We start from the raw sequence: 70,405 nt of genomic DNA, 5'->3' as shown, positions 1-70,405 counted from the left end.
CAGAAAGGCGCCGTTCCTCAAGCTTAACCAGGCGACGGCTCTGGTCGGTTTTTGCGACTTCCTCAGAAGGGAGCATAACATGATCGTTCCGTCTCACATCGTGGAGACGTACTGGCGTGGAGTCAAGAACTGCACAAAGGAGGTCGAGGCCATCCCCCTTCCGCGGTTCGAGAACGAAGACTTCCTCCTCCCGAGTGACGACGACCTCATCCCTAGGATTGTGCTTCCGCCGGGGACGCAAGTTCCGGAGGGCTTGGACCAGTTTGGCTTAAACTCCAAGTCCATCTCGGCTGATCGGGCAGCAAGTCTCAAGAGTCCGGCGTCCGTCACTCGCCAATGATTCCCTTAGTTTCCCTTAGTTTTCTTTTTCTTTTCTTTCTTGTTGTTGTAAAGACTATCTTGCCCGCGTAGCTCGGGTTTTACCTTAACGATTTGTTTTGGTCGCCGATTTTAGGCGTTGTATTTGTTGCCGTCTAGTTCGGCAATTTTCGGGTTTTAATGAAATGAGCACGGTTTTCCTTTATCGCGACTTTTACTTAGAATTTTCCTTTCTCATATTTTATTGCGAACGGTTGGGAGTTCGGCTTGTTTCCATTGGATTTGGAGTTCGTGATGTTAGACGATGTGGACGAACTCAGGAGGCTCTCCGAGCTTGAATCGCGGTTGGCTGATTGCTATTCGGAAGAGTGAGTGCGGATTGGGTTCTGGCTTTGAATAGTGGGCACCATGGGGGTGCGGGCGAGACAGATCTCGGCTTTTGAGATTGTATTCATGGGGAATACTTAGTTCGATCTCCTGGCCGGGGAGTCGATATGTGGAGTTAGTGAAAAAGATGGATTTTATTGGATTTGTAGCTGGACTCGAAATCGAGCTGCCTACGTACCCTTTTGCAAGGGATCAAGCCAGTCGTAGTTCAGTTTACAGGGGTGAGTTCAGCCGGAGCCGGACTGGTTTTTTTTTTTTTTTTTTTAGCTCGCTGATGGCGGTAAAATGAACAGTCCGAGCTCGCGGTAGCTGGGACTAGTAGTAATATCGTTTGAGGTTGGCTGAGTTCCATGATCGCGGGATCGGTGTTCCCTCGAGTTGCATGAGTTCGTAAACCCAGGGCTTGACGATTCTCATTATCTGATAAGGACCTTCCCAGTTCGTTCCCAGCTTGCCTGCGTTTAGTTCCTCGGTGTTATGGAACACCTTGCGCAGAACGAGGTCGCCTTCATCGAAATGCCGACCTCACACTTTCTTGTTGTAGTAGCGAGCAACAAGCTTTTGGTAGTTCTGGATTCGGAGGAGAGCTAAGCATATATGTTCTTCCAAGTTATCGAGGTTGTTGAACATCATCTGGTCATTGAGATCGGGGTTCTCGGGGAGCACGAAGTATTTTAATGTTGGGATGCTCACTTCTGCCGGACAGAGGGCTTCAAGTCCGTATGCTAAAGAGAAGGGAGATTGTCCCGTCGACCGTCTGGGAGTAGTTCGGTGCGAACATAAGACTCCATCGAGCTCGTCCGCCCAGGTGCCTTTCTTAGCCTCGAGACGCTTCTTTATGCCGTCCAGGATGGTCTTGTTGGTTGCCTCGGCCTGACCGTTGCCTTGCGGATATTGCGGGATCGAGAAACTAAGACGAATTTTGAACTTTGCGCACCAATCATTGAACGTTCCAGCGATAAATTGTGGTTCGTTTTCCATGACGATTTCATGCGGGACCCTGTGTCGGCAAATGATATACTTCCAAACGAATTTTTGTACGTCCAGTGCGGTGATCTCCGAGTACGCTTCGGCCTCAACCCATTTTGTGAAGTAGTCAGTCATACTCAAGATATACTGTTTTTGACTTATTGATCGGCATAAAGGGCCGACGATGTCCATGGCCCACCGCATAAAAGGGTAAGGCGCCGTACTGGTTTGTAGCAGCTCGGTTGGCACGTTAATCATTGGACCATGACGCTGGTACTTATCGCATTTCATGCCAAACTTCTCGCAGTCCGCGTTCATCGTCGGCCAGAAAAAGCTGGCTTTTTTTATTTTCAGGGCAAGGGATCGACCTCCCGAGTGATTGCCACCGGACCCTTCGTGGATTTCGCGCATGATTTCGACTATATCGTTCCTGGAGACGCAGGCCAGGAGTACTCTGGATGCGCTCCAACGGTATAGTTTATCTTTATGCATTGTGTAGTGAGCAGCCCGGACTTTAAGACGACGTGCAGCCCATTTGTCTTCAGGGACTTTGCCGTTGAGGAGGTATTCTCGCAGTTCGGCTGTCCAATCCTCAGTGGACTCGTTCTCCTGGTTTTCACTGGTCGATGGGCTGTGGATTCCTTCAGTTATGTGCTCGAAGTCGTGATCGGCGGCTAGATCCTCGAGAGCCTGTTCGGCATTCTCCTTAAGAACCTGTTCGGCATTCTTGTTTGCCCGTGCTGGATTCCTGCTTTGCGTATTTGACGAGGTCGGATTTTTGTCATAGTTCCGTCGTCGGGTGGCAACATTGCATTTCGGTGCGGTTTTGATGCTTGGTTCTGAGATACTCTCGACCGGGATTTTTCTCTTCATATGCGGGTCGGAATTGGAAGCTAGGGCGGCTAACGCGTCGGCAGACGAGTTATCGCCGCGAGGGATTTTGGTGAGTTCGAACGTCTCAAACTTTGAGATGAGTGCCTTAGTCGTTGTTAGGTATGCATCCATTCATTCGTTTTTGGTCGTGTATTCTCCACTTAACTGACTTGCGACGAGCTGCGAATCACAGAAAGCGTGAAGATGTCGTACGCCGAGCTCTTTAGCCAATCGCAGTCCGGCAAGTAGAGCTTCGTACTCAGACTCATTGTTGGATGCTGGGAACTCAAGGCGGAACGACTGTTCGAGGATCTCGCCGTTTGGAGACTTTAGGCGGATTCCGACACCTGATCCCCGGTGTGATGACGATCCTTCGACATGCAGAATCCATAGTTCGCGGGGCGGCTGTTCGACGACGAACTCTTTCGGGAGCTCGATCAGAAAATCGGCGAGTACTTGGGATTTCGCGCTGGTTCGATTCTTGTATTCTATATCGTACTCGCTTAGTTCGACGGCCCATTTCGCAAGGCGACCTGATTGGCTTGGACTGTGTAGAATGGTTCGGAGCGGCTGGTCGGTCAAGACTGTGATTGAATGAGACTGGAAATATGGCCGAAGTTTCCTAGCGGAAATCACCACTGCAAGCGCCAATTTTTTTAAAGTCAGGTATCTGGCCTCAGCGTCACTTAGCAATTTGCTGACATAGAATATGGGACGCTGTTCCCCCCTGTCTTCGCGGACTAGAACACTGCTAACCGCCGATGCGGAAATTGCGATATATAAGAATAGCATCTCGCCGTTCTCGGGTTTAGCTAGGATGGGGGGAGTCGAGAGATATGTTTTCAGCTGCTTGAAGGCATCTTCGCACTCGGCGCTCAAAGTATGATACTTGTTACCTCGTAACAACTGGTAGAAAGGCAGGCATTTATCCGTCAATCTGTTCAGCGCGGCGATTCGGCCTGTAAGTGTTTGCACTTCCCTTTTTGAAGTCGGGGAAGGTAGGTCTAGAACTGCAGATATTTGCTTTGGGTTAGCCTCGATGCCGCGCTCGGTGACGATGTAACCCAGGAACTCGCCCGCTGTTACGCCAAAGGTGCACTTGGCGGGATCGAGTTTCATCATGTACTTGTTCAGAATGTCGAAACACGTTGACAGGTGCGGTATGTGGTCCTTAGCGTACAGGGATTTAACCAGCATATCATCAATGTATACTTCCATCGTTTTTCCGAGCTGACTGGCGAACATGCGGTTCACGAGTCTTTGATATGTGGCTCCCGCGTTCTTGAGACCGAACGGCATGACCTTATAACAGTAGATTCCTCGATCTGTGATGAATGAAGTCTTTTCCCGATCATCCGGATGCATTAGGATTTGGTTATACCCCGAGAAGGCATCCATGAAAGATAACAGTTCGTTGCCGGCGGTTGCCTCTACCAACCGATCTATGTGTGGTAGTGGGAAATATCTTTGGGACAAGCTTTGTTCAGGTCGGTGAACTCGACGCAGATCCTCCACTTTCCATTCTTTTTCTTCACGACTACCGGGTTTGCTAGCCAGTCCGGGTATCGAACCTCCGTGATCGAACCGGCTTTGAGCAATTTTTCGACCTTATCGTTAACCACTCTTGCTTTCTCGGGTCCGAGCTTGCGTCTCTTCTTTTTGATAGGTTTGTATGTAGGATCGATATTTAGCTCGTGGCAAGTGATGTCTGGATTGATTCCGGGCATGTCGCTGATATTTCATGCGAATGTGGAGACGTTCTTCTGGAGGAAACTGATGAGTGCTTCCCGAATATTGTTGTCGAGTTCGGCCCTTATGCCGACACATTTTTCTGGATCTGTCAGATCAATGCAGACTTGGTCGACTTGGCTCTGTTTGGGTGGACCGAACTGGCTTACTGCGGCCGCACGATCTTCTTGGAAGGGGCTGATGACGCATGTCCGTGCGAGACTGAGTTTGCACTCGGTGAGATGGCATAATCGGGACGCGGTCTGGCTTCCTTTGAGGGTAAAAATCCCTGATGGGGTCGGGAACTTGACGCACTGATGGAACGTTGAGGCGACGGCCTTCATGTCGAACAGCCATGGCGCTCCCAAAATCGCTGAGGACCAAGAATTTGATCATTCGGGCTGATCCGCCGACATAAATGGGTATCTTCACCGTTCCTACTGTCCTTGTATTCTCTCCGGTGAACCCGGTCAATAATTCCATGTAAGGCTTGATCTCGGAATCTGGAAAATCCATATTCTTGAGTGTTTCTTTGAATATGACGTTTACCGAACTCCCCGTGTCGATCAATATCCTGCTTACTTCAACGTCTCCGAGCTGAAGTTCCACGACGAGGCAATCGTTATGAGGCATATGCACTCCCCGCAGGTCGGCGTCGGTGAATAGCAGTGGTACGGTTGTGACCGTTGTCTGGGGTTGCGAGCTCGATGCTTGCCGGCTGTACTCTTTGAGGGCTCGGATGGAGTAGTTGCATTATTCGAGGGCTCCCATAATCATATTGACCTTCTTCCTGGTTTTGGGTACGTTCGTTTCTCTATTAGGTGCTTCGCGGTCTCGTTTAGGGGGAGCAACCTGTTCTTCATCAGAGTCGGCTGTCCTAGCAGCTCCTTGGTCGCGGGTTCGGCCGCCGGGGTCCCGGTTTAGGCAAATCTGCGGTGTCGATCTCGCCCTTGCGGAACTGTTGAAGCAAAAAGTCCCTCAGATGTCAGCATTCCTCCATGCTATGCCCATATCGCTCGTGATACTCACAAAAACGTTCACTTAGCGGCGTATCATCGTCTTTATGCCATGTGTTCCAAGATTTCGGTGGCCGTCCTGACTTTTGGTTTGACGGTCCTGCCTGGTTCACTACTCTACGCGGTTTGCCGGACTGGACTTTTGTTTCTGAATTATCTTTGGTGGTCAAGGTCTGGCCGGGCTTTGACGCTGAATACTGCCGAACTTTGGCGGCTTCTTCTTCTTCTTCCGCGATGAAGATGTTTGATTTGTGGAGCGCGTCCTCAAGGGTGAGGGGTCTGTTCCTGCGAAGCTCTTTATGAAAAGGTGATTTGTACCATGTTTTCTGGTATAAAGCTTCGAGGGCGGCTTCGTCGTCCACCGTGCAGTGACCCAAGATCTGTTTGAAACGCCCCATAAAGTCTCGGAGTGATTCGTTTTCACCCTGTGATATCTCCCAAAGCTCGGAGTTACGGGTTTTCTGCCCGATGAACATCGAGAAATGCTTTGCGAACTTAGTTGAAAGCTCCTTGTAGTTATCAATGGAGTCGGCTTCTAATCTTGAGAACCAATCCAAAGCTATGCCTTCGAGGTGTTCGACGAACAGTTGGCATTGGATCGCGTCTTTCTGCTCAGCCGAGGTGAACTTCAGTCGGTTGATCACGATGCCGAACGAGGTAAGAAAATGCCTCGGGTCCGAGTTCCCTTCGTATGAACGTAGTTTAAACTTTTCTAGGTTAGGGATGGGGACGTTGGTGATCCGGGAAGTGAACGGTGTTTTCTGTGCTTCCTGGATTACGCGGTCAATTTCAGGTGCCGAACTGGTGGCTTGGTGAAATTTGGAACTGATCTCTCGCAGTTGGGCCTGCATCCGTTCGATTTCCAGGTCGTGCGCCGTCAGTTGAGTTCGTATGTGCTGGGACGGGCTTTCGGACTGTTGCTGTATTACCGACCGTGCCACCGTGCACTGCGGATCTCGCTCTCCCTGGAAATCGCTGATGAGGTTCCGGCGTCGAAGCGGGCTCTCTTGTTGCAGGCTAGAAATCTGCGCGGTGAGAGTCGCGAATTTGGCATCGTTGCTTCGAACCAGCTCTTGCATCTGAGCAGCGAAGACGTTCATGAGGGCGGTTGGATCGAAGGCAGCTGGCGAAGCCTGGTGAGCCCCGGTGCTTGAGCTCGGCTCTGCCTGGTTTGTTGTGTTCCGGGTTGAGGTCGCACGGGGCTGTGTTCGCCTACCCCTGTATGTCCTCCGACCTGGGTGGGGTCGTCAGTACAGGTCATTTGAATCCCGACCTGGATTGAGGTCGGCTGTCCATCGTCTGCACGGGTCATCTGACTCCCGACCTAGACAGAGGTTGGTTGTCCATCGTCGGTCGTCATGTCTTCGAGGTCGATTACCGAATCGGACCCACGGTGGGCGTCAATTGTTGATTGTGGTTCTCAACTATCTGGGGTCGGTTTGATAATTCGAGTTCGGAAGGTTAAATTGATTGTATTTTATTAAGTTCTCAATTACACTTTGTTCAGTTCGGAGGTCTCTCGACGAACTCGATACAATATTCAGGTCTTCTATTCTCCGGGTCCGAAAAAGATCCCTTCTACAGTAACAATTCTATTATTTATATTACATAAACGAGGAGATGTTCTAGGGCTTCTCATTCAGCTCTCACCGCCTCTTGTCGCTGGGCTTTTCTCTTATGGGCCGTGCTGTCAGGTCAGGCCCATTTCGGCCAAGACCGTCGTAAACCGGGATCGATTGGGCCGGTCTCGGTCTTTAACCGGTCCGAACCGGGGAGCGGAGCGTACCACCAACATCTGCATCTGATTTTATATCACTACAAGAAAAAAGGCCTTTTACATCGAAATATATCGACGTAAAATTGATGTAATGGTCGATTTGCATCGAATTAGCGACGAAAATAAAATCATCGTAAAACGACCGTCGTAGAACTCAAATCATCGTAAAATCGACGTAAAATTTCCAACACCCAGAAATCGTTGTAATTTCGTCGGAATGATTTCGTCGTAACTTCGACGTAAAAGTTTTCCAACGCCAATATGACGACTATGGTTTCAACCCAAAATCTACGTAAACTCGATGTAATATTACATCGAATTTACAACGATTACGAGACAATCTGTTTTGTCAAAAAACAATAAAAATTATTATAGATCGACGTAATTTCGTCGTAAACTATCAACGTTAATACGTCGTAAAACGTTTTGACGTTAATTCATCGTAATATATTTGACGTAAAATCGAGATAAATTTACGACGAATTTACATCGAATATTAAAGAAAATATTTATTAAAATTCGATATTTAATTAATAAATTAATATTTAAAATAAATTAATATTAAATAAAACAAAATTATAACAAAATTTTAAATTCGAAAAAATTAATATATTAAAATACAAATTTAAATACAAAAAGTTTATAAAATTAAAAGTAATCTACAAAGTGATATCATAATCTTCGATGTTGAGATCGACGTCCCGAGGCTCCCCGTCATGTTCACCGCCCGTAGCTGCTGTACCGTCGTTTCCCGTCTGAACTACGAGAACCAAAATATGACCCTGGATCGTCTGCTGGTCAGAAGATCCACCGGAAGAACCCCCTCCAAGAATCCGTGATTGGCGTTGCTTCTCTCAGATTGCGGTGGCCAACTGCGGAACTGCTGCTACTATGATGTCGAAAAGCCCGTTCATCTTGGTGAGCTCCTACTTCTGAGCCACTTGCTCATCCCGTAAGCTGGGGATCTCAGCATTGGCGGTAGCAAGGTCATGTCGCAGTTGACTCGGATCCTCATATGTGCGGTTTCCCGAAGACGAGGTGACGGGACAGTCTCTAATAGAGTCCATCCCTAAGATGCGGTCCTTCTTCCTCGGAGCAACCGACAAATAAAAGAGAAAACGTTAGGTCAGAACTATATATATATATATATACAGATAAGTATATATATATATATTTAGTAATTAAATTAAAAAATATTGAAATCATACCTCTTCGAAGATCTTGTCTTGCACGAGGATGGTCAAAGGTACTTGGATATTACTGTCAGGTGTGACCTGGGTTTCCCGCTCGGCGATCCTCATCATAGCTTCGTTGTAGATCTCCTCTGACCGAGCATCTACAGAAGTCCCATCTTTTTTTCGGTGAGTGACCTCGACGAGCTTTGTCATAAGAGGAAGCTCTCCTCCGTTCTCCTCCGCCTACAAAAAAAATTAAAATTAAATATTAGTAAATATAAACAAAATATATTATATAAAAATATAAATATAAATAATTTAAAATTAATTACCGTTATCAGACGTCTTTCCGCAAATGGTACTTGGCCAGAAGTGTGCAGGGTCACTAACTTCCGACTGTTAGGACCGACCCGGTTTCGAATGCCCGAACACTTCGCAGCTACTTCTTGTGCATGCGGGTCCATCCAATACGCCTTCAACCCGTTCCAGCAGTAAGTGGACATCGAGCTCGGCTTTGCGTCGTCGCTGTCTATCTCCCACTTCCGCTTCCAATCAAAAACGGTGTTGACAAGGCGTTACTGCGCCATCAGGCGAAACTGTGTCCGGACCTCCTCGTTGATCAAGATGTCCTAGTTCCACCTTTACTACAAAATAAAACAATATAGTTGTTAAAACAATTGTTTTATATTTAATAAATTTTAAATAATTAATTAGAATTAAGAAGGATAAAAAGAGATTTACCGCGAAGCATTTGTACCAGGTGTCGAACGTCTCTTGCGACATCTTGCCCCAGTTGTAGTGAGGCTCGACGAAATAGCTCTTAATTGTGTCAGAAACGCTCCGACCGACACAATTATCCAAACCAAACCTATAAAATAGAAATGTAATATATTATTTATTAAGTCAATTAATGATTTATTTAAAAAAAATAATAGGGCAAAGAAAAAATTACTTACCAATAAGAGTTTGGTTGCGCTTTTCCTAGGACCAAACGTCGTAAACCCTCCCGTCCTGGAAGGACTAATAGGTCCTCGACCGTATAGCGGGCATACGAATGCGGAGGTCGGAGTTCGGGTGCAAGTGGTGGAGGTGGTGGTGGAGATTGCTCAGCCGCCGTGTTTGGAACCTGGGAGGCTACGGAGGAAGACGGTATCTCGGTATTACCCGAAGCAGATGCCCGGGAAAGAAAATGTCCGTTGGCCATGAAATTGATGTAGTGGGTCTTCCAAGGAGGCATCGTCTGCAAAAAAAAAATTAAATACTAATTAAAATTATTTTCAGAACCTATTATCTAATTTCGAACCTAATTCTAAAAAAATTCCGAACCTAAACTAATTCCGAACCTAAACTAATTCTAAACCTAAATTAATTATAATTATATATTATAACTATATATTATAATTATATATTTTTAAAAAAATACCCGATAAAGGAGAGAGGACGAGGAGGAGAGGAATGGGAGAAGAGGAGAGAAGGCAGTGGTAGAGAGAGCGAGAGGACATGAGGAATGAGCGACGAAGCGGAGAGGGGTGCCTCCATATATATAGTTTTTATATTCGTCATAAATCCGTCGTAAATTCACGACGAATTTATGACGAAAGCGTCGTAAATCCGACACATAATATCCGCCGAGCCACAAATCGAATAAGACAAACACACATGGCTGTCTTTGGGTTAAACGACGGATTTACGACGATTTTTCAGGCATATTCGCTGGAGTGTGCCAATTTCCTCCTCGGGGGACTGTTTCAAATCCACCCCAATAATCTATTTACGCTTCAAGATCTACCCATGTTAGGTACACTGGTGGGAGGGAGGAGACGAACCAATTTGTTCTTTATAAACAAACGCCTGTTTCTTCTATATTGATGGTTTGGTGGTAAAAACCGACGGTGACAATCAAACCAACAGATTTTCCGACCATGTTTAAGCTGAAATGCATAAGTCCTATCAAGACAATAAGGACATGATAACCTCCCATGCGTTGTCCAACCTGATAGCATTTTGTATGCCGGGAAGTTGCTTATTGTCCACATAAGCACCGCTCGCATCGTAAAGTTTTTACCACTCGAACAGTCATATGTTCGTACTCCGACATGCCACAACTGATTTAATTCATGTATGAGTGGCTGCAAAAACACATCAAGGGCCCATTTCGGGTGATTTGGACCAGGGACTAAGATACTTAGAAACAAAAACTTCCTTTGCATGCACATATCTGGAGGAAGGTTATATGGCGTAAGGATCACAGGCCATAAAAAATATTGCCTACCAGACATACCAAATGGACTAAACCCATCAGTGCAAAGACTAAGTTAAACATTTCGCTTAGATCTAGCAAAGTCTGGATGTACGGTGTTAAAATGTTTCCAAGATTTCCCGTCAGAAGGATGAGTCATTTTGCCATCTGTTTGTGAATGTTCTGCATGCCATTTCATCGATGCAGCTATCCGTTCAGATTGATAGTCTTTTTAACCTATCTGTTATAGGAAGATACCACATTCGTTGATACGGAATATTCTTACGCCCAACAATTTGCGGTCTATATCTTTGCTTTTGGCAGAAACGGCATTCTTGAAGCTTCTCATCATCTCTCCAAAAAAAGCATACAATCATCAACACATACATCAATCATCGACGTAATTGAGTCGTAAAAAATTCGTTGGAAATGGGCCTCTTTCTTGTAGTGTATGATGTATATTTGGGTTTAACATACATCAAGGCCGTCAGTGATGAAACTAACAATCCATCTACCTGGAGAACAAAGTATTTTTTTTTTTAAGAAACACACACCACAGGAAAGTGTGGACAATGCGGTTCACACATAACAAAATTTATGGAAACAAACAAAGTCGACCCCATAGCAAAAAGGCTGACATATGAAAAATTTTCCACAATGTTCGTGTGGGATTACACAAGAAAAGTGTGGACAATGCGGAAAAACTGTTTCACAATAGAGAGAATTGTGAATGTCATGTTAAGGATATACTTAAATCATGTTACAGGGCCATAAAGTTTCGAATAATTACAAACAGTGCATAGCCAAATATATCTGACTATTAAAGAAGCATGCCACACGATGGGATTTTTAGATGAGAAAGAAAATTGGATAGGTGCAATCGCTAAAGCATCACAAAGAGAAACTCAAAAACAATTACGCAAACAACTCATGGACTCCGAATCACTTCCATTATCTTCTAGTTTTAGGCTTCAGATTCAATATGTGTTTACTTTTGGGTTCGTTTATTGTGTTTTAACAATTCGGTTAAACAAATTATTATGAATCAGTTTTACCCTTTCTTGAGGGTTTTTTTAATGTTCTTTGTCAAGTAGACAAGGAGGAGGGAGTGGAGATGGCTATGATTATGCTATTGAGTATTTTTTTTCAACGTGGAGGAGTTTAACTACTGCTGACCACCACTTAGAAATCTTGCAATTACTGATGATGCAGAAGGTTTTCTTCAGCCTCCTCGAGAACCTAAAGGTTCGAGTTCCCATTAGTCCTTCCTGTCCCTGAAGTGTTCGCACTCAAGGAGCTTAATATTATTAGGCTCACAGCACAGTTTGTGGTTTAAGGAGGAATTTGATGAATAATATGTTAATGAACCCTCTGTTTGAGTTTATGCTACAACCGTCTAGCAGGAACCTTCTTTTTCCATCATCTTTATCGTATGTATAAGAGTGTTAAGGCTTTCCTCATAGGAGTTGACTGGCCCTTGAAGGGAGGCCGTTTGTGAGGTATTTTTCAATATAGTTCATTTTTAAGTGTTTGAAAATGAGGAGGTGGAGGTGGGAGTAGAGATGGCTTTGATTGATTTGCATGCTTCTGAGTATTTTGCTAACTTGGCATGGATGAAGCCTCAACTGAGATCTGGGCCTGACGAGTCAGCACTTGTCCGAGAAGACCAGTTTATTGCTCAACATCCGGTAAACATCAAAAATGGGCAAATCATTGAGATCACACTGGAGCCGTTATCAGAAAAGGTGGCCAGTTTGAAGGAGAAAATAGTTGGGGTGATCCAATTTCCAGCAAAGAGATAGAAGTTAATGGGAATTGCTTGATTTCTACTGGATAATATGTCACTTGAACATTACATTGTGGGAGCAGGAGAAGTCCTAAGGCTGTGTTTCTTGTGAGAATGTCCTTGTGGATAATGTTTTTCTTGTCTTTACCTATTGTTCAAAACAATATGTGTTAGTTTTGGATAATCAAATTAATATGTTTTTCTTTTGTTATAAAGTTAAAATGACTGGTTTTTTTTTCCTTATGTTATTATTATTCTAGATGATTGCCCACGTAATGCATGAGTTGTATATTTTGTGATATTATGTTGTCATAAAATTAATTTATAATTATGATAAAATGATATTATTTGTTGCATAAAGAATAGAGTTTATATCAAAGTCAATGAATTATAGATGTGATTGTACTCTTGTTAATATATGTCATGAAAGCAACGAACTTCTGATCATATATACATATTGATAAAACTATTTTTTTTTAGTGAATTGACCTGGTTTCTTGCTTGATAAGGAGAAAAATAGGAGACAATAAAGAAGAGGGGTTTAAGGAAGGAGGTGATATGTTGAGTCTGAAGCCTTGTGGTCAAGTGGTAAAGAGACGAGTTTGAGACGTCAACACGTTTCAAGTTCAATTCACTTACTATGCAAAACTCCAACACATTGTTTTTGGACATCTACATAGATCTATGCTCTTGTTTTCGACCCATTGAAGATATGCTCTTGTTTTCGACCCATTGAAATATTCGGAAAGAAGTTTATCTATGGGCTGCATCTTTCCAAAAGATTAATCTGGACCTTTCCATAAGTCTGAAATCTACCCTAAGTTATAAGAAATATTATAATAAGAGGTGATATGTTGATTGGGCAAGATAGGAGCCCGTAATGGTATGTTGTATACCAAAAATGTTCAATGGCGAACAACAATAGTAATCTGAATACGGTTGATCTCTTTTGGCCGATGTTATAAATTCAGTTTGGCAATAAAACATGTGAAAATCTTTTCCTTATATCTAGTGGATATATCAAATGGACTTAACTCTACAGTACATTCGATATACAAATACTTTATTATTACGTTACATGTTAATTAATGTTGCCTTCCAAATCTATGCATGATTAATACGAAAGATCGAAAAGATACAAATTTACAAACGGATGAGATGCTTGGTTGGTCGTGAGTAATTATGAAATTAATCAGATGTTTTTAATTGATTTATATGTTTGAAATAGTTTTTGAAGAAGTCATTTAAGTTAGTATCATTGTTAATAATGTGAATTATTGTTTTTATTAAATTTAATGATTGATAATTATATTGTTGAAAAAAAAAATTGCCAAGTGGCTTAATAGAAAGAGAATGAAGCTCTTTTATATATACTAGAGTTAATAACCGCTAATAATTAAATCAGGCCAATCAGGAGAGCCGTTTCAATCTTAATTAGAGTTAATAAACCGCTAGTACAGTTCATACAAGGTCGAAGTTCATAAAAGTAACTTACTTTTAGAATTCTGAACAGGCCAGTCTAGAAAAAGAGGAGCGAATTGTACTTTGGAGCTACACCGCTGGCGTTGATTGAGACAAGTCGCGTGGATGGAATCTTCAACCCGGTCACTCGGTCGCGGTGGCATGGGCGGCATGGGCGACTGCTCCGTCGGAGCTGTCTTCGAGTTACTCCGGAGCACCCGCCTGACTACCGGAGGTGCCACGGTCGTGCGCCTAAACGATTTTATAACTCTCGGCGGCATTACAACGGTCAATCGGAGGGCTAATCAGAGATGGATTGCCGGATATGCTAGATTGACTACGTCGAGATGTGGATCTCAAATTTTTTTTTTATTTAAATGTCGTCAATAAATTATACATTGGTTTTACTTCAGTTATGATATTGGATTTCAGTTTATGATATTGGACCTTGGTTTAGCAAATTAAATTTTACCAGAAATATTTAGTTATTTTAGTTCAACAATGGCAATTTTAAAAATAAAAAATAGCAATAGGGACCTAGCGGGAACATAAACAGTAAAAACAATCCAATCTTTCCTTGGTTTTCAAAACTATCCATTCTTCTAATTTAAAACTGAAAAACTACCCATATAGCAATTTTTCAAATAATATATAAACTTAGAATAAATTGAATATAAATTTAAATCTTACCTCTTTGATATAGGAACAGATCGAAAGGCGTTTGTGCTGATAACATGTTATAAATTATAGTCGATAAAGTAAGATTTGTTATATATATATATATATGTATGAAAGAGAGTGAAAAGAGAAATGGAAAGAGACGAGATATGAAAAGAAGAAGTGATTTTATTAATTATGATATATATATATATATATATATGATTTTTTTGAACATCTTTTTTTTTTAAATCAATCTTATGTTATTTCAAAAAGTTGATTGTTTTAAATAGTTAAATAAGATACTAGGATACTGGCCGCATGCATGTGCAGGCTTGAACATATTTATAAAATTTAAATGTTATTGGATATAGTGTTAATTGTATTGGGTCGAATTTTACAATATTGATAGTTTATAGTGTGTGGTCTGCTGGGATTATCTTTTCTGTGTATTGTTGTATGTATCCTATTTATGTATAATGAAGAAAGTAAAAATGAAGATCACATATATATTCCGAAAGAACTCATAATTGTAACGATGTGTCTTGTTTGAGAATTTGTGAAAATTCGGTAAAAAGAACATGTCACAGTTCTTGTAATCCTTCGGTCAATTAACGGTCAATCAAAAATCCATGCAATTCGAAAATTTAGGGTTGGTTTACATAGGAAGAATGCAAAGATGTTAATAAATTTAAAACACTAAATTATTATGTGTTGATTACATTAAAAACCTGATTTATTCGTAGGAGCATCGTAATCTATTAATTGCTGTTCTTGTAACTGCAAAAAATGTATAAAATTATTTATTGCCAATGATGTATATATTTCAAATCGATAAAAATGAATATAAATAACAAACCTTGAACATATGAAATTTTCTTTACGGATGTAGATATTATAAATTGAATTAAAAAACTGTTTAAATCTCTGCTCTTATTATTGCGTAAACGCTTGACAACAAAATCTTCAATATCAAACCATGAACCTTCAGTTAGCATAGGTTCGAATAAATCATAAAATTGTCGTCTAACCCGAGCGCGTATTGTATGGTCCTCTAAAAATGAATGAATTTGTATATTTTTGTATACGTTAGAATATATGTGAAGTAGTGGAGCTTATTAAAATCACATGAAAATATAAATTTTATCTTCGCATCAACAAGAAGCAATTGTAATGTTACGCCCTGATGTGGTATATATTCAAACCACTTTCTCACCAGTTTAACACGGATGCACCATTCAGTCGAGCTATTGTTCAAGTCTTCAATGTAATCAAGTGGTTCTATTTTCTGATAAGATGTGAAAGCAAAATAAGTTGTTAGTGTTTGTATATATATTGAAAACTTATCAAGACGGCAATATTTTAGGGTTTGAAAGATTTTGGGCCAGAATACAAAATAAATACATATATTGGGTCATTATATGATCAAATATGGGGTTTGGTAAATTACAATGTACATAATATATACAATATATTAATTTCTATAATTGCATTTCTGTTCATGGTAATAATATGTTTGTTATAAGATATAGTAATCTTTAATTTAACACTCAGTACAATTTATACTATTCTTAGCTTAAGAAATAGATAAAAAAAATTAAGAACCACAATTATAAGTACATGTGTACACAAAATCATATGATACTAATTATAATAACACCATTAATAGAAAATAGTCAGCATACTTTAAATAAATATTTATGAAAAACTTTCAAAACATAATTTTAAGTAATGTTCATAAAATAAGATAAAAACCATAAACCGATAAAATTCAAAAGATTCAGCATAAAAAGTAAAAGGTTCAACATTGATGAAATAAAATCGGAGCTGATGGAGGATTTCACGGCCAGCTTAGATCTCCATGGATATCAGTAAATGGCAACCTGAAAAATTGAATCACAAAATTTATATCCACCACAAATACAGTATAAAATGAATAGAGGTTTAATGAGAATAGTGTTATACCAATGTAAAAAATCGGAAACTTCTTTAATATGTGGATTAAAAAGTACTTGAGATTGGTCACCAGCATTTCTGATGAAGAAACCGCCTATAACAAAGTATAATCTTATATATTAATCATTGTTTCTAATTGAGGATCATTAAAACATTAGGTATCATTGATGTTAATTCAGCAAAGTACAGATAACTAACCTTGAGAATCATAGAAAACGCTAAACATCCTAAGAGTCAACACCATTTCATATGTTCCAATTTCTTACCACTTTCTCCAAAACTCCACTGTCGTCCCCCCGGTCAGCTCAACTGTAATTTCTCTAAAGCTGTTTGAAATTATAATATACATATCATCAATGACTGATATTCCTTAGTTCCTATGTCTAATAATTTAACTACTTACTTTATGTCCCTTATTTCAATTTCCAAATTGCTCCATGGTCCATGTACCAAGGCATCCGATTCATCTTCTAAACTCTTCAAGTCACCAACAAAAATTATAACACCTATCAAGTCTGCGAGAATACGTTCTAATAAATAAACTATAAGGGATAACAATCTACTCTAACAAATTATGATGGTTTAGAATACAAACCGACAGAGTACTGAGAGTATATCTTCTGGTTGATGATATTTTCAAAGGGCATGAAATCCATCATATGCTTATGGTTCAATTCTGAAATTTTGGTTACAATGGTTTTATCATGCATGATGATGAAATGGTTGTTGATAGTATTTCTGAAGGAGCCAAACGCATGAACGATCTTAAATAACGAAACACAATTCCACTCTCCTTCCTTAAACTTTTGAGTGAGGACGGGCATGAGATCCAAATTGATGGCCGTTTCAATTTTATAACCCTAAACATGTATTAAGACGATATCTTATTTTGTAAATAATTAACCTAGACTGACTAAATTTATTAGTATTGATAAAAGTTATGATAATATGCACTTACATTCTCATCGCCAAGAATCAAGTGTGTTTTAAAGCGGCCCTTGACGATGTTGAATTTCTGCCATCGTCGGATAACTTTGACGATGATCATTGAAATATCAGTATTGAGGGAAAGTCTATCAAGTGTGAAATAGGTTGCCATTGTTTTGTTCAAGACCGGACTTTGGAAAATGATGTTGTTGCTTTGGAGTTTTGTGATCGAAAAAGAAGGAGATCTCTGTTGTAGGAGAAAAATAGTGGAATAAAATTAGAGTTTTTAATTTGAAAGATTGCAAATTTTGGTAATTAGTAAAGGCTAAATAACTGTTGCGTTAGTTGGATAACTAATAAGTGAAAAATAAATGATGATTGGAAAAGCAAAGAGGTAAGTGGTATATTTGAGAATAAAGTTTACGGTGCAGTATTTAATAGAGGAGATATATGTCAACTCAAGAACTCCCACTATTTGAGAAAGAAAATCTGAGCTATAAATTCTAAATAAATTTGTAGTAAATGAATAAACTTATAAACTACTTTACTTTTCCATAATTCATATTACCAAAATGGTTGGAAATTATATTACCTTCTCACCACGCAATATAATGTGATTAGATTTGTTTGTATTATTCCAACCCTTTAACGTTATAAAAAGGAAAACAAAATAAAGGGAGGATCAATAAATATATACTTATTGCCATTTGTTCAAAAGTTCCAGAGTTCAAATATAGATCATAAATAAAGCAAAGTTAACACGACAAAATAAATAGAATCATAAAAAAGCAACATAGATACAGATAAATGAAAAATTGACAAAATAATAAATTTAATGAATATGTAGCTTTAACATATGGGACAGAAATACGTCAATCAGTATATCCATACCATCGTGACAACAGGGAAGTTTTCTGCACAAGCAAGTCTAACATCCTAACATAAAACAGGAAAAAACATATTTACATTAATAACTTCCTTACGTAAATTCCCTGACAATGAATGTAAAATAAATGAAGGAAGTAATTACATAAACTTAACTCTCTCCGCTTCTGGCAGTGGATGTGATCCTCGAGAATGTTGGATATATAACTTTCAAATTCTACTATCCATTCTAAGCTCTTAAAAATCAAATTTTCCAATTATTGTATATAGTATGCGTAAAGTTTCCACGGTACAAAAGATTAACATTACGGTATGCTACGTAGTGTAAAAGGTTTTTTCATAGACAAAGGATAAAGGATACTACATTTGATTACTTGGAAGTTATTTAATGTGTCATATATTTACTTAATACTTTTGATAGTTAGATATTAAAATTGAACATGGTTTCGATTTTTTTTTAAAAAATTCACGCATGTGTTAATATATCCAAAGATAACAAAAAACAAAATTACTATAGAACACACTGCAAAGCGTGAAGTGTACTTCAGAATGACATTGGGCCACAATAAACGGGCTAATTTGATAATGTTGAAATAACATAAAAGACCTAAACAGATTATCGTAAAGAGCGTTTAAAAATTTTACTGAACACATCTTTGTACACAACATTAGTTGTCTTCTTCTGGACGTTACCACTTATCGGTAAATAAAATCTTCAAATCAGACCTAGACTTCACTCTTGATAATGCAACATATAGCTGTCTATATGAGAACACTGGTCTAGGTAAGAATAAACTAACATTTTGAAGAGATTTTCCTTGACTTTTGTTGATTGTCATTGCAAATACCAATGTCACAGGAAATTGTCTAAAAGGAAAACTTGTTTCCGGAGGTGTAACGAACATTCTAGGAATGAGAACCTTATCTCCAACCTTATCGGTTCCTGTTATGATTCTACCCTCTATAACATGGCAAGCCAATTGTGTAACAATCAATCTAGTGCCGTTACATAGACTTCCCTTAGGATCAGTGTTACGCAAACACATAACTGGTGTGCCTATCTTAAGTTTCAAACAATGTTTGGGCAATCCAGAAACTTTGATTCCATTCAAAAACTCTGTAGGATATGTTACCTTATTAGATGGGTTTCTTCTTCACCTATAAATAAACATTATAGGAAATTAAGTACGTTCAGCATGACTGGGATTCAATAATATATATATATAGTACATATAATCAGTATACTGTGTTACCTGGCAGCAATGAGAACATATAATCGTTAATTTGATCAACCTCTTCGTTTGTGGGACTCAGAATAGCACGATGTTGATAAAAGTCTTCAGCATGTTGACTATCTATTAAGTTTCCATACATTTCTTTAACAATAGTTTTCATTGGATCGCCACAATCTTTGATCAACAAATCTTCTGAAATGTCAATATCCACAACTCCATCATTTGGAGTATTGATTTTACCATCACCAACAGCTAATATCCATTCAGAGAATGCTTTAAGTTCAGCGGCAGTGTTGATTACTATCTTACCTCTAGATCGAATAACGGTTGAAAGACAACTCCAAATAAATGTTTTACCAGTACCTCCAAGACCATATACAAAGAAAACACCACATTTGTTGTTCAAAACAGCATCCAAAATCTCTTCGTAAACATCTTTCTGCTCATCTGTTATCATGGCAAGAAGCCTCGCATTCTCTTTTCTTTGCTCCTCAGTATTGTAATTTAATTTCATCATCAATCAATCGGTTGCTGTTGTACTCCATGAAATTATCTGGTTTTGGCATACAGTCCTATTTGTTTAGTGAACGTCCTCTACTTTCTAAGAAATCATGAATCTCTGGCAATGCAATATTTTTAATCTGCTCGGTCGATAGATTCAAACCTGAAACAATAACAAAAAACAAAGAGATATTTAAAAAAATGATAACCAAGTTGATAATTGTAACTTGTAGAGCAAGCTTCATGTATTCAATAATTACAACTGTTGCATACCTTTATATCCGCTTTCAAGACGACGTCTGTAAAGTATATCATCCATCAAATACTCCCATGTTGCTTCCCAAACTACGCCAGGTTGTGTTAAACAATCACCAAGCAACATTATACTGAAAAAAGCCTGAAATACCATCCTGAAGCCCATATGCTAGCTTCTTTGATGCCTTCGATATATTCTTTGTCATCATCTAACAATCCTAACACATCACACGCTTCTTTGAAAGTTTTATAGACAACACCGTCAACCGTTTTAATATCATCATAACATGTTGGACCTCTGACTGTTTTAATCAACATCCTCAGATAATACGTCTCGTCGCCGTTTGGATGAATATGAGCAATCCTTCCAATAGCAAAACTTTGTTTTCGGGGTTTCCACTCTCTATCTTTTAGATGCCAAAGAAATTGTGTTGGTAGGTATGCATAAGTTAGCTTTCTCGCATCTGGATATCTTTTACATGATTCAAGCCAACCTAGAAACATTGAAACACTGACACCAACTCATTTCAGAATAGACTCAAGAGGTTCGTCTTCATCATGGACATAAACTTCACGGTTCGGGAGATGGAAGCAAAGTTTTTCCACCAAAACACTCCTATAATGAGTTGGAAAACCTAAAATTCTCTATGTTGCTTCGCAAGCAGAGACATATCTACATTTAGACAAGAATTATGTTTAAAATGTCTCAAATATATATATAAACATATAGGCCATATAATGATATAATTATTACAAATATACCTGCAGTTGTAATAATTCTTAATTTAATCCACAACTCCATTCTCATCTTTGTCTAAAGCCGCAGAGAATTAGTCAGGACCCTTATGAATAAATTTGAAAAGATATTTTACAGCTCGCGTTTGAGTGCACCACTTAACATTTATATGTACACGGTCGAAGTTTCATCAATGAAAAGTCTTGGAAAACTCTTTGAACACTTCCCGTTCACCATGCAAAGATTGTCAAGTTTAGCAGCTCCACATGATCCATGCATCATATTTTCACCAACAATATTATAAAGATCTGGATCTGTTGTCTTGTCGGGAATTTCAGCGCTGATGTACTTGTCAATAGCATCAGTAGTTCGTAATTTATTCTTATCTTTCAAGAATAACAAAATATGGGCGTGTGGCGAACCCCTCTTCTGGAACTCTATCGTGTACATAACTGAAATACATTATAGTAAAGTTAAAACATGGTAATACTGTTTCATAAAAATAAATGACATAATTGCACCAATGGATTACTATAACAATAAAACATACCGGCAGCTGTTGGACCAAAATAACTTCTTTTTTCTTCTTTAGATCAGTCATCAGATTATCCAGCTTCATCTTGAAAACGCGGCACATAATGTCTGGCTTATCCTCTGTTATTAGATTATATTTCTGGAGATACCGTGTAATCTCGGGCCATTTTAGATTGCATGTAAATGTAATGAACAAATCTGGAAAACCAAAATATTTGCATATGGCCATAGCCTCCATGTAGTGCTAATTCATATACCGTGGCCCATGGTAAAACTCGCCGGCATATAAATTCTTGGACCTTCTGAACTAAGATTTTTGGCACCCGCTTCAGATGCCTTCTTTATAGTTATATAGTTATTCAACGAATCTTTTTTTGGTTGAACCACAAATAACATAGTCTACGGGATTCAATCATGGTATACGCATCTACAAGAAACTGTTGAAATAGTCTACCTGATAGATTGATTGTAGGAGCCTCACCACGTCTCTCACAAATCCAGAATGCAAAAAACTCTCGCATTGTTACTGATTTACGTTTCCTAGCCTCCGTTTCTTCATATGCAATTGGAATATTCAAGTGGAAACCGTCTTCTCCATATGAGAACAATAAAGGATATTGCAGAGGAAGGTATGCAGGATGTAATTCACTAATCCTCTGAAATCTTCTGTCCGCACTGGACTCAATAATGATGTCTCTAGTTTCCGTACTCAAAACAAATTAAAATCACCTGGTATCAAAACTGCAACTTCCTCCGAAGTAGGAATATTATGAGTTCTTCCATCAGTAGATCTTCCTTCTATCAACCTCAATTTGAACGTCACCCCTCCATCAGCCTCATATATATCTAGCTTGCCTAAATACCTTGACCTATGGATTGACGTTGTCTAGCATCTTCTTCAATATTTCCAAGACAGTAAACTAAAAATTATCTGTCTCAGCGCCCATAGTCCTAAGAATATTACAAATAGGTTTAGAAAATAAAGAGTATGCACATATTATGTCTTTAGTTATGTGATAATTGTCCGTATTGGGAAATGAATATAATACGTATCCATAACAAGCTATTCTATTGTATAGTTCATTAAGCGTGTCATGGATGTAGAGTTGCAAAAATTTGGGCATCTCGCCAATGTTTGGAACCATATCACTAATTTGATGATAATTCTCCCCATTCATTTTGAAGACTTACAGACCACGACCATTGTTAATGGCATAGTCTATTCTTCCGCCTAATGACGTGAAAGAGAACATCATATTGTATGCTCTAATGAACTCACGAAAATGTTTACTCAATGCATCTCTTTTGCATAACAATTCTATTAACTCCATCGAAGGATTTCTAAGTTTAGGAAGGACAATTTTGCCCTGCTTACAGCAAAGCGTGAATATGGGTATCAATTGTCTCCTGGATTTCCTATCCGCTCTCAATACCAAAAATAATCTCCACAGTGTCCACATTCGAATGCGGGATCTCCATCATCATAATATTCTGCCAACCAATAATTCATATTATAGTGTTCTATATGAAAATAAGTTAATAACAAAATAGACATTCTTGTTACTTACTATTTGGTTGAACACCAAATTGAAATCTTGATATTGATCCAACTACATTGGGAACGGTTGTCTGTTGTATATTTACATCTGCCTCCATGTTATCAATTTCCATTCCCATTCCTGAAGTTTGGCATTCATCTTAATTAGGATCAATATTTTTATCATAATCATCATCTTCTTCATCGCTGTGAGCCTCATATCTATTTTGATAAGCTATAATTTAAAAACTCTAGTGGTCAGTTTTATGTAATGAATAACATACAATAATTTTTAAAAAGTACACAACATCATATTAATACCTTGGGGTTGCTCTTGAATAAAATTTAATCTGGAGTTCTGTGGTCGTAATCTGGAATCATTACGCTCAGTTCCATACGTTTGTTTACCCTTATTTTTTTTAGTAGTTGTTTGAGATCTCGTTTGGCATCTCGTAACTGTTAATGAAAAATATTAGAATAGTATAATATAATTAAGTTAACTTGTGCTGAAAGCTGTTTACAATGTACATAGAATGGATAACAAACCTTGTGAATTTGTGACGTCAGATAAAGGACTTCTAGAGTCATCTAAGTTATTTAAAACAACAGAAATTGAGAACACACGATTTGAAAGAATATTCATATGAGATCACACATACAAATTAACAAAAAACCATTACGAAATCTATCTGATTGGTTTGTTAAATCGAACAATGTATCGGTATTTTGTTGATTTGTGTGGGTGATCATAGATGAGTTAACAACAGATGGTGAGTCTTGGAATTGTCTTCGTCTACCGCCTGGGCAATATGTAAAGTAAATGATGGTTTAATATGTTCAAAGTAACTATAGAAATGAAAACCTATTGGTTATATATGTGGAAAACTACTCAGCTTGAGAATACATTACACTTTTGTAAGGGTGGTGAAGTTTGAGAAATCTTAGGTCGTCCACCTACACAACAGAATACGTAATCAGTATAATTATTTTCCAAATGATTAAGTATTAAACATTAGGGATTTTGTTAATATGTATAGGAAAAGTTGAGTACCAGGAATAATACTTACGTTTTCGAAGGGGTGGAGAGTCATCGTCATGATGAATGCATTGACTTTTTCCATTGTCACTTTGCGTTTCATTAGAACATTGTCCAATATTTGAACACCTACGTCTCCCACCTGATTGGACATGAAATAGTTAAGATTTAATGGTTATATAAACAGTCATAAGGATTAAATGTGTGCTAACGTTTCAAGAGTGGGGGTGAGTTCTCCTTGTTAGATGAGCTATCTCCAGAAGCCATTTTTGAGCTTTACCTATGTATGACTGTTTGAATTTTGAAAACATTTGCCAAGAAGGTTTCCTAATATTACATATATTTAATTATTATGACTGTTTTAAATTCAAAGAAATCTCTTTAATTATTTCCCAATAAAAAAAGATCTTGTTTACACTAATTAGTTTCCTAAAATTATGTATTTTTAATTCAAATTACGGTTGTCTATAATTATTTAGTATTTCATAACAAATCTACCTTCCTTTTATGGGGTTAAAATGAAATCTTGTTTGAATTTAGAAATAAATGTATAAACTGAAAATAGTCATTAAATTAAAATGTTTATTATTATTCTGATTTTGCTATCTTGTTATAATCGATACTTCATATACAATATAAGATATCTCATACAGACATATGTAGCTAAATAAAATACTTATATTTCCTTTTTCAAATATATTGCGGAATATTGTTGATCCAGAATAAATTTCCATTTGAATTACTTTACGGAATATTTACCAAACTTAAATATTATTAGCTCTGCGAATCGGTATACATAATTTGTTGTTTCACAATCTACATTTCATTGTTAGGTTCGTATTTTCAAGAACATGGGATTATAAAGATAAATATTTCAACTTTATTAATAATTTATTGAAGCATGAATACAAATATTCAAGAACATCATATAGCAGAAATATCTAATTTAAAGTTCTAATGGAATTACTTCCTAGGACGCTTGTTGCTCATGGATTTTTCGCATTCTTCTTCACCAATGTCATGACTATTCAGCTGATTGTTTGCATGTTGCGACGATCCAAATGAATTATTACCAATGTCCTGAAAACATCCAAGATTAATTGGAAAACAATCCCACCTCTGCCTCCAAGTAATTGGAAAACATCCACGAAATTTTGCACAACTTTAAAATTGTTTCAAACCAAGCCGTGTATTAGTATATACAATTACTGAGGACATATTACCTGTGATCTAGAATCCCACTCAGTAATTGATAAATCCGAATAACCCTGATCAGTGTGAACAACTACTTGGTTGTTTTTAGGCAACCTACAAAAAAAAAAATCAGTTGTGAATACAATACTGCAAAAAGATTTGATAAGTGTATATATTACAGAAAACATACTTATCTTTGAAGTCTTTGACGATCTTAATGTCAGAATCAAACATAATTTTAGTGGAGTTGAAAGAGTTCGATATTGAAATAACACCTAAAAAGCACAATGAAATTATAAGATATCGCATAAATTGTTAACAATTACAGACAATTGTGTGGACTATAAGATATTGAGAACTCACGTTTGAACTCTTGAATACAGACAAAGCGCATTAGACTGACAGCGACAGATTCCATATGTTGTTTAATGTACTCAACGGTCATCAATGCATATTCTCCCCATAGTGTACATTTAAGGTAAACATTGCCTGAGAATAAAGCAAATCAGCATCGCATGTTGAAAAGATTTTTCAAAAACTAGAAAAAACATTTAAATTTACTTGGTATCACGTAATGTAATCCACAATTTGCCGGTTCTTTTGCCTTTACTTTGAACAAATTCAATACTCCCCACCGTGACAATTTGTCCAATAACATCTTCAATAAGAACGTCAAGAATTTATTAATAAAGTAAAACATGGACGTTTAGTATAATTAACCAATGAGAAAACATACCGAAAAGAAGATTTATGTCGACCTTGCCCTCCTTGATACGTTTGAAAACAGTTAAATATTTTTCCGCAACGTTTGCTGGAAAATCATAAATCTCATATGCAACGGTTGTCCTGCAGAAATAAATCTTATATGGCAAGAAGTAGCCCTAAAAACACCATTGTACTCTTTCAATAAGAAGCAAGTAATAGAAAGAGTTTTCCCTTCAATAAGAAGGCCCTTGTGTTTTTCGAACAATTCTTCATCGGTGACAGCATGAATCCTTGATCCCTGTTATAGAGAAATTTTTATCACTATGTAGTTCAAAGATAAAATCAAGACGGCATAAAAAATAAATATATGAATGACATACCTCCTCATCCAATAAAATCATTTCGATTCTAATACGTAAATGTTTGTTAATCACTTTCCAGATGTAACATATTTTAGCCCTAACTTGCTGAATGGTAGTAGGATCTAATTTAGCAAAAGAAACAATAGGAGCTCTATAAAAGCGTACTATAGACATTTTGAGAAGAGAATAATATCGTTTCAGCCTTTTGGTATGATGCTATTATGTATATGGAAAACAATTGAGCAGAAAAAACCCTAAACTATTAAATTCAAATTAGAGAATATTCGTATTGTGGTTAGAAGAAGTAGCTATAGTTCCGGAAATGTTTTTTAATTCAAAGATACAATTTGAATGAATTGACATAGATGAGCGGTAAAGATGGAAACGTAATCTTACTGATTAAATTGTATTTAATGATGGTAAAATATTCAAAAAAGTGAATATTTAGGCATGTATGAAGTCTTAGGTCATAGGGTGTTTTTAAAATACACTTAATTGTGCCGGTCGGTATAAAGATCGGCGTGTTTATCCGTTTATAATTTTTTTGGTTTTTAATTATTTTAACACAGAAAAACTTGCAGAGAAATTACACATCAACATTTATGAACCAATGAAATGCACAAAGCTAGCGTCCTTGTTATATCATATTTGATGTGGAATAAACGTCATCATTAACGTTGGCAAAAACGATTTTTTAAGTCAATGAAATTAAAATACCTAAGATTTTTTTCATTAAACTACTCTCTTATTTAATATATAGGATATCTACTTGGATGATAGGTAAACAAAGCTCTAAATTGGTCTTCCTTAAACTTTTCCATAGCTTGAGAACTTGATCTATACTACCAGAGGCTACTTTATCACCATATGGACTCCAATCCACAACATAAATCTTTCAAACACAGAGAAATTAAGAGAGAAAAAAATAAAAGAAAATACTTCACCCACATGTTTAAGGGAAAAAATGGAAAAGTGAGGATACTACACCAAAAAATTATGATGAATGGTTTTATGATTTTAAAATTCATATTCAAATATTGTGTTATTGATTCTATGATTTATATATATATATATATATATTCTTTTTTGAAAAAGAAAAAAAAAAATATATATATATATATATATATTATTCAATTTTACAGATTTACTTAGAAATTTCGTAAAGAGTTTTATAAAAATTTCATGTTTAGATTAGAAACACTCAAATCCGAAAAAAAATTATGGATTTACAAATACTAATTAAAAATCGTCACGTTTAATTTAAAAATCAATAAATTTTACAAAAGTTTAAAGATTCTACAAAGATTTCTAAGCACATTAACCAACGTTGAATAATATCAACCCGAGATAGTTGGGCCGGGTAATAGATCATAAACCGGCCCGATCACTTACCAGGACGTAGACAAATTCGACACCGTCGTCTCTGGAAAACGCCGAGGTGGTGTAGGGGTCTCTGGTGGCGGGTAAACACAACGAGACACAGAAGGAGAGAGAGATGGACGACGACAGGATTCTAGAGAGAGAGAGGATTCAGATCGAGCAGATTCGGGAGCTTGATTTCGAGGAGTTGCAAGTAGAGGAAATCGATGATTTTCGAGATTCCGACGAAGAAGATGACCTCGCTTCATTTCGCGTTAACTCCCACATGACTCTTTCGTGAGCAATCTCTCCTAGAATTCACTTGTTACCTATTCCTCTTACATTCTTATTCGTCTCTCTAGCAACCGTGCGGGGTCTCAATGCAGTGTTACCAGAATTGCGACTAGTTTGATGTTTAATCGTTCTTTTGACAAATCAAATCTACGAACAGTAATTGATTTTTCTTGTGCGGGTGATGAATAAAGCCTTTGTTTTCTCTCGTCTCTGACTTTGCATATGGTGCTTGACAGTGGTAATCTTGGTGCTGATGAACTTACTTTCAACCCAGCTTTGGCTTCTTTACATACCTATCTTGGCGGTATGACATGGTTTCTCTCGTCTTCTGTCTTCGCTGAGGTGTTTCTTTTTTTTTTTTTTTGTGCTTATGCTTTTTATATTGTTTACAGAGGTTGAAGACACTCAGAACAGAATTGCTTTTGTGGATGGAGGCACCGTGTTGAAGATCCCGCTTTTCTATCTTGAAGGTATTCATTTATCTATGGCATGATGATTGATTTCTCCTTTTAGTTTGTTACATTTGTAGCTTTATCATAATAATTTATATGCACGTTCATTGACACGAGTATCTCTAAGTTGAATTGAACGAGCACATCATTTTTCTTCTTCAGATATACATGACGTTCCATTTCTATGAAAATAAGTTTGTCTAAGACATGTATGGTGTGAAGAGTTTTCTGTTCCCTCTTCAGTATTTTGTACACATATATCTATGTAAGACATTGACACTGCTACTTTGCATTACTTCAGGAGTAGCTTTTGTCTAAGAATCTAGTTGCACGTTCACTGAAATGAGTTGATAAGTTGAATTGAACAAGCACACTATGTTTCTTATTCAGATATACAAGAAGTACAATTTCTAAAAAACAGTTTGTGTAAGACACGTATGGTGTGAAACATATTCTTACACAAATTGTTTTGAACTCATATATCTATGTAAGACATTGACACTGCTGCTTTGCAAAACTTCAGGAGTAGTTCTATTTCCAGAGGCAACACTTCCCCTTAGAATTGTTCAACATAGTTTCTTGGCTGCTGTTGAGAGAGCTTTAAACCAAGATAACGCTCCATGTACGATAGGTGTGGTAAGTGGCTTAATTGTTTTGGGTTCTTTAAGTATCGTTTATTATCAACAAACTTTCTTACACATATAAAATTTATCCTTTTTTATCTTTAGATTCGTGTTTACAGAGAAGGTGCTCAGTTCAAGTATGCTAGCGTGGGGACAACGGCAGACGTAATCTTTCTATATATCTTATTTCCTTTGTTTCTGAATGACTGTTAGATGATGGTATTATGCGTTTCAGGTTTCTGTTTCCAAAAATTTGTTGTTCTGTCTCATCTCAAGAAAGCTTCAGGTTTTGGGTATACTTTCATGAGGTTCTTATAGAGTGAGTTGAGTATCGAAAAGTCAGATTAATGCAGAACTATAGACCATTTGAACCGTAGTACTAACAGATCTTAACAAATTACATTTTACAATTGGCTTCGTTGTTGATCGATTTCATGCCTAAAAGATCTGGGCTTATGAATTTTGTTGCGTAATGTTTCTAGAGCTATGTTTGAGACAAGGGTCTTGATGTAGGAAGTTGGGAAATGACATGACTGTTGTTCTATATTTAATCTGTGCGATAGTTTTGATCTTCTACTTCTTTTTATGTAACTTATGATTCTGTGTAATAATTACAGATACGACAATACCGTCGACTTGGAGATGGCTCATTCAATGTTATTACTCGTGGACAACAGCGGTTCCGTTTAAAGCGTCGGTGGACTGATGTTGAAGGATTCGTAAGGATATTCAATCATAAATATACATAAACGCACCGCCTCGTTATTAGTAAAACTGGTGGATACAACTCTGTTTACTGTGAAAGAAACCTATTTCTTATTAACTTATTCTTGCAGCCTTGCGGAGAGGTTCAGATTGTTGAGGAAGATGTGCCCTTGAGGACTCCCAGGGATGCGTTTGGGAAGCTGGTACCGATAAGCAACTTGCGAGGTCGCTGTCACACGAGCACAATGGCTTTATCTGCACCTCTTAGAGATACAGACGAACAGTCAGTAACATATTCTGAAGAAAGTTTTGAAAGTGCTCTTTCTCTGTCAGAGAAAAGACTTCATTATTCAGCAGTTGACTCAATCATGGATGATTGGACGAGTAGTGATGATGATCAAGCAGTCAGCTCTAGGTCCATTGGATGTTTATCTTCTGGCAAAGACTGCGAAAAGGAAGACTGGCAATCTGCAAAAGGCGAGACCTCTGTTTCACAAGGGAAAGCTCATAAGCAAAATAGGTTGACAAGTTTCCGGGAAAATACTGATCTAACCCGATTCCGTATGGCCCCAAGAGCATTTTGGCCATTCTGGGTGTATGGGATGTACGACTCATATTATCTTGCTCAAAGAGCAGCTGGTAAATTCCTTGTTTTGTTTTGATCGTTTTCTACAAACTGTACGCATATTAAGAGTCTGCTAACGTTAAGAAAATATGCAGATCTGTGGAAGCAGATAGTTGGGGTTCCAAACATGGAGGCTATAGTGAATAAACCAGATGTTTTATCCTTTTTCATCGCTAGTAAAATTCCCGTATCTGAGTCAATTAGACAAGAGCTCTTGGAGATTGACGGAGTCTCTTACAGATTGCAACGAGAAATTAAATTGCTTGAGAGTTTTGATCGTGTTCGATGTAAACACTGTCAGGTAATGTGGGAGCGCATAGTAGATATCATTTCTACGTCCTTCTCCGTTGTATAATTGGTTCACTGATACGTTTTCATATTAATGCAGACTGTCATAGCAAGAAGAAGTGACATGTTGGTTATGTCTAGTGACGGTCCTCTCGGTGCCTATGTAAACCCATATGGCTTTGTGCATGAGATAATGACCTTTTACAAAGCTAATGACATAGCGCTTAGAGGTAGACCTGTTAAAAAAGACAGCTGGTTTCCTGGGTAAGAGATTTTTTCATTAATACTTGCTTCACTATTCTTATCAATTACTTGATACCTCAAGAAATAAAGCTGAATCACTATCATAAGTCATAGGGAGCTCCCGACTTTGGTTCAAAAACAAGCTAAATTTCAGAGCATTAGATATAAACCATCTGGCGCAATTTGTTGTAAGCAAACCCTTTTAGATCAATTGGTCATAGGCATAGGCTGACTGGTTTAGAGCATTGGTCAACTCCATAATAACTCTTATGTATGTCTTTTAAATTCAACAACAGGTATGCTTGGACGATTGCAAACTGTTCAACGTGTGAAACCCAGCTGGGTTGGCTTTTCACAGCGACAAACAAGAAGCTGAAGCCATCGTCTTTCTGGGCAGTTCGGAGCTCACAGGTCGCCGATGACATTCGCTGAAAACGTATTAAAACAGGTCTCACACTCACGGATCAACTCGTGCTTCCTTACCAAAATTTACCGTATAATAAAGGGTTGCTACCTTAAACATCTTCCCTAACCGGAACTTCTTATGATGATGAATATTACAAAAATAGTTTGTGAAATCAGAAGCGGATTAGAGTACAGAGTCTAAAAGTAGTAACAAAACAGCTCGAGGATTTGATGTTTTCAACTTTTCATCAATACGGATACATACATACATTATATATGTACACACGTGAAAGCAAGTGTTGTGGAGGAACCCTAGTTAGACTGAGTATAATATTACAAGTTCTCTTAAGAGAGGAATCTAGATTCTCTTATGGGTTTTGTGTAAACTTAAATAAACCGAAAAAAAACTCTTTATTAGCATTACGTTGCTTTACAAGAGCGTTTTAGTTTTGAGAAATGATATATATGGACAGACACAATGTAGGAGGCTATTTTCTAAAAGGTTAATGAATGACCCGTAAACATGTTTCGCTCATTGTGGTCTTGCAAAATATTGAATCAACGTGTGACAAGATGATTATGCTACCACAAATCATTTGGACTTCTCCCATAAGCAACATCAAAACCTATTGTTTCTCAGGACAGAACTAGAGAATGGATAGAAAACCATAAGAGTAGGAACTTTGAAACAATATAAGGGCACAAAACAGAGAACCAAGAAGAGAATAAAATACTTCCGTACAAGTAAAACATGCAGATTGCAACAAACACATTTGAGATACTTGTTCACCCTTGTAAGATTGTCTTTACTCCATAACTTTCAACTTCTTGCTTCGAAGTTCAAACTATGTCAGTTTACAAAAGCAAAGAAGTGCTGCAACAGAGCGGGAAAGCAAGGTAAGAAGAAATAATTCACACGACAACGTAGAACTGGCAAAGTGTGGCTCTCTAAGAAAACAAGTCATTACAATTTCAGAAAAAATTGGTAAACCAAAATCACCTCATTTAAAGTAGTAGATGACAATCAAGAAGAGTGCAATTCTTGAACCCAAATGCCACAACATCAGTAACTTTCTGTTGGATTCCTCAAACAAAAAGGTTCAAAGACCCCTTTGATAGTTGAACTCCTTTGTTCCTACATGATCAACTTAAAAAGGCATACAACTATGCAAGGAGACATACAAAGCCTCAAGACAAAACTTTGAAAACATGTATAATAAATACCAGAAACATCCATTTCTTGCTTCCATATAAAATACCTTCCATACCAGAAACAGGTATGATGAATACCTTCTAATACGATTAAAACATTATTTGATGATATATAAGACTAGGCTATCCATCTTTTTTGGATTTCTTAACTCACACAAGTCATCCAAGTTCAAAAACAGTTGATACACTACATTACAGCAGTACTGAAGTACATCTTTTCATTCATCCTTGCCAAAATATTCTCCTAAGCCCATAGCATCACTGATCACAACAGTTGTTCATTCTCAACAGAGCGGATGTATGGTAAAGCTAAATTGAGTTGCATTCCTAACAAACAAAAATTAGAACTTCATGAAACAGTTCGGCCGTAACAAATAGATGAAATGTAAAGATTCTTGCTCCATTTTTCCTGCAGAAGAAAAGACTAGAAGTCACAACCCTGGAAAATGGAAAGCCAAATAACAATAGACCAAGAAAATAAGAGACCGGCAATCAAACCTTGACATGATTACTAGGAAAAGCAGAGGTTCTAAGAGTTTCTTGTGTCTCATCGGTAGGCTTCCTTCTTGGCACACTAAGAACAAAGGCAGCCTGATCCCAAGTTGCAGCAGTTGATGTAATTCGGTAGCCATTATCCCATCTACGATGTATACCTTCACTAGGGTATAGAAAATCTAGTTCTACAACCTGCATCACAAAAAAAAACCCATATGACCATGATGTAATGATGCTTCGATTCAAGGTAAAACCCAAAACACAAAAAGTAAACTTCACAGGACCTGTTCTGAAAAAGCAGCCCCACGAGACATGACAATCCCCCATTTGCTTCCAGCAGTTGCCATCGATGTAACATAAAATCCTTCCCTCCACTTTTTATTTATCCATTTGAAGGGAAAAGAATCGCTGACTTTGTAGGATTGCTGTAAATACGGTGTCCCTGAACACAGAGGATGAAAGATGTGAAACACAGACAACACGAAAAATAACTTCTACGCCTGCAGTCAAAAGGAATAAAACAACATTACCCTTCGACATAACCACAAATGAGCTCCCATTGTTTGCTCCTGCTACTGCTGTTATATAGTAATTCTTTTCCCATTGTTCCATAATCCACTCCTACAAGATTTGGCAAAATACACAAGTTGGAGAATATCACAAATGGAAGTGACAGCAGCAGTGCCGACATGACAAATTTGGAAAGATTACCCGAGAATATTGAATGAAGCTACCTTGTGGAGAAAGCTAGGTGATAGCTGGTAAACTTGAGCCGTACAGCCAGTTCCTGCATCCATGATTACAGCCCAGAGATTCAAGCAAGAAGCTACACTGCTGATAAATAACCCATCCTCATTTCCTTTTTCAATGTGCTGTGGAAGCCTTATATCCGCAACATTATAATGATACCTGCACAAAGATAAGAGACATGTCAGCTGCATGTTCATAAATGTACATTTCAGGAACTGTAAAGTATAATCCAATATGGCACCGTTGCTTCATCGGTCTGTGAGCACTGTAAATGCTGATCCATTGTGTTGCTGGCATGCCCAATCTAAGTTTCTTTGTTGGTTGTTCGTCCTCCTCATCCATTGTCAGCCTCCCCCTCTTTTGACCCACTTGATGTATGAGCTTCTCACCAGACAAAAACGAACAAGCTTTAGTCATTCTAGATAGGAACTAAATAGAAGAAACTCAGTAAACATGTCATAAAGGAGATCATTAAATCACCTTCTGTGCACCATCAGTATTTATTGGCCTAATGTCTGGGTTTGGGCCGACTATTCCATCGAAAAGGGAGATATATTTAGCATAGTCAGGCTCCTCATCGAACTTCAAATTGACCACATACTCAACAAATTGACGAAAAGGTTGGGGGCAGAAGCAGCAAAGAGTTTCTGGAGAAGTAGCCATCTTCTTCTTGCAAACAAGGAAACCTTTGTTCTCTCCCTAACAAAAACAAATTAATGATTGCCGAGGAAAAATGCCAGGAAAAAAAGATCACTAACTTTAGAGTTCCCAACCTGGTACCCTTGCCATGGAAGCCGGCCTCGAAGAAGGAAAACAAGAGTGTAAGCAAGAGATTCCAGGTCATCCCTCCGGCTACAAGTTCTGCCAAGATGAGCATGTACGCTAGCATAACGTACCGTTCCTCTGAAAATGCAAAAGCCAACACATTATAAGTAACAAAAATTGAAGTCTCTAATAAGAATCAACCTCACACGATTTTCTCCTAGCTGAATAAACTTACCTAAAAACATCAGGACGCTGATCATATTCAACATGTAGTCCAGTTGCAGTATCACGCCATCTAATAGCTGCAAGATCAACGGATTGAATAAGCAACAAAAAGACAGAAACGTACGTGCATTCTTACTAACAGCAAAAACTAAGTCTACCTAAGCCGAGGTCTACAAGGAAAAGTTTTTTCTCTTCGGGAGTTCCAGGAGGCCCAAGCAGAAAATTCTCTGGTTTTACATCACCATGCACATATCTACAAAAACAGGAGCATTGCTTTAAGAAAGAGAGTTGGTAAGTACCAGTCAGGAAAATAATAACAATAATAAGAAATTACCCCCTAGAATGCATCTTCTCTAAGATGGATATTGCCTCAATCGCAATGCATGCAACCATCTCTGTTGACATCCTGAAATTTACAAAACAAACAAAGCATCTGGTGAGTCCCACTATAAAAGGGTTCAACAAAATCTTCAGATGCTACAAAAAAAGAAATAAAGTTTGCAATGAATACTAACGCTTGATTGGTACTATTCCAAACATCCCATAAGCTAGGCCCTAGAATATCCATAACCTGTATGAAAAAAATGTAATTAGTCACACCGCAAGTACACCTATGAACAGAATGTGCTCTTGTTCAACACCTAGCTAAAGTCAACATACCATCACGTAAAAATCACCTTGCCGACCTTTATAATGAACTCGTGGCACACCATGACTGCCACCAAGTGCACTGGACAAACAGAAGATAAAGCATACATTAGCTATCACATCCTCTTATAACCCACAAGCAGAAGAGTCATAGAGCCAAAATACAAGAAACCGTAGAACTCACTTGTAAACTTGCCACTCATACGGTGGCCCATTACTACATCCTTTGCTACTTCTATGCTCAAACTTCAAAGCCACCTACAAAGTAGACACATCAAAATTACATACAAACCACACGAAATCAAAAGGAAGCTGGTAAATTCGGATACAAAAACCGCATACCTCCATAGCTCCGGGGCCAAATCTAGCATTCAGAGTGCTCGCACCCATCTTCCGACCAACATAAACTTGTCCAAAACCTCCTTTCCCTAGTTTTCTATCTAATTTGTACATTGGGGAACCACCAACTTGAACCTGTAACCAAAGAAACAAATCAAATTATCTTACAGCAGATAAAGTATTAAACTTTTGCAAGAATCAGACATGCCCCAATTGAAACTTTATCAAACACATCACCCACAATGCAAGAGACAATTTACCAAAAAGGGGACTTTAAAAGAGCAAAAACCCAACAAAAAAGTTTCCACCTTTTCAGGAAGTGGAGGAGCGTTTCCTTCATCGTCAGGCACAGGTGCTTGGCCGCCACTATCGAATTCATCCATCTTCTTGTTATCTTCTCTCAAAACCCTAATCCCTTCTTCTTCCTCTCTTTCTTCAGTCTTCACCAACGGCGTTTTTTCACTTCCTGCTACGATCGCTTCCTTCTGCTCACTCCGATCCTGCGCGACCACTCTCTTCTGCCGCTTCGGATTTCTCCTCGGAGCAATTGGCTTCTGGTTCGGTTTCTTATTGGTCCGATCTCTGCGTGCTTGGCTACGCAGCTCAGGCATCGTACGTCTTGTGGTCGAAGTCCATGGAGAGATTGAACTCTGTGAGAAAGAAACAAGCTTCCAGAACCATAGAGGAAGATGGAAGTGTAGATATAACGAAGAGAGAGAGAACGATCAAGGAACTGGAGAATCTGAGAGATGAAATGGGAAACCTTTAGAGGGTTTTCTGAGACTTGGCGAACGAATCGAAGGAAGCTGATCTTTTAACCTTCTCGTACTTTCTCTTTAGGCTTTAGCTAAAGAAATGTTATTTCTTTGCAATCTATGGTTTTTTCTTTTTCTTCTTTACCCCTTTCAATTTAGAGTTTTTTTTTTTTTCTTTTTCCCATCTACATTAAATTGGATATTCAAATCTCCAATACATGAAGAGTGAGATTATGGATTTAAAATTTACTAAATCTGAGTAAGTTAAAGGTAAACACGTTTATTGTAAGTTGTAATGTTTCCGGTGGTTTTTCATCAGTTTTGTCCCAAAGAGATTCGATTTTATCAAAGAATTTTACCAAAATATCGAATTTAATGATCATCAATTACATTTCATGTTTACTCGAGATCAATTTGAAGGATCTAATCGTTTTTTGTTTTGTTTCAGAGATGGATTGGCAAGGACATAAATTGGCGGGGCAGTTAGTGCAGATCCTGCTCTTTATCACCGTTGTAGTGTTCATTGTTAGTTATTACGGTGCTGTAAGTGTTCATTGTTGGTTATTGAGGTGTCATTTAGGAGGATGATCAGGAAGTGAAGTAGAAAATCAGGAAGTGAAGTAGAGAATCAGGAAGTTTCCGATTTTTCTTCTCTTCTCTCTCTTTTCCACCACTGATTTGCTTGGTTGGGTAATTATAAGAGGTTTTTGCTAAAAATAATCCAAAATTTGATTTTGAATACAAAAGTAGACTCCTGCAAAAACATTTGGCAGAAATAACTTAAAGGGTAGTAAAAAGACCATTTAATCATGTATGAATAAACAAAAAACAGAAGTCATAATTATCGTTTACACCCTGACAAAGTCTACTAAAGGGAAAAAAAGTCTAATAGTAGATTTCATTTTATCGAAATGAAGTCTACTAAATAATTAAATCTGTAAATTTAATTTTAAAATTTTTAAAAAATTATTTTGGTATCAAATTTACATTCATAAATTCCGTAATCGTAACCCAAATGTACATAAATTATTTTTTGATATTGCTAAATGGAAATGTATGTTTTTAAATTAAGTAGAAGTAAATTTATTATTTAGGTTTTAAAAGTTGTAGACTTCTATATTGAAGTCTACTAAACCGAATAAAATAATCTAACCGAAATTTTAACCGAAATTAAACCGGGAATAACTTCCCTTAACCAAGAAAAACTGTCTGTAACCGGGTAAATTTACCTAGACCCTGTAAAATTAGTAACCTTAACCGAAAAAAACTTAACCGAACCGTATGAAATTACCAGACTATATATACGAATTTTACAGATCCCGTTAAAAAAAAACCGTTGAAAGTTCGTGTAAAAAAAAAAAGTCGAAGGCGATTTCTGTTTCTCTGCTCCGGCGCCGCCGACATACAGAACCGCCGCCGATAAACTCGTTCAGGCAAGTTTTCTTTCTCCAACCACACACCCATGCTTCCATACTCCTCCGTATTCATCACCTTTCCGTTTTTGTAACCACCAGTTTCCAGATCTGAAATTAGGGTTTTTTTTTTTTTGCAGATCTGCTTTCGCCGTTGGAGGTTAACGTCATTTCCTGCCTCAAAACGGTTAGTAGATATTGTTCCGAAGTTATATACTTAGCAATTCTTATATTTCTTCTATCTTCTTGTAATTTTGTCCGTCGGGTTTGAGTTAGATCTGTCCGTCGGGTTTTTTTTCCCAGATCTGGTTGCATTTTCTCGACGCCAGCTTCATCTAATAACGGCGGTAAACACTATAAACTTTGTAGATTCCATTTGGATGATTTGTTTTAGTAGACTTCATATACAATATTTATCATGTATTGATTGCTTCGGTTGGGTTCAGTAGACTGCATATGCAGTATTTATGATGTTTTGATTGCTTCATGTTGATTTCGTTGACTTAATATACTGTTTTTTTATGTTAAGATTGCTTCGGTTGGCTTCAGTAGACTTCTCGACTCGGATTGTACTTAGAATGTGAAAGTAGACTTCATTTTGAAAAAGTAGACTTCATTTTGAAAAAGTAGACTTCATTTTGAAAAAGTAGACTTCATTTTGAAAAAGTAGACTTCATTTTGAAAAAATAGACTTCATTTTGAAAATGTAGACTTCATTTTGAAAATGTAGACTTATTCGTGTATAGTTTCAAACCGTTACTAGTTTTTCTATTTAGAGCTTTGTTACCGTTGATGCAGAAATCTGTGTTAGATAATGGTGGCCTCTGAATTCCCTAGAAGACTGTACACCAAAGGGTTTGCCCCGGATAAAAGCATCGGCTATTATTCTGATGATTATAGGCTGGTACATGCACTAAAGTCAGCTCTACAAGAAGATGAATGGGAAGAGATTTACGAGTCACCGTTGGGTGTCTTTTTAAAGTTCCATGACTTGGATTTTGGTTGGGCTTCTAGGCTGGTGCACCACATGCTGACCTTTCAGATAGTTTGCAAGCAGAGGTACGAGATATGGAGCCTGATTGGTACCACTCCAGTTCGGTTTTCATTGCATGAGTTTGAGGAGATCACCGGACTCAACTGCGGATACGTGGATGACTTGGCTTTAACTGATCTTGCGCTTTCCGATGACACGCGTGCATTTTGGGAGCTAATGGGGGTCGATGCCGAGTCGGGCCCAAGCACTATCAAAATTATTGAAGCATGTTCCAACTGCTCATCATGGTCTCGGGATGATAGGCTGCGGTTGGGTTATCTTGGGATCTACGCTGGTTTCATAGTGGCAACGAGACCTGGCTTATCCACAAATGTCAACCATGCCAGACTAGTGATGGATCTCGAAGGTTTTAAGGAGTTTCCATGGGGAAGAATTGCTTTTCAGCATTTGATCAAGTCTGTTAAGGAGAAAGATCTCAGCAAAAACATTCATATAGAAGGATTTGTGCAAGCTCTTCAAGTGTGGGTGTACTATGCTCTGCCGGATTTTGCTGCTGAATTTAGCGAACCATTGCCAAATGATATTCAACCTCTTCTGCTGGCTTACAAAGGATCAAGAGGACGAAAGAACGCCAAAGCTAACATGCTAAAACAGGTACTGTATTAGTGTAGTAGACTTCTATGTAGTAATGAATTTTCAAAGTAGACTTCAGAGGTAGACTTCATGTGTAGACTTCAGGAGTAGGCTTCTATGGTAGACTTCAGGAGTAGGCTTCATAAGTAGTTTTTTGAGGCTTCATATGGCTAGTAATTCATTTACTTATTGTGTTTTTCCAGGCTCGCATACAGTGCTGCGTGGCTAAGGACTTGGCGGATATGTTTCCCGTGTGGGATGATGACGAACAGGATCCAGATATTGTCAAGATTGTCAATGCAATCCATGACCCCCATTTCAAGTTCTCAAAAAACCATTGGCCTTTGGAAGGTGTTTTGGGTGCACACATTGTCAAGGCAGAAGCCGGAAAGAGGAGCCTTCCCTCAGATGAATCAAGTCGCAAGAGACCCTGCACAACTTCTACCTCTGCCGCCTCATTCGTTGGTGATGAAAGGGTCGGAGTTGTCGCTACTATGAAAGCGCACTTCGACCAATGCTTCAAAAGCTTTTCCACCAAGATGCTGAATGGTCTTGGTAGCTGTGAAAAGCAGATCAAACTTCTCACCGTGAAGGTTGAATCTGTAGAGCGCGCAGTAGAGGAGTTGACTACAGGGTCGGCGAAGCACACTGAGGAAGAGGTTAAAGACAATGTAGAGCCAACCCAGCAGCAGGGCGGCACTGGATCCAAGAAGCATGAAGGGGTTAGTACCAATAACCCTCCGCCTATACGAAAACATTACATGCGAACAAGATCACACAAAGTTAGGAACAGTTAATACTAATGTCATTTGAATTCGAACATGTTTACTACTGTTATGTACCATGTGAGATTATTTACTTATGTTTTAAAAACTAGTTGTTTACAATTTTCAGACTATGATGAAACATGTTACTAAATTATAGCATTGGTGTAGTCATTTGTATATTCATGCCTGTTTGTGACAATAAACTGCAGAGTAATTCAGATAAAGATGATGCTCCGATGAAAGATAATGTCAACGTTGGTGCGTGTGAGAGTGTTAACGCCCCCGGGGATGCAAAAGGAAAGAACGCTGCCATGAAGGAAGAAGAGGCCCCAGAGCCTAGTTTTTGTGAAATTGACCCGTAGACGTGTGATGTTGACTTCAACGCGGTTGCACTAGCCAAAAATGCCAAAGCCAGAGCAGCGGCTCAGTTAGTTGCTCGAGCAACGAGTGCCAGACACCAACAGCTGGCTGCGACACAGAAGAGTCCGTTCTTAGGAAACAGCACCGCAAAGTCCATCATTCCATCGTCGGCATCTCACTCCGGCCGTATCCGTGGATATGATCCTTTCGATCAAACCGGTGTCAAGGCGAAGCATACCACTCTAATGAACTTTCTGAAATCAAACCCGTAAGTAGACTTCTATACGTATGTAAGTAGACTTCCTCGTAGTATTATTTCCTGTCTCACTTTTTCACTTATACAGTGCCTGGCCAAGACGCCCAAAAAAATCTTCGATCGACTGGTATTACATTCTCCGGACACCGACGAAATGGCTAGCTGATACGGTTAGTGTTTTACTTTCTCATATTAGACTTCATGTTTAGACTTCATACGTAGACCTATTATGTAGACTTCTATAGTAGACTTCGTTTGCAGACATTAGACTTCGTTTGCAGACTTCACTCATGTCTTATTTTCATCAATGTGCAGCATATGGAAGCTTACATTAACATACTCAGGCTGCGATTATCCAAGCATCCGGAGTGGTTTGTATCCGACCGGATTTGCTTCCTCAACTCCATGTTTGCTACTGTTTGGAGGCGTGACTACAATGACTTCAAAAACTCTGAGCCAAATGCAGATGGGTCTGGCAAACTTCTACCGCCTGGAGCGTATTCGTACTACACTGGCGAATTACCTATCTACTGCCAGACTAAGAAGACGTGGGCATATGATGTCGACTATTTGTACTCCATGTTGCACATCAAGGAGGACCATTGGGTAGCTATATGGGTTTCATTTGTGACGAGGCATATCACGATATGGGATAGTCATGCGGGAACCAAACATGCATCTGACGCCCAAATTGACGAAGCTGTGGAGCCTCTTGCTGTTATGATACCCTACCTACTTCAGACCTGTGCACCTGACGATGACAAGTGGAGATTCCCCTACACGCCGTTCACCCATTCACGAGTACCAGGTACGGAGATACCTCAAAACATTCAGAGTGATGATTGCGGAGTGTATTGCTTCAAGTACATCGAGTGTCATGCTTTGGATTTGCCATTTCCTCTAGAACTCTGTGATAAAAACATTCGAAAAATCAGGGAGAAAATGGCTGCAGAGATCTTTGACGAAATAGGTGCTAGGGGCCATGATAAGCTAGATACAACCGGGCTGGATGTCTATGATAGGAAAGCTTAGTGTTTCCGTTTTTAAAACTAACTTTGATTTTTATGGCAAATTTTGGGCTACTTGCCTAAATGACCTTCAAAGTGATTGGAGGTCATTTTAGCAATTGGTAGATGATAGGTGTGGAAGTTTTTTGGCCACTTATCTTATAATTAAATTGCCAAATATGTTGTATTTTCGTTTAAGATATTGTACTTAAACTGAAGTCTTCGACTGAAGTCTACTAAGTTGTAATTGTATTTGTACTGAAGTCTACTAAGTCATTAACATGTTAGTATTTATAATTTTCGATTTCACCCTAACCACTGATTTCATCCTGTAAAATATTATTGAACATGCGGAAAAGAGTATACGGAAAAAGTGTATCGAAATGAAAATACAACAGAGTAGACTTCTATTGTATACTTTATTTTATCGCCATGAAGTCTACTAAGTAATTAAATCTGTAAATTTATTATTTAGGTAGAAGTAAATTTATTATTTAGGTAGAAGTAAATTTATTATTTAGGTTTTAAAAGTTGTAGACTTCTATATTGAAGTCTACTAAACCGAATAAAATAACCTAACCGAAATTTTAACCGAAATTAAACCGGGAATAACTGATAGTGTATACAGAAAAAGTTTAGTTAAACTCAGAAATATAAGTCTACAAACGAAGTCTACAAACGAAATCTACTACAGAAGTCTACTAATGTCATGTAAACATATAAGTAAACACAACAAACATAAAACATGGAGTCAACTAATTTCAACGCGGCCATTCATTTGCAAATCCAGGAATTGTTTTCCAGAATATGGCACATTCCAACATCCAGAAGCAAGGACTGCAGAGTTTGTCACCATATGAGTCGACGAGGCTTTCATCATCCATCCAGTGCTGGTTTGGCAGATTCATACAAGCACAACTCCTTGATTGTGCCTTCGCAAAAACATGGAAGACCGGTTCGTGAAATGCGTCAGGATTCTTATAAGTGGTCGGACACCTGTTGATGTGCTGCATAGTCTTCCTCATCTTCATTGCCTCTGCCGGAAGTATACCACGAATGTGGTTAAATACATCATGGCTACCATCCATGGTTAAGAGAACATAACCATGGAGTAAGTAGCCATGAGGCATCCTCCATTTGATGACACCTTTATTAAGTCAAATCCTTCTTAGATGCTATCTTCATAGAAGATTAGAGAAACGCCTCGTAGGTATTGCGCTGTAGGATTTCTACACTCCAAACAGCGCTGAAAGAAAGCGTCAACCCTCCCATGTTGATCCCAGACCCATGGAATCGTCAAAGTTATTAGATCAACGGCTCTTAAAAAACCCTCTTCATTAGAAATCTCATTTAGATGTTTGGAGGAAACCCTTGCTTTACAGAGCCCACCGTAGGAACGAGAAGTGATTTTTAAGAGGATATCCCACAGAATGTCGGAAGGGAGAGAGTTGAAGTTTATCTGGTTCGACATCTTCAAAGGGTCTGGAATGAAATTTGGGGATATATGTTGGAAGAGTATGCGGCAAACAAGTAGTTTTTTTAGTAAGTCGGACATACAAGGGAATCCACAGCTATCCCACCGGCTAATGCAGTTGCAATAGCATGTGAACATGGGATCTTCTCGATATAAAACACACCACATTCACACATTCCATGTTCCAAATCAACAATACAATTCATGGTTCCTCCTTTCACATAGAATCTCCAAGTGTCAATTCGGTCCACCTCCATTGCATCTGCATAATGTCCACGAATCGCCAGCAAATACTCCACTCCCGAGTATTATGTGTTGTGAGACTCAAAGCATCCTCTCTGCGTTTTAAAAACCACTGACCGAGCTTCTCTCGTATGAAATCCAAGAGGAATGAAATGGGATAGCCACAGACCTTCTTAAGTGCAGTATTTATAGACTCTGCAACATTGCTAGTCTTAATATTGTATCTGTCTCCAACAAATTGAACTCGGGACCAAAGGGAGACATCGGCTTCTTCCAAATAGTCAGCAAGGTCAGGCTTGATCTGTCTCAGCTCCGCCATGTACTGGTTGTAGTCATAGAGGTTGTAAGCATAAGCCACACGTTTTACCAAGTACAGCAACTGCTTCCCCCTAAACTTCGTTACTATGTTATGTTGTAGATGGTAGTAGCATATCCCTCGTTTTGCCCATGGGAAAATAGTTTGACAAGCTTTCTTAATAGAAAGATGTCTGTCAGAAACTATCACCAAAGGATAACCATCTGAGACACATTCACGCAGTTTAGAAAAAAACCATTCCCATGAAGCATCATCTTCACCATCAACAATTCCAAAGGCCAAAGAAAAATCTGAAAGTTTCCATCTTGTGCGGTGGCAACCAACAAGGTACCTTCGTATTTCCCTGTTAGATGACATCCATCAACCACAATAACTCTTCTCATGTACTGAAAACCGGCAATCGATGCTCCAAATGCGAGAAATAGATATTTGAATTTGTTATTCGAATCTACATGAAGAGCTGATACAGTTCCCGGATTGGCTTTGTTCACTGAATGTAGGTAAGCTGGGAGACTCGCATATCCATCGTCAGTTGTTCCCCTGACCAATTGTTGGGCATATATCAAAGATCTGTATGAAGTAGTGTAATCCATCTTGATGCCAAACATATGCTTCATTGAAACCCTGACATGTTCTGGTGTAAGTCCATCAATGATGCCCCAATGGCTTATAAACAGCTTGCCAATATACTTAGGAGTAGACTTCCCACGCTGAGTCATTCGATGGGCTATTGAACATGTGTGGTCTTTCACATATTTTGTCACCCAAAAAGTTGATGCATCATTCTTCACGCTCGCTCTAACCATCCAAGCACATCCTTCCACTCGACATTTAGCCACAAAAAGAGTCTTGGTAGACTTCTGTATTTTAAAAGCAAATTTTAACATTATCGCAGTCAATCTAACCTCTGATAACAGCTTCTCTTTTGTAGGGAAACTTGCCCTAACATATATATTATCAGACCATGACATGGGCGTGCTCCCTGTTTCACCATATCTGTTTCTGACATTTTCAATACAGACTTCATCTTCACCATCATCTTCATCTTTCACTTTACCGTAGACACTGTAATCTTCTCCGTCAGAGTAAGCTGCATCGTCGACATCTTCTCCATCCTCGTTCACAACTGTCTGCCTCATCATCGGTAGAATGTTCTGAATTTTCCTCAGACTCCTCACCTAAATCTTCATCTGATCCTTCCTGGTTCTCCTCAGTATCCATCTCACTCAACTGGACACACAAAGACGTACCATATGCACTCTGCTTAACGCAATCAAGCTTGAAACTTGTCTATCATTGGTGACATTCATTGGAGGTGTATCTGGAGCCATATTTTGCAACATTGAGACTGGTAGTGCGTAGGTTAACTCGATGAGCTCAGTCTTCTTGCCCAAGTTATAATCATCTCGCGCCATCTCAGTAAGCTCCCCCAAGGTGCAACCATCGTTCAAAAACCACATTCTTCCACCTTTGCCCATGTCAACAACAAAATGCCATGAATTCTCCTCAATCTTCCACTCACCGTACACAACTGGAATTTGATAAGTCTACAAAACGAAGTCTACTTTGATAAGCTAAGTACATAAAAAATCGAAACTTCTGATTCAACAATAAATATCCAATGAAATGAAATAAAATTCATTGGGTAGTTCAATCACTTACTAAGAAGCAATTCTAAACCAAAAAATTTGAAAACTAGTTTATAAATTTGCTTAAAACGCGTTTTAAAAAAAATGTCTAAACATAGACTTCTAAAGCAGACTTCGAATGTAGACTGGAGGAGAAGTCTACTTTGATAAGCTAAGTACCTAAAAAATCAAAACTTCTGATTCAACAATAAATATCCAATGAAATGAAATAAAATTCAATGGGTAGTTCAATCACTAACTAAGAAGTAATTCTAAACAAAAAAATTTGAAAAATAGTTTATAAATTTGCTTAAAACGCGTTTTTAAAAAAACGTCAAAAAGTAGACTTCGTAAGCAGACTTCAAATGTAGACTGGATGAGAAGTCTACTTTTTCAATGAGAAGTCTACTAATGAAGTCTACTTAAAAAAAGGTCATTTTTGCAATTGATCAATCTGTTGACTTTTCATTCAGTAGACTTCATGAGTAGATTTCAGTCAAAAAAGGTTACTTTAGCATTTGACCGATGCAGTGACTAACAGAGTAGACTTCTATTGTAGACTTCATGTTAGAGTAGACTTCTCTGACAGTCTACTTTTGAAGTCTACTTTTTAAATAGAAGTCTACGAAACAAAATAGTTTATTTTTGCAATTGATTTTTTTTTAGTAGACTTCACAATGAAGTCTACTCAAAAAAGGATTCCTTCTAAGTTTGACCGAACAAAATAAGTAGACTTCACAAAGACAGAAGTCTACTGAAGTTTTTTGGAATTTTTTAAATTTTTTAATTTTTGAAAAACAGAAGTCAAACACAAAAATGACCTATACGTTTTTGGTCAAACTACAAAAGTAACTTAAAAGTAGACTTCGTATGCAGACGTAAATAGTAGACTTCATACGGAAGTCTAAATCAAAAAGTCAAAATACGGTCAACTACAAAAATAACATTTTTTTCTTTAGTAGACTTCTTGAGCCTTCAAACGAAGTCTACTAAGTTTTTTTTTTGTTTTCAAAGGATGTCGAGTAGACTTCTCGTGAAGTTTAACGTAGTCTACTTTTTAAAAGTCAATTGCAAAAATAACCTTATGTTGACTAGTAGACTTTAGTATAGTTCACGTAAAGTCTACTTTCGCGATATAAAAACTGAAATGTGTAGAAATTGAAGTGCGAGGATTATCTTTAACAAAATTGGGCTTGCCTAAGTTTCTCTTATCCACCCAGAACTCAGGATTTCACCGCAATTAAACAACCCAGGTGTCGAGTAACCAGAAATCACCGAAAAGCATGGCGCGAAGCATTGTAACTTTGCCCAGATGTTTTGGAGAAGAAATTATGAAAGAATGAGCAAGGTTATGAGTGAATGAGGTCAGATATTTGTTTTACTACATCTTTAAAATTGGTTGAGAAGCATTTATTCCATTTTTATGGTTGTTCATGGTGGTTGAAGAAATTGAAGAAGATGGCATTCTCGTAATTAAAAGGTCTTTAGAAGGTCCAAGGAGACTTTAGCCAAATTAAAGAAAAATCGAAATAATAGATGTATAATGGCATTTTCGTTAATAGTTTAAGTGGAAAGGATAAAATTGTGAGAAAATGGCAAAAATTTGAGAGAGAAGAAAAAATGGTTAGTTTGGTGTTTGACTTTGAAATATGGGTTAAATCTGAAACTCTCCCTTCTTATAATGAGTCTGATTGGTAGTTAAACGGGCGGTTGGCAAAGACGGTTGAAAAAATGCTATCAGTCAGTCAGCAAGACCGGTTGGAGATAAAGTTTAAAACCACCAGCGTTTAAAACCACCAGCATTTGAAATAGGTGGTTGAAGAATGATTTGGACGGTTGGAAATTAATTTTCAAGCGGTTACAAACTGTAAAAAATTGGACATTTGGAGTAAACGAGAAGTTGTAGCCAGAGTTTTTTTTTAATAAAAAGATTTTTAGTTTGATATTAATTTTTAATAATAATCTAGTAAAATTGTTTGTTTTTTCTTTGTATGTATATGTGTATTGGTTTTTTTTTTTGTTATTCCATTCAATTCAATTCACTCGACAAAAAAAAAAAATCAGAAAATAGATGTATTTATATATTCAAATCAGTCCACAAATGATCAGACATTAGTTATATATATCTTTTTTAATCGTTTTATAGATTATGAATTATAAATTATGAGAACAAGTAGATGGATGATTTTATAAGACAATGGTTATGCATTTTAAAATTAATAAAAATACTTATCATCACAGATATTTAAAAAAAAACTAAAATTTGTTACGTTTAACTTATTTCAAAAAAAAATTGTGCATGTATTCATGTCCATCGACAAAAGAATAAAAAAAAATTGGTTGTGCATTTCAAATTTATCAAAAACTTTGTCATAATAGTTTTTTTTTTTTTTAAAAAAAGAAAATCTAAATTGTTTTATGCTTCTTCCCTGCAAAAAAAGAAAATATAGGAAGGATCCTTCTATTTTAGGAAGACCTGCCATGAATTGTTCACCATTCTATGTTCTTTTTTTAATAAAAATAAAATGTTAAACTATATTTAAAAAATAAACATTTTTACAAACTTATTTCTGAAATTTTAAGCTCAGAAATAAAAAACAAATCTAACGGAACTTTTAAGAATTTTGCCTTGTGCCAAACCAAATGCACATTCCATCTTCATATTTGTGTTTGCCATCATTTTGTAGAGTGCTGAGCTTGTTTCTGATCATTGTGTCCAATTTTTTTATTAAGAGGATTGTTGATTCGGTGTTTCCAATGCCTGCGATTGTTCCTTTCACACCAAATCATATGAATTGCTGCCTGGAAAATATATCAAAGAATGAAGGCTCTCGTCATGTCAAATGGTGGATGAGTGATAAGTTTCACCATATCTGACCACTTCGTAAAGAATGCTGCTCCCATGAGTCATTTTACCAGTTCTTTCCATATAACCTTGGTATACAGGCAAGCAAAGAAGAGGTGTTCTCTTTCAAGTGTTTCATCACATAAGGAGCAACCTGTAAAGACGGATATATTCCACCATTCCATACGAGTATTTGAGAGTTTGTTTTTTGCAGCCAACTACGCGATAAAAGAGAACTTTGGGGTTGCTCCCGAAAACCAAATCCCTTGTGAAGGCTCCCAAGTGGCGTTTGGATTTCTTTGTAAATCCCTGTTTCCTTTGAGTTGAACTTTCCTTTGTGTTCTTCCCCTTTCCTTTTCCAAAGTGACACATCGTCCTCACCTGCACTCTTTTCTGTTTTGCTTTCATTATTTCCTCTTCTACTAGCTGCAGAATTGGTTGGCGATGCCTTCTGATTTTATGACTATCCAGCACTTTACCAAGGGAAGCATTACTTGCTATTCCAAGGTCTACACATCCTCTTTGCCCCAAAATCTCATATAAATAACCAATGTTGCACCATTTATCATGCCAGAATGATACCCGATAGCCATTCTTTACCTCCACTCGGTAAAGGTCTTTTGCCAGTTGACGATACTTTAGGATTTTTTTTTCAAATCCAAGATCCTAAAGTCGTCGTTTCTTTAATCACCCAAAAGGAATTTTTTCTTATCAAGTGCCTATGAATCCAGTTTACCCATAGAGAGTCTCGAGCTGAAAGGAGTCTCCAAATTACCTTTAGAACACAAACTTTGTTCACCAATTCTAGAGGTTTCAGTCCCAATCCACCTTTTTCTCTTGGGGAGCAGACAACATCCCAAGAAACCTTTGCTTTTTTTTGTATTTAGAACTTGTCCTGACCATACGAAGGCTGCACAAATCTTATCTATTTCTTGAATGCCTGATTTGGGGAGTCTGAAGACAGCCATCCAGAAGTTGGTTAGTCTGAATATCACTGATCTTAACAATTGGAGCCAACCTCCAAATGAGAGATTCTTTGCTGACCAAGATCTTATTTGATTCCGAATTCTTTCAAACAAAGGAGTATAGTCTGTTTTGTCATATGCAGAATCAGTAAAAGTAGACCTAAGTACCTTACTGGTAGTGTCCCATACTAGAAGGGGAATTCTCTAAGCACTTCCTCTTGCATTTGCTCTGTAATTCTAGACATATACACAGTAAACTTCTCAATACTTATGAGCAGTCCTTAGTGAGTTGCAAACTCATTAAACACTTATAATACACTCACGGTGGATTACTTATTATCTTCCACAAAGACCATAAGATCATCAGCAAAACACAGATGTTCAGCTCTTTACATCTAGGAGGGTAGTTTATTTTATTTTCTGCCGCTTCCATATCCAATCTTTGAAATAACATTCATACAAATGATAAACAGGTATGGAAATAAAGAGCATCCCTGCCTCAGACCTCTAGCACTTCTAAACTAACCAGCCAACTATCCATTTACCTGAACCAAGACGGATGTAGTTCATATACACAGGTGAATCCAGTGTATGTATTCTTTTGGGAAGTCCATTGCCCTTAAAGTGTTTATCAAAAGCCCCACTGCCCTGAATCAAAGGCTTTTGATATATCTATTTTCATGGCACATCTGGTGGAGATCTCCTCTTGGTAATTTTTGACTAGCTCAGTAACGAGGAGTAGATTTTCCATCAACAAGCGGTCTTTGACAAAAGCTGATTGGTTCGATGCAATGAACTTAGGAAGAATAATCTACAATCGGTTGGCAAGGATCTTTGATATGAATTTATAGATAAAATTGTAGCATGAAATTGGCCAGTAATCCTTCATTGTTTGAGCCTCTTTCTTCTTTGGGATCAGCGCTAGAATTGTTGAGTTTATACCCTTAGGTAAGAACCCCTTATGAAAAAAAGATTGAACTGCAATCAATAGATCTTTACCAACTACTGACCAAATGTCTCTGAAGAACTCAACCGTGTAGCCTTCTGGCCCTAGAGATTTTTCCTTCGACATGGAGAACATGGCTTTCCTTATATCTGCTTCAGTTACTTCATGTAAAAGGAGCGTTTTGTCCTCCTCTTTACATCTGAACTCAACCATGTTTGTTAACTCCTCCACCTCCCATGAAGAGTAATTCGATTGCTGGTGATTTAAAAATTCGGTAAAGTACCTAACAGTCTCAGCTTTTATGCCCTCTGCAGCAGTTACCGTAGAACCATCTGCACATACAATCTCGCTGATTCTGTTCCTTATATCACTACAAGATATATGGGTATTAATAATACACGAAAAACGCTATTATATGGGTTTAGTAGTGTTAACTTCAGCGCTATGTCAGCGACAGCTATAATAGGTACCCCCAATATAATAGCTGTTTTTTAAACGCTATCAGAAATGAAGATACAATAGCGCAATACGTTCGCTAACGTGTTTAATGTTATAGCATTTAAAAATGCTGTAACGTATAATCTAATGGCTCTTATAAATGCTGTAGTATATGATGTTGCAGCGTTTGTGGATTGTTGTAATATAGTTAATTGCAACTCTATTTTAATGCTACGATAAATTGTAATGTAGCGGCAATAAAAATTCTATTATGACTTTTGTTTTATGCCATCATATCAATATCATTACCATCGTAATACCTGTTTATTAGACTATTTCGTTACCTGAGTTTACATATGAAAGAACAAAATTTTGGTAACTAAAATTCTCATTATAACTCAAACTCATCCATGTCATACAAAAGCAGTCACAAACCAAGTCTTAAAATACTCATAACACAAACTCATACAATCAATAACTTAAACAGAAGTCTTAGTTCCAATAATTTCAGAGATACCAAAGTAGAAGCTCTTCGGTCTCTTACCTCAGCTTAAAAATGATCATTTTTTTCTTCAGGCCATGCAATAGATGAACCAATTGCATCATCCAAACACTCGATCTCAGAAGATGACCTCTAAACAGCTGCGTCTTTAACCTTCACTACATCGACCAATACATGGGCAGCATTAGGCCCCAAGGAAACAAAGTGTACGACCTGGTCCAGATTCTTTGTAGCCCAACGCCCTTCAGCAACTACATGTTTCTTCCTGGTTATATCCATCAGCTTGCACTTCTGGTTTTCTTTTATAACTGCCTTCAGATTGTTACGCTGCCCAAATTGACAATAAGTTACCAATGATAAAGAAAATGTTTACCAACAAATACACATATACATCTAACATATATTCAGATTACCTGATATCTTCGAAGAGGTTACTCTGCATGTGTTTCAATTTGAGGAGTTGCTGCATTGCTACCAATGGGAGAATTACGACCTGATGCATCTATGTTTGTCACAAACACAACTATATTACAAAGGAATTCAAAGAGTCATCAAGGTTTGTCATTTCGGTTGTAGGCCTCCACAGAAATATGTCGGGTTCTAATATGACATCGACAAATTTTTTTACAGCATTAGGTCCAAGAGGAAGTCCATTCACCAACGCTTTCGGTTCACGGGACTGCCAACAGCCTTCAACAACGACAACCTCATCATTCATAGTTCAGTCAAGTAGTTTCCACTTGTTCAAAGAGTATCTGATTGGCTTGCGGGCCTAGGGTTGTTTCTTAACAAGCCCGTTGGTCCTCCAAAAGTTTTAAATTTATAAAACCCTAGTGTCTGCAAGTGCACAGATGTACGTTGTAGGACTTAGGGTGTCGATCCACAGGGAGGATGTCTAATCTGCAAGAAACAACAAACTGGGAAGTAAGCAAAGTCATAAACCAATAAATTTTTTTGGGATTTTTGGTTAAGATCCTAAACTAAACCTAATCTAATATTCACAAGAGATGCAATGCAGGATGAATTGTTAAAAGAACATCTAAAGCATATCGACTCAAACTAAAGACTCTTAAACTCATAGGTGGCGACTTAGACTTCTCCGATTTACTCTAATCGATGTATGGTGGCATTTCCAATTAGCTTCTGGGCGATTTATCTTCATCTGTTTCTGGGAATCTGCATGGAACTAGAATAGCCATATGTATGATTAACCAACTCTCGTCACCTTAATCAACTAATCTATTATTAGCAATTAACTCTCGCTCTCATGCTAAACTTAAGACCATGCATTAGACATTGAATTTGTCTGCTCACATCTTCTCTATAGGTAGCTTTCGAATCCTATAGCGACTATGTTCTTCTGAAGCTAGGTACGGATGATCTGATACAGCACTCTCGTGGCTCTGATCGATCATAGGCTCAGAGAATAGGTCATGAATCTACTCTCATGCTTTATGAACAACTTAGAAGAGATGAGATCCAGAATATGGTCTAGAACAATAGAAATCCTAATAGATATATATGCTTGTCGATATCTTCCAACAACTTGACTCTCTAGGACTAATCTACATGATGCAATGAATGATGAATGTCATAGATGAATGCAAAAGAATGAAACAGAATATTTAATAAGATAAAAAGGAGAAAGCACAATGGATCAGGGGAAGAATCCCCATCTCCATCGCCTAAACCTAGAAAAACAGAGTTTGGTGGCTCAAAATCTCATTACAGGAGCACACACCCGTTTAGGGCTGCTAAACAATGTATTTATAGGTCCTAAGGTCTTCCAGGTCTCATTTAGGCCTACTCTGAAGAGAGATGGCAAAGTGTGCTTTGAAGTTGGGCCTTGTGGCTCTTCCTAAGGTCCACCGGGGGTGAGAGTCTTCCAGGGCTGGTAAAACATGTGTTTCCCAGGGATGAGAGCCTTCCAGGACTGGTGAACTGGGTCAACTTTTCTCCATGTATCTTTTGATTGCACCGTTGGATCTTTGTGATGTTAAGTGCTATGGAAATCTGGTTGTCTCCTCTTGATTGTCTCAAAATTTGAGCTGGATCGGACGGTGAGAAAGTCTTCATTTGAGGCTGAACGTCTGACGGTCTGACTCTAAGCTGAAAAAGTGGATTTCTTCCATTTTTCCATCATATTCCCTAAGTTTCCTGAAAAGAGCTTTGAAACTACAAATACATAGAAATAATAATAAAATTTCCTAAAACTAAGTAAAACCTTTGAAAAAGCATTTGAAATCAGTGGTGAAAATAGGTCAAAATCGGATGTTATCAGTATGCGGTGGGACTCTGTCAACAAACTAGTAAAAGATAACAAATATGTGAAATCAAACAGATATTATATATAAACAATTGAGATTATAAATTATTACCTTCAGAGGAATGTCATCTGGTTCAAAATCTTTGTCTAAAATGACACAAGTATTGGCAGGCCAAGCTATCATTTCTTTAACAGCTTGCTCAACAGTGAACATGTTAGGTGGAGGTCTCCAAAGAAAGGCTTCTATTTTTACGGCTGTTTCAACTAAAAATTTAACAGAGTAAGGCCCTAAGGGAATGTCGTTGACTAAGTCCTCATGATCAGAAGACAGAACGCGTCCCTCAGCATTACTATCATCACCACCATACCAATCAACCAACACACACTTCGGCTTTAATCTCTTGTTCGCACTCAGAGCATATTAAATACGAAAAAATTTAGTATTTTTTGTCTCATGTCCTTTGTTAACCAAAAGAAATAAAGACGGATCAAAACATGATTATTTTCTCTTGGAGTTGAGTTTTCACCTACTTCAGCCTCTTGTCTCTGTAAGAGACGTAATTAGTCAGCTAAAAACTTATCAACATTTTTTGATGATTGACCAGTGTTAATTAACGACTAACCTGATTTTTCAATTTGGCAATAGCATTTTCCAATTCATACACCTTTTGCTGCAAGTGAACTTGCCGTTCTTGCATCTGAGCATAAGACTTGTTCTTCAATTGGAAACAGGCTAACTTTGTCATAATAATTCCTCTTCCCATTGCTCTCACTCAACCAGGATTATCAGGTCCAAGAATTTGAGATAGGAGATGTTCTCGGGGGTTTGTTGTAGTCGACGAAGGAGCATCACTTTCCACTTCAGCTGTCATTCGCTGGCAAACATAAAACCAAATGCATACATCATCGAACTTTGTCAAACTGAATTAGTATTGCAACCCTAAATCCAAATGAACACATTTTAAAAAAACACTCATAACTTACAATCTTCTCTGCTGCATTAGAATTCACTGGCGTACCATCCTTTTTCATACACGACCTGACCGACACTTTTAGTCTGGTCACCGCAGCTGGTTCTGAGTTATATTTTTTCTGTTGAAAACAAGTAACATTCATACTACTAGTAATTCTACTAACGCTTTTACTTAAAGAAAATACACTTGCCATATCTTCAGCTAGTCTAACTATTCCTCTACGGTTGCAAGTGTGAGGAATCTGTTTGTGTCTTTTTTCTTTATATTGATCACTAACAACCTGAAAAGAATGTTAGTATTATACATGACATGAAAGAAATTAAATTGACATGAATACCTTAAATGCTGAGCTAGTTTTGAGCTTGACGAATTTATGCCATTCATTCAGAGGAACATTCTTTGGTTGCAAGAAGTTTCTTGATTGATTGTTTATGGTGTTTCTGATTTGGCTTACTAGGTGAGACTTTGAGGATCTCCATAAACAACCCATCTGCTTAATAACAACATCCTTTTGATTCTCTTCATCAAGTTCAAACCTTGCCTGCATTGAGAACAACAAATAGTAAACAAATTAAAAAGGAAACTGCAAGAAACCAAAGCCACACAGATGTTATGATACTTAAAATGTCACCTAAACAGATTTTCACAGGACTGTCTTAATCTCATCTCCAATTTTCCGCCAATCATCAATTGTAACAGGAACATGTTCGCTGACCAAATGACCTATATATGAGGATAACTTAACTGACCTGGTCCACAAGGTTCCCCCATGTCATTGAAGTCAACTCTTTTCCGCGTATTTGGATATTTGGCAATGTTCTTCATCCTAGTTGGTCCTCGATGTTTCTTACGCTTAGGTAGATCCGGATCATTCGCATCCTCAGTTTCATTTTCATCTCTCTGTGTACCTTGATCATCATTGCATATTTCGCCTACAACTTCATTTGCAGCATCATTACCTTCATCCTCATTTTGCATTTCTTCTACAGCTTCATTCGCAACTGTATTGCCTTCTACATTCTCTCCTCTTTCATTAACATCAGTTGGTTCTGCTACTGATTCATGGACTTGTTTATTTTCAGTCTCCATTGCGTCCATGTTCTGTTGATCCATTTCCTGTGGTGACAGATGACCCAAATATTCTGGTTCATCATCTGCAGTCGTTTTCTTAATTTTTCTGGTACATTTTTTTGGATGACCACGACCAGCCATGTCGATTCAACTGAAACAGCAGTAAAAAAAAGTTAGTAAGAAGATACAAAATTGAGTACCAAAGATATTGACACAAGAATACTCAGCATCAAGACACCATCAAAACATAGTGAACCTACTTCATTTCATTCCAAATAAGATATATTTCAGGCTACACCAAAATCAAAACAAAATATTTCAAGCAATTTATTCTTTCAGACGAACATGCCTTCACAATCTTTTCTAGCATTTCTAGCTTCATCATCTAAGTCATCAATATCCATGTCGACAGTTGATGGTACTGGCCCAATGTGTGCAATCCCATCATCAGAATCTTCTTCACTGTTTCTTCTTGAAGGACCTCTCATAACCACATACCAACTCGATGAATCATCTTCCCTAGAATAAAAGACTTGCTTGGTTTGTGAGGCTAAAATGTATAGATCCCGTGAGAAAGATACTTGACTTTGGTTCAAGTTAACAAGAGTGAATCCATCTTCCACCTTGACACCATTACCTCTCACTGCCCACTGACACCAGAATAGAGGGACATAGAAGACATTATAGTCCAACAATATAATATCAACTACTCTCCTGTAGTATGAGACCAAATCAACCACTTGAGATGTGTCTCTAGCACTAGACCTACACATAGCCGTTGCCTCATAAACCTATGAGCTAGTGTGAAACCGTTGCCCATTCACTATGTAACCAATATACGACCTAGCAGTTCTGCATGGACCATATGCCAACCACTTTAGTGTTTCTTCAAGTTCTATAGAAACAAGTGGTATCTGATAAATGTAGATAACTAGTCAATGTGTTGTTAAATTAGATCTATGATTAATATAATTAGAAAAGCAAAATTCAGTGAGCTTGCCTTCTCTTTCAACTATGAAGCGAAGTTCTTAGTATGCATACTCCATAACATTGTTGCATAACGAGCACACTTTACATTAGAGTCTTGCAGATGTTGTAGGTGCATGCTTGTAAAGATGAATAAGGAGAATCAACGAGTTGTTTAACGAAATATAAGTAATGAATGAGATAGAGAATTAGTTGTAGCTTACTCCACATAAGGATCCACCACAGATGTATTCTAAATGACATCAAAATGGGCTAATTTCATCTCGGATTCAGAAACCTCTATAGAGTGGCAGCAGAGATAGGACGACCCTCAAAGATAGAGCTGCTCTCATATTCAATATTTATGTCCTTTTTTTTCTTCTACTTTTGTTATCTTTTTCAAAAAGTAAATACAGAACTGCATGCATTCTTCAGCTAGGTACGACTCAGCTATACAACCCTCCGGTCATGCAGGATTTCAGAAAAAGTCTTTAAGAACTTTCATATACCTGTATGCAATCATGAAAATCATAGATTAACAATAACACATCAAGTTCATTAAAAGAAAACCGATAAGATAATACAGCAATGAGTCGTACCTTTCAAATAGATACATCCATCGGAAATGGACTGGTCCACTAAGGCGTGCTTCTCTTCCTAGATGAACGTTCAGATGTACCATGATATCAAAGAAGCTTGGAGGAAAAAACCTTTCAAACATGTAGAGAGTTTCCACAATCCCAGTCTCCATAACTGCAATCTGCTTCTTATCAATGACTCTCTGACAGAGATGGTTGAAAAATGAGCATAACCTTACAATCGCAATCCTTGGACCTTTAGGTAATAAGCCTCTAAGCGCAAATGGAAGTAGTTGATGCATCAAAACATGGTAATCATGTGATTTCAGGCCAGTTATCTTACAATCGTCTAGTGAAACTCCCCTTGAAATATTTGAACAGTATCCGTCAGGACCTTTGAAATCAAAAAGCCTCTTACAAAATATTGTCTTCTCTGTTTTGGACAAGGACCACGGTGCTGCAGGAAGATATGTCATTTTCCTTGGGTTTTAGGATGCAAATCATTTCTAATTCCAAGTACTTGTAGATCTTTTCGAGCATTAAGACCAGCTTTAGATTTTCCACAGTACAACAGAGTCGATACGATGCTTGCAGCCACATTCTTTTCTACATGCATCACATCTAAATTATGCCTTACTGGCAGTTCCTATCCAACAAAAGCACATGTGTTATAAAGATACAGATCAATTTCGTAAAAGAAAATTAACATATATACCTCCCAATATGGCAGCTTAAAAGAGATAGACCTTTTTTCCATCTGGATAACTTCTCCTCGTCATCCTCTACTTCTTCTTCTTCTTCTGATTCATTGGATGCACCCTCACTATCAGAGCCTGATCCAATGCACTCAACCATTTTTCTCTTCTTTCCATGTTGTTTACTATTACTGAAATTATTTTTGTAGTTTCTCATAATTTGAGAAATATTGTGACCCATTAGTAATCTAATCTTTCTGCCATGTTCAATATTTCCATCAAACCAAGATTTTTTCCCCCTATAACTATGTGTTGGTGACAGACCCTTCCTATGGCACATATAAACATGCTTTCTGATATTACTAAACCATATACTATCCGTGTTCTTCTCACATAAAGGACACCTCATTTTACTCTTAACTTTGCAGCCAGCCAGGTTTTCATACGCAGGAAAATCAGTTATAGTCCAAAGGAGAACTGACTTAAGCATGAAAGTGGTTTTACTAAATGCACCAAAGGTTAACTCTCCATGGTTACACAGATGAATAAGATCCTCGATAAGAGGTTCTAGGTAGACATCAATACTATTGCCGGGTTGATGTGGACCAGGAATTTAGCTGGGAAAGCATTATGTTTTTCTTCTTCATACATAGATTATGAGGCATATTGTAATTCACTAAGAGAACAGGCCAACTACTATACCGAGTATTCTTCATGTTGAACGGATAAAACCCATCTGTCAAAAGCCCAAGCTGAAGGTTCCTTTGTTCTGCTGCAAAAGATGGATACTTGTCATTTATAAGGTCCCAAGTCACAGAATCAACTAGATGACGTATTTTACCATCACTGCTCTTGTTAGTGAAATGCCACCTCAGGTCCTTAGCCATTTCTTCAGATCTGAACATCCTCTTCAGTCGTGGAATTATATGAAAGTAGCGTAATACCTTCTGTGGCACACCCTTCTTCACTTCACCAGTATGCAAGTTATGCTTCCACCGTGAAGCGTTGCAATTAGGACATCTGTCAAGCTTCTTGTACTTCTTTCTGAATAAGCAACAATCATTTACACAAGCATGAATCTTTTGATAACCCATATCAAAAGACTTCAAGAATTTCTTGACATCATACAATGAGGTGTGAAGAACATTGTCTGCAGGTAGCATCTCCGGCAATGTCTCCAGCAGATTGTTGAAGCTTTTGTCTCACCAGCCGTTCTCTATCTTGATTCCGAAGAGTGAAACGATTGCAGAGAGCTTGCAATGGTTTGCACATGATGGATATAGTGGTGTCTCGGAATCTGCTAGCTTTGCAAGGAATTCATCTTCCTCCTTGTTTTCACCCTCAGCAACCTCACCCTTACGCACCATCTCATCATCTAAATATTCAGCAGCTTCGTATAAGCCATGAATCTCATCATTCCAGTGATTTGTGTTGCTTCCACTTTCACTAACTGAATGCAGTTCTCCATGATGATACCAATCCCTCCGCATCTTGTAAGCATCATTCATTCCCCTTGTTACAAGGTGAGCAACTACATCACCGGGACGATCTACACTACAGCAGTTTATGCACGTGCATATTATCATCTTTGTTTCATCTAAAGCTACAGCCCGCACAAAATTCCAGGCAGCTCTCTCATACGCAGGATCAACTCTTCAGTTGATTTGTGAGAGAGGATAAGTGAAAAAATACTCTACAGTCAAACCTGTTGGGGTCGGTTTTCACCCCAAGCGGATAAGACCATCTCAAAATGACTAAGTATGGAAGGAAGACAAATTAGCCGAGCTGTGCTCACCAAGACAAGTGGGAGAGCTGTGCTCACCAAGACAAGTGGGAGAGCCGTGCTCACCAGGACAAGTGGGAGAGCCGTGGTCACCAAGACAAGTGGGAGAGCCGTGGTCACCAAGTGGGAGAGCCGTGAAGATAGACCAATGGGGAGAGCCGTGAAGAAAGAAAGATGGGCCGAGCCGTATCATGAGAAATGGACCGAACCGCACTTCAACATGCTTGGGCCGAGCCGCGCCTCGGTGAGGTGGACCAAATCACGTCTCGACTCAAATGGCAAGCGGGCCGAGCCGTGGAGAAGTTCAGATGGGCCGAACCAAGGCCTTGAGAGACGAAACCCATAGAAACCCTAGGCGAAATACAAAGGCGGTGAGCCGCACAAGGCAATAAGGAAATATTCCGAAAATCTCTCCCGAGATTCTCGGCTAGGCGGTTCAGAGAATTAGTATAAATAGACGATGTATACAATTCATTCTGTAACTTTTGACAACTCGAGAGCAATAAAACCTAAACACTTCACAGCAATAAAAATTTTCTTTGATCTTACTGTTTCTTGACGATAAACCCTAGAAGTTTCTGATCCCTTAGTTTTTCCTTAAACAAATTTCTGGTTGTGCGAGTTTTGGCTCACACAATTTGGCGCCGTCTGTGGGGAATCGAAACTTTCATACTCTAAATCGACAAGACTTTAAGATCCGAAGAACATGGCGAGCAACACCCTCGGCGATAACAACAACAACGACAACAACGATAACGGCGCGGAGAAGGATGCTCCAGCATCAGGCACAACGACGGCAACTACCGAAACCCAAGAGGAGATGCGAAACATGATGGCTGCATTGATGAAGAAAATCGACGAACAAGACAAAAGGAACGAGGCAATTACGGAGAGGCTCGACGCGATGGCGGCTGAGCGACTACACCCAACTTGGAGAGCCGGAATTCCCGACCCGATGGATGGAATCCGGAGATGCTTCGATTTCTCAATACCTGTAGAAGCCTCAGGGGGCGGCGCAAGAAACCCCTCGGCTCCTCCAATGTCTCGTGTCCTCGACGAACAAACTCCCGCGGCGACCCGGGTCAACATGACCGAGCCGCCCCCTCTCCGCCGGAACTCAAGGCGACGAGCCGGCAAAGAAGAGAACGCTGCGATCGACGCGGATGCCCAGCAGAACAACGGAACCACAAATCCGCAACAAACCGGCTCGGCTCGGCGAATAAGTCAAGAAGAGCTCGCCTCAGCACTAAACGGCGTTCAAACTGACGAAGGCTCCGATCCGACTCGCGGCGATAACCCAACTGAGGAGGAAGAAAACCTCCAGTGGATCGAGCAGGCAGAGCGCGAAGACGAGCCAATGAGAGAGGAGCGAGAGCGATCCCCCCAATCAAAGGGAATGACTCACGCACAAACTCTCGAACTCAAGGAGCTGCGAGCCTCGATGGCTCGGACAGTAGCTGAAATACGCGCCATGAAGTCCCAAGTGCACAACGCAACAAGCGCCGCGCCCGAAATCGACCGAATGCTTGAAGAAACTCAGAGAACTCCATTCACGGCAAGAATTACGGAGGCAAAGATTCCCGAGCCCGGGAAAGTGAGAATCCTGTTCTACGAGGGAACAACCGACCCAAAAGCACACATCACAGCGTTTCGGATAGCAATGGGATGGGCCTTCACAAAGAACGCCGCTAAACTGACCGAACGGGAAGTAGATGCCGGATACTGCCTGCTCTTCGTGGAGCATCTTAAGGGCGCCGCGCTCGAGTGGTTTTCAAGACAGGAACGCAATTCAATCGGCAGTTTTTAACAGCTCTCCGCCGTATTCCTTAAACAACACTCGATGTTTATGGACAGAGGAACATCCGATGCCGACCTGTGGACACTATCCCAAGGATCGAACGAACCGCTTCGGGATTACATGGCAATATTCAAGGCAGTCGTATCCAAAATAGAAGGAATAAGCGACAAGGCTGCGCTCGAGGCTCTGAAATGATCTTTGTGGTACATATCCGAGTTCCGACGGGAGATGGCTCTCAACACGCCGCAAACAATTCAAGACGCTTTGCACCGGTCATCAGACTTCGTCGTGAATGAGGAGGGAATGAAAAACTTGGACGAGCAGTACGAAGCAACGAAAGCAGCAATCCGAAGCTCAATTTTGCCGCGCCCCGCGAAGAAGGGCAACCTATCAAACAACACAACAACGCAGAGCTCGGATGAACCTAGAAGCGGAGGTGCCCATAACTATCAGGTAGGCACCGGACGCGGGAGAGGAGAGCCGCGCAACAACACTTGGGTGAGAAAGTCCGTCAACTACGACGAGAAGGCTTTCTGCGAGTATCACCAGACCTACGGGCACTCAACGGCACAATGCCGAACTCTAGGAGCAAAACTCGCGGCTAAGATGGCAGCAGGAGAGCTCCAAAACGTGGTCAACCTCAAAGACCTCGTCCCTAATGAACCACAAGGAAGAGCCGAGCCGAGCGGTGTGGCGGAACCCGCCAATCCTCCCCGACGAGGCGATAACTCCAAGCGCGACAGGAGAGGCGAACCCGAAGAGCGACCCGAGCCGAGGGAAATGATCAATATGATCATGGGTGGATCTCAATACTACCAAGATACCCTGTCCTCTATCAAAGCCTATCAGTGCCAAGCCGAAGCAAAGGAGAATTGGACAGAACCAACCGACGTCCCAAACACAGTGATCTCCTTCGCCGAGGAGGAAACGGCAGGAATTGATCGACCTCACAATGATCCGTCGGTGATTGAGTTAACGATCAGGGATCATGATGTAGCAAGGGTGCTCATCGATACTGGAAGCTCAGTGAACGTCATCTTCAGGGAAACACTCACAAGAATGGGAATCGACCTCTCCGAGGTGGAAGCAATCCCCAAACCTCTAACCGGATTTTCAGGAGAAACAACGATGACTATGGGAACGATCAGGCTTCCTGTGGTAGCTGGCGGAGTCACTAAGATCGTCGAATTCTGCGTCACTGATTACCCAGCAATCTACAATGTGATTATGGGAACTCCGTGGATCAACGGGATGAGGGCGGTACCCTCCACCTATCATCTCTGCCTCAAATTCCCAACTCCAGCAGGTGTCAAAACGATCTGGGGCAATCAGAATGAGTCACCAATGTGCTGCCTAGCCGAGCACAAGCTGAGGAACCCCGTCACCGACGCACAAGCAGACATAGACCGCAAAAAGAGGAAAACAGACCGAGAGCCCGCGAACGAGCTCTCGAAACTCTTATAGCAATTACAGATCGTGGAGAGCCGCGAAACACGCGCCGAGCCGGTATGTGACGCGGTGGACTCGGTGTGCATAGACGAGGCGCATCCAGAGCGATGCGTCGAAATAGGAACAAAACTAGAAGAGCCTCTGAGAAGCGAACTCCTTTCCCTGCTCAAGGAGAACATCAACACTTTTGCCTGGACAGCGGAAGATATGCCAGGCATAAGCATCGATGTAACCTGTCATGAGCTGAATGTGGATCCGACCTTTAAACCAGTCAAGTAGAAAAGAAGGAAGCTCGGCCCCGAACGAGCTAAAGCAGTGAACGACGAAGTCGAGAGGTTACTCAAAGTAGGATCAATAGCCGAGGCCAAATATCCGGACTGGCTCGCAAATCCGGTGGTCGTGAAGAAGAAGAACGACAAGTGGCGGGTCTGTGTGGATTTCACTGACCTGAACAAGGCGTGCCCAAAAGACAGCTTTCCCTTGCCACACATCGACCGGCTCGTCGAAGCCACTGCAGGAAATAGACTGTTAACATTTATGGACGCGTTCTCTGGCTACAATCAGATTCTGATGCACCCTGATGATCGGAAAAAAATGGCATTCATAACTGATCGCGGGATATACTACTACAAAGTCATGCGGGCTCAAGAACGCAGGAGTAACGTATCAACGGCTCATCAACAAAATGTTCGCGGCTCAGCTCGGAAAAACCATGGAAGTATACATCGACGACATGTTAGTCAAATCACTCAAGGAGGAAGACCACGTCGCGCATCTACGGGAATGCTTCGAGCAACTGAACAAGCACAACATGAAATTGAACCCGACGAAGTGCAGATTCGCCGTCACCTCGGGAGAATTCCACGGCTATCTGGTAACTCACCGAGGCATAGAAGCAAACCCCAAGCAGATCAAGGCATTAATTGAGATGCCCTCTCCAAGGACAAAGCGCGAAGTGCAGAGGCTCACAGGAAGAGTCGCCGCGCTAAACATGTTTATTTCCCGCTCCACAGACAAGTGCCTGCCCTTCTACGACACCCTCCGAGGAAACAAGAAATTTGAGTGGGACGAGCGATGCGAAGCAGCCTTCCAGGAGTTGAAGAATTATCTGGCGAATCCACCGATCTTAGCAAAACCAGCCGAAGGAGAGCCGCTCTTCCTCTACATCGCAGTGTCTGCTACAGCTGTAAGCGGAGTGCTTATCCGAGAAGAACGATCCGAGCAAAAACTCATTTTCTACATCAGCCAGACACTGACCGACGCCGAGACCTGCTACCCCCAGATCGAGAAGGTCGCCCTAGCCGTCGTAGTCTCGGCCCGCAAACTGCGATCGTATTTTCAATCACATTCGATTGTTGTGCTCGCTACACTTCTGCTGCGCTTGATCCTACACAGCCCGAGCCAATCCGGTCTGCTCGCCAAGTGGGCCATAGAGCTAAGCGAATACGACATCGAGTATCGGAACAGGTCGTCCAAAAAGTCACAGGTGCTCGCAGATTTTCTCATTGAACTTCCAGCCGAAGCAACAAACAAGCCGACTCTAGACGAAGTATAGACGCTGCACGTCGACGGCTCGTCGTCTAAACACGGCTCGGGGATAGGAATCTGTCTCACCTCTCCCACCGGAGAAATATTGGAGCAGTCTTTTCGCCTGAACTTCCACGCCTCAAACAATGAAGCAGAATACGAAGCACTGATTGCCGGCATACGACTAGTGCAAGGAATCGAGGTTCGAAAGATAAGGAATTTTTGTGATTCACAGCTCGTAGCATGCTAGTTCAACGGAGAATATGTGGCGAAGGATGGACGAATGGGAGGTGGTCCGAGAGTTGGTGCAAAAGTTCGACGAGTTCGAACTCACGCGAATCCCCCAAGGAGAAAACACTTCGGCCGACGCCTTGGCAGCACTCGCTTCGACCTCGGACCCAGACCTCCGACGGACGATTCTAGTCGAATTCATCGAACATCCTAGCATCGAAGAGGTGGAAGGAGTTCGGCTGATAAATCCTCCTGAACAAGAACCGGAGGACGACGAAGCCATTCCTATAAACAAAGACGCCCCCCAGCCGAGCTGGAATACGGCTGCGACAAAGAATGGCTCGGAGCTATCCGAGTGTATATCGCCGATGGAGAGGTTCCAACCGACAAATGGGAAGCCCGCAAACTAAAAGCTCAGGCCGCACGGTATGTCCTCATCGATGGCGAGGTGTTTAAATAGAGATTTTCAGGGCCTCTTATGACATGCGTCAAAGGACCGGAGGCAAGAAACATCATGCACGAGGTGCACAGCGGCGCGTGCGGGAACCATTCCAGCGGAAGGTCGCTCGCTATCAAGATAAAACGGCACGGCTACTTCTGGCCCACGATGGTCAGGGACTGCGAGAAATTTACGGCGAAGTGCGAGAAGTGTCAGCGGCACGCTCCAACAGTTCATCAACCTACCGAGTTGCTCTCGTCAATTTTGTCACCTTATCCGTTCATGAGATGGTCGATGGACATCGTCGGACCTCTACATCGCTCGAAGCAGAAGCGTTTTCTGCTCGTCCTCACGGATTACTTCTCCAAGTGGGTCGAAGCCGATTCCTACGCAAGCATAAAGGATGTTCAAGTCGAACACTTCGTCTGGAAAAATATCATCTGCAGACACGAGGTCCCCTACGAGATAGGCACCGACAACGGGTCCCAGCTCATTTCAACATGCTTTGAAGCCTTCTGCGAGAAGTGGAAAATCCACCTAAGAAAATCTACGCCAAGATACCCTCAAGGGAACGGGCAAGCTGAAGCAGCCAACAAGACGATCCTCGACAGTCTGAAAAAGAGGCTCGACGCCAAGAAAGGACGGTGGGCAGACAAACTCGAAGGAGTCCTTTGGTCTCATCGGACAACTCCGCGCCGAGCCACCGAGGAAACTCCATTCGCTTTGGTCTACGGAACAGAGTGCGTAATTCCCGCCGAAGTGGATTTCCCAGGTATTCGACGAAGACTTCTACCAGGACAGGAGGGCTTGAACCACTTAATGATGCTTGATGTGCTCGACCTAATCAACGAAAAGCGCGACGAAGCCTTAATTCGAATCCAGAGCTATCAACAAGCAACGGCAAGATACTACAACAAAAATGTTCGTAGTCAAAGATTCAAAGAAGGGGAGCTCGTCCTCCGAAAGGTCTTCCAAAACACTGCCGAGAAGAACGCAGGAAAGCTCGGAGCAAATTGGGAAGGTCCTTACAAGGTTACAAAAGTGGTTCGTCCAGGAGTCTACGAACTCGCGACACTAGCTGACGAGGCGATTCCAAGATCATGGAACGCAATGCATCTAAAGAAGTATTATCACTAAAGCTACAGCACGGCCAACATGAACTACGTGACGGCTTGATCCCTACAAAGAGTACGTAGGCAGCCCGTCCTCGGACGGGTTCAGCTGTCCCCCCTCCTAAAAAGGGGGGGGGGAGTGGGTACGTACACACATACCTCCTTTAACTCTACAACTTTAGCTTTTGCTCACTTAGGAACATCGCCACTTCGGCCCATTTTCAGCTTGTTTTGAATCATCTACTTATTTCATGTTCACCTTGGATTTCTAGTTCATTCATTATCGCTTCGGCTAGTTTTCATTCTTTCTAAATCAACAACTTACTTTAACAAGCTCGGATTTTTAAATTCTTTCACTCATCATACCACTTCGGCATGATATCATTACCTCGGACCTTTATTGGTCCTCAGTCTCAGTTCGGCAAACTAAGCCTCCGAACGCCTCGTCTCGTTGCTGGCCACAACGGGGCAACAAATACAAAGTTCTCTAAACGGACTTTTACCACCTTTCCTAGCACGAGGGTGCAAGTTATATCCTCTATGGATAAAAGTTAAAGCACGCTATACAAATATCAGACCAAAAACGTATCGGTCGCCACAGCTCACTACCGCACACGAGATTATAAGTCGAGACTACATCGCTTTCTCTAAAACCGAAGTGAACTCCTAGAACCCGGACAAACATACTCATCCTCTCGGAAACGCCGGTCCATAGTCAAATTCAATGAGACTACCAAATCATCCTTGGTTATCAAAAACAAAACGCCTCGTCGTTTTCACGGCTCGGCACCATGCAAAGCGAAAACGCCTCGTCGTTTACACGGCTCGGCACCACGCAAAGAGAAAACGCCTCATCGTTTACACGGCTCGGCACCATGCACAACGAAAACGCCTCGTCGTTAAATACGGCTCAGCATTGCCAGCAAAAATTTGCCTCGACATTATCATTTAAAAACTTTCCAGCATCACCTGAAAGACGCTCCACAAAACTAACTCCCAGCTCGGGATTAAGAATCCAAACGAGATCCTTAAAACAACTCACCCCTTAGCCCGTATTTCTATCAATTTCAAAAAGTTCGGCTAAGGAAGCAATCAAAATCATTCTCGACACAACAATTTTCATCCTTGACAATTTCTTCTACGCCAACAGTTTTCGTAAACATTCTCACGGATCGTTAGAGACAACTGAATCAGAAAACGGCTAAGGGAAAATAACATAACCAAATGCAAAAGAAATAACAATTGTCAGGTGGATAAAGCCATCCAGGCACCGGTTACATACAAGCAGATAAAAATACTAAGGACAGAAGCATGTGAGACGAAAATAGGAGAAAATGGAGAAGATCAGGCCGCGGACTGCGTTTCGCGCTCGGCAAGGAGGTTTGAGAGGGCCGGCGTCCCTGCGTTCGATCCGTTTGGATCCGCGACAACCAGGTTGGCCGCCGTCTCCTCAAGCGGTTCGTTACCAAGGCTGGTGTCGACCGAGTCCGGGGATACGGGCGAGAAAACCAGCTCGCCTCGAATCTCGGAGACAATGCGCTCATACGCATCGTCGTCGGCATATTCGCTCTCCCAGCTCTTTAGCTGCGCCTCCTCATCATCGAGCGTTGGGGCGTCTGGTTTCTTCAGAACAGCAATCATCGCAAGGTTACCCTTGATTTGCCCCAGCTCGTTCTCGTCGGTTTTGGCCTTCTCGAGTCTGGCCAGACCCTCCTCTACTTTGGCGAGGCGCTCCTGAAACTTAGCGGTCAGCTCTCGCCTTGCCTCCTTCTTTGCGCGTTTGACCTTGGCTTCGAACAGAGTATCCTTGGCCTCAATACGCCTTTTGAGCAACGCCACCTCGGCGCTTTTGGCTCTCCTTGCCTCCTCCATGCGAATCACCGAGGCGGAAACTTTGTCAACGTCGGCGCAGAGAACTATCTTCTCCTCTTCCAGGCTCGCCACTCTGGACATCACCTCGTCCAGCTTCCCCTTCGCCGCTGCGGTCTCATTTTGAGCCTTGTCCAAGCGGCGTTCGACCTTAGACAGGTCCGCCTCGTATTCAGCCATCAGCTCGTTGGTGGCCGCTACAAACTGCAAGGAGTAACACGCGTTAAACACTTAGTGATAATTCATGGAAATAAGAGAAGTTAAATGGAGTATACCTTGGTACCGCGCTGCGCCATCGCGCCGTACGACCTCGGTCTCCTCAACTTCTCTGGGGGAGGAAGACGCGTATTCGCATTATTGACGCGCGCGAACATCACCGCCGAGGCGTCAGGGTCATCGACAACCAATTTTCGTCCGGTGGGATCGCCGGGAGTCGACTTGCGTTTTTTCTTCGACAGCTCGTCCTTTTGAACGGCGACGCCCTTCCCTTTTTCAGGTGCCGAGCGCTTACGGCTCGGGACATGCTTCTGTACAACCGAAGTCGGCGGCCTCGACGACTTCGGAAGGGCAAGGATTGCGGAGTTCGAAGGAGTTTTACTCCTCGCCGCCGAGTCATCTTTGGACGCCTCGGGGATAATCTCGCCCGGTTCCAGCTCGGGCGCTGCTCCTTCTTCGCCCGCCTCGGTGACGATAGCATCCGCGGCTCGTACCGTTTCGCCTTCTTCCCGGCTCAGCTGATCGGACTGAGGCACGGCCTCAGTCTGCGTTTGAGCCGCCTCGGCAGCTCGTCTTGCAGCCTCTTCTTCCTGGCGCCTCTTCCTGTCTCTGAGAGTGATTATCACCATCTTCTCTCGGGTATCTCTTGAAGAACTAGAGGATGAAGAACTGACGGGGACTCCGGCAAGAATGGCTAGCGCTTTTTCTACTCTTTCGAGGGTAAAATTCTTCCTCCAATTAACCTTCCGCGCCGAAAGAGAGTTGATAGACAAGACTTTTTAGGGTCTCAGGACTATCAATCCCCTTGTCAAAGTAGCACAAAGAGGTTTATCAATCCAGATGTGGTGTTAGACACTAAACTATGTGATCAAGTTCTTAATTCAAGCAAACAAGAGTGGTTTTGATTATCTAAAGACAACTACAAACTAAAACAGGATTAAAGACTAATGAAATGATTAAACAAGAACTAAACAATGACAAATGATGTGAATATGATATGATGGAGGCATGAGATTCTAGACATGATAGTTGGTTAGGGTGCTTTGGTGCTAAACTAGAAATGCTAATGACAATGATGAGACATGATCCAAATGATTAAGAACTCTAATCTAGGTTAATCCTCTCATGAAGGTATTAACCCCTATACTAATCCATTTTCAAACCAAATTCTCATTTGTGAAATATGAATCAATATGCATTAATAAACAGCTCTAAATGATCATTCAAGCAAATAACAATACATCATCATGCAGAAAATGCTTAAACCTCTAATACAGCTCTTTCAGGAATTTCATCAAACACTTTTGGTGCATGAAATTCCCAGAATCTAGATCTCAAGTGATATGCAAGGATCTAGCATAGAGAACAACTGTTTAGAGAGATGAATCAATGAATCTAGCCCTAAGCACTCCTAATCTAACACTTTAGCACCCTAACCTACACATCTAGAACCTCATTAAGGTGACTACTCACTAATCATACTAATATCTCTTAAACCTTTGCAAGTTGAGAAGATTAGCATGATTAATGATGAGAAATGGAGATGGAGATGATAGATTAAGAAGGAAGCAGCTTTTAAAACTCAAAGATCTCTTCAACTCTCTTGATTAAAAGCCCCAAAAATCGATATTTCTCTTCTTGGTGGAGTCTTTTTCACAAAAGAGGCAAGAGACAAAAAGAATAAAGCTTAGTCCTCTAAAAAAAAAAACCCTAAAAAGTATTTATACTTCTCTAAAAACGAACCGGGTCAGCCCGGAACAAACCGGGTCCTGAACCGGCTTTAATGGATAAAGTGGGAATTACTGCGGGTTGGTCCAGTATGTCCCAGGTAGCATGCCCAAGTCGCAGTAGATGAAGAACCTGTCTTGTGAGGCTTAGATCGTCTTGTCTTAGCCGCATGCCCATGTAGGAGTGATTTGCGAGTCTTGCTGCGGCTTAATCCTCTTCTTCTTCAACTCGCAGGACCAAGGCGGTTTCTGGGGAGTGAACAAACTCTGCGGGTTGGTCTCCATCGCACTCAGGTCGCAGGCTCAAGTCGGAGTAAATTGCGAGTGATCGTGCGGCTTGGTTCCAGGCGCGGCCAACTCGCATGCCTAAGTCGCACGATTGTGGACTTAGCATTTCTCTTGCTCGGGAGCTTCAGACCTCATCCAGTGATAGCTTACCCGCACTTCTCAACTCGCAGCATCAGATTTCAGGCATTCATCTTCAGG

General features: G+C 39.8%; 7 protein-coding genes across 9 annotated transcripts; 3 read left to right on the top strand and 4 right to left on the bottom strand.

The window, feature by feature from the left end:
* Window positions 1-5,260: 5,260 nt before the first annotated feature.
* Window positions 5,261-6,391, bottom strand: LOC112089215. Its single transcript, XM_024160197.1, has one exon. It carries the CDS (start codon window positions 6,389-6,391, stop codon window positions 5,261-5,263), a length of 1,131 nt encoding a protein of 376 aa, XP_024015965.1.
* A 12,892-nt stretch (window positions 6,392-19,283) lies between these two features.
* LOC112089214 lies at window positions 19,284-19,846 on the bottom strand. Its single transcript, XM_024160196.1, has 2 exons — window positions 19,408-19,846; window positions 19,284-19,312 (listed from the first exon to the last, which is right to left on the bottom strand). Exons 1-2 carry the CDS (start codon window positions 19,844-19,846, stop codon window positions 19,284-19,286), a joined length of 468 nt encoding a protein of 155 aa, XP_024015964.1.
* Window positions 19,847-24,951: 5,105 nt separating this feature from the next.
* LOC112089213 lies at window positions 24,952-26,288 on the bottom strand. The gene is made up of 8 exons (XM_024160195.1): window positions 26,268-26,288; window positions 26,082-26,185; window positions 25,919-26,028; window positions 25,787-25,840; window positions 25,546-25,671; window positions 25,373-25,457; window positions 25,212-25,296; window positions 24,952-25,068 (listed from the first exon to the last, which is right to left on the bottom strand). The coding sequence occupies exons 1-8, from the start codon at window positions 26,286-26,288 to the stop codon at window positions 24,952-24,954; spliced, it is 702 nt and encodes a 233-aa protein (XP_024015963.1).
* A 1,392-nt stretch (window positions 26,289-27,680) lies between these two features.
* On the top strand, window positions 27,681-31,592 carry LOC18025753. 3 transcript variants are annotated; one of them, XM_024160318.1, is made up of 11 exons: window positions 27,681-27,905; window positions 28,139-28,206; window positions 28,295-28,372; window positions 28,878-28,990; window positions 29,083-29,142; window positions 29,595-29,696; window positions 29,814-30,321; window positions 30,403-30,608; window positions 30,696-30,859; window positions 30,953-31,026; window positions 31,135-31,592. In XM_024160318.1, exons 1-11 carry the CDS (start codon window positions 27,745-27,747, stop codon window positions 31,212-31,214), a joined length of 1,614 nt encoding a protein of 537 aa, XP_024016086.1. In that variant the 5' UTR covers window positions 27,681-27,744; the 3' UTR covers window positions 31,215-31,592. The 3 variants fall into 3 exon arrangements, with proteins under 3 accessions (XP_024016086.1, XP_024016085.1, XP_006408872.1); XM_024160317.1 differs by having other exon boundaries at window positions 30,947-31,026; XM_006408809.2 differs by lacking the exon at window positions 30,953-31,026.
* Window positions 31,593-32,626: 1,034 nt separating this feature from the next.
* LOC18025752 (casein kinase 1-like protein HD16) lies at window positions 32,627-36,532 on the bottom strand. Its single transcript, XM_006408808.2, has 16 exons — window positions 35,986-36,532; window positions 35,681-35,812; window positions 35,523-35,596; window positions 35,351-35,420; window positions 35,206-35,261; window positions 35,025-35,096; window positions 34,849-34,943; window positions 34,701-34,767; window positions 34,474-34,603; window positions 34,181-34,399; window positions 33,942-34,081; window positions 33,685-33,859; window positions 33,481-33,571; window positions 33,235-33,392; window positions 32,954-33,142; window positions 32,627-32,864 (listed from the first exon to the last, which is right to left on the bottom strand). The coding sequence occupies exons 1-16, from the start codon at window positions 36,286-36,288 to the stop codon at window positions 32,805-32,807; spliced, it is 2,031 nt and encodes a 676-aa protein (XP_006408871.1). The 5' UTR covers window positions 36,289-36,532; the 3' UTR covers window positions 32,627-32,804.
* Window positions 36,533-38,658: 2,126 nt separating this feature from the next.
* LOC18025751 lies at window positions 38,659-41,886 on the top strand. Its single transcript, XM_024160194.1, has 6 exons — window positions 38,659-39,492; window positions 39,675-40,193; window positions 40,448-40,577; window positions 40,635-40,866; window positions 40,943-41,024; window positions 41,170-41,886. The coding sequence occupies exons 1-6, from the start codon at window positions 38,659-38,661 to the stop codon at window positions 41,884-41,886; spliced, it is 2,514 nt and encodes an 837-aa protein (XP_024015962.1).
* Window positions 41,887-61,577: 19,691 nt separating this feature from the next.
* Window positions 61,578-62,813, top strand: LOC112089212. The gene has a single exon (XM_024160193.1). The coding sequence runs from the start codon at window positions 61,578-61,580 to the stop codon at window positions 62,811-62,813; it is 1,236 nt and encodes a 411-aa protein (XP_024015961.1).
* Window positions 62,814-70,405: the final 7,592 nt, after the last annotated feature.

Source organism: Eutrema salsugineum, unplaced genomic scaffold, assembly GCF_000478725.1.
Source record: "Eutrema salsugineum unplaced genomic scaffold, Eutsalg1_0 scaffold_12, whole genome shotgun sequence".
Taxonomy (NCBI): Eukaryota; Viridiplantae; Streptophyta; class Magnoliopsida; order Brassicales; family Brassicaceae; genus Eutrema; species Eutrema salsugineum.
This window is presented reverse-complemented; position numbering and strand designations above follow the sequence as displayed.

What these genes read in the sequence shown, in the direction of transcription:
- LOC18025751 (XM_024160194.1), top strand. Translation starts at nt 38,659, where the DNA reads ATGGTGGCCTCTGAATTCCCTAGAAGACTGTACACCAAAGGGTTTGCC. An exon ending in GATCCAAGAAGCATGAAGGG is followed by an intron (nt 40,194 to 40,447) that starts GTTAGTACCAAT and finishes AATAAACTGCAG; the next exon opens with AGTAATTCAGATAAAGATGA. An exon ending in CGAAATGGCTAGCTGATACG is followed by an intron (nt 41,025 to 41,169) that starts GTTAGTGTTTTA and finishes ATCAATGTGCAG; the next exon opens with CATATGGAAGCTTACATTAA.
- LOC18025753 (XM_024160317.1), top strand. Translation starts at nt 27,745, where the DNA reads ATGGACGACGACAGGATTCTAGAGAGAGAGAGGATTCAGATCGAGCAG. An exon ending in GCGTGGGGACAACGGCAGAC is followed by an intron (nt 29,143 to 29,594) that starts GTAATCTTTCTA and finishes TAATAATTACAG; the next exon opens with ATACGACAATACCGTCGACT. An exon ending in TTCGATGTAAACACTGTCAG is followed by an intron (nt 30,609 to 30,695) that starts GTAATGTGGGAG and finishes ATATTAATGCAG; the next exon opens with ACTGTCATAGCAAGAAGAAG.
- LOC112089214 (XM_024160196.1), bottom strand. Translation starts at nt 19,846, where the DNA reads ATGATAACAGATGAGCAGAAAGATGTTTACGAAGAGATTTTGGATGCT. An exon ending in TATGTTCTCATTGCTGCCAG is followed by an intron (nt 19,313 to 19,407) that starts GTAACACAGTAT and finishes GTTTATTTATAG; the next exon opens with GTGAAGAAGAAACCCATCTA.
- LOC18025752 (XM_006408808.2), bottom strand. Translation starts at nt 36,288, where the DNA reads ATGCCTGAGCTGCGTAGCCAAGCACGCAGAGATCGGACCAATAAGAAA. An exon ending in CTCCTCCACTTCCTGAAAAG is followed by an intron (nt 35,813 to 35,985) that starts GTGGAAACTTTT and finishes CTTTGGTTACAG; the next exon opens with GTTCAAGTTGGTGGTTCCCC. An exon ending in CCTTGTAGACCTCGGCTTAG is followed by an intron (nt 34,768 to 34,848) that starts GTAGACTTAGTT and finishes TTGATCTTGCAG; the next exon opens with CTATTAGATGGCGTGATACT.
- LOC112089215 (XM_024160197.1), bottom strand. Translation starts at nt 6,391, where the DNA reads ATGAACGTCTTCGCTGCTCAGATGCAAGAGCTGGTTCGAAGCAACGAT.
- LOC112089212 (XM_024160193.1), top strand. Translation starts at nt 61,578, where the DNA reads ATGGCTCTCAACACGCCGCAAACAATTCAAGACGCTTTGCACCGGTCA.
- LOC112089213 (XM_024160195.1), bottom strand. Translation starts at nt 26,288, where the DNA reads ATGATTTTATTGGATGAGGAG. An exon ending in ACTTGCTTCTTATTGAAAGA is followed by an intron (nt 26,029 to 26,081) that starts GTACAATGGTGT and finishes TTATTTCTGCAG; the next exon opens with GACAACCGTTGCATATGAGA. An exon ending in CGACATAAATCTTCTTTTCG is followed by an intron (nt 25,841 to 25,918) that starts GTATGTTTTCTC and finishes TTCTTATTGAAG; the next exon opens with ATGTTATTGGACAAATTGTC.